Here is a 72,089-nt window from a genome sequence, read left to right as displayed (position 1 = left end):
AAGAAAAGTTCTTCTTATATTGCCAAGCATTTACTCTTGTCTACTTACATGCCACAAGTAAAAGCTAGCAACAAGAGTAAGAAAGATTATTCTTCTAGTAGTAACAATAATCATGTTAAATCCAATATTGTTGCTTCTAGTAGTTCTCTTGATTCCACTAATGATTCTCTTTTCCAAGTTACACTTGAGCAAGAAAATATCTTATTGAAGGGAATTATAGAGAAAGGTGTTTACAAAAGCCTTGCCGGGAGTAAGCAATTTGAGGAAATTTTATGCAAGGAAGGAAGGCACCGGAAGAATCAAGGTGTTGGTTTTTAACACAAGTTCAATGCCAATGGAGTTGAGTGGGAAGACGATCAATACCCCAAGACGAAGTATGTTCCTCAACAAGAGAAGTATGATCCCACTTCTTTCAAAGGAACACAAGCTCAAGATGATCTTCCACCACACGACCATAAGCTAAAAGGCAAGGACAAGCTTCAAGAGGAGATTGATGCATTTGAAGAAGCTCCAAAGGCCTTGGTCAAGTGGGTTACCAAGACTACATCAAGTTCTACTTCATCAAGTACGAGTACAACTCCAAGGATTCTCATCAAGATGATGTGGATCCCAAAGAAGAAGAACTACAGAGTTCTTGAGGGTGACTCCGCCAACAAACTTCACTCATACTCATTTTGGCAAGGACAAGTGCAATCAACTTCCATATCTTGCACTAGTTCAAGGAGTCACAAACCCTATTGTTGGTAATACAAGGGACAAGATAACATAATGCCTTCATGGACAACATCATGTGTGAATTTCTGTCTATGGATATCTGTAAGTGCATCTAGTGCCCCTTAGTGATTTTGGTGTATTGAAGACTTATAGGTTAAGGGACTAATATGTTTGTGAGTGTACACAGGCTCTATAAGTCGATGAGGAGTTTGATATTTACAATGAATGTCGACCCCTAAAAATAAATGTCTTTAGCCGAAGACTTTGGTTCTCCCGAAGACTTTGAAAGTGAAGAAATTGGTGTGACCTTGAAGATTTGGATATTCATGCGAGGATTATGATGCATGAAGACTTTTGTTTTCGTAGTTTCATTTTCTCTTTCTTGAGTCATAGGAAACACCGAACTGTTAAAGGGGGTTGAGGTAATACTAAGGAAACTGATTTCCAAGTGATGCTCATCTCAAAATCCTACACCTACCCAATCCTCTCGAGTGAAGCCATTAGAAATGTCATATAAGTTCAGTCAATTTCTGCAGTGACAGAGACAAAGATCTTCTGGTCTCTAAGGAATTTGTTCTGACTGAGGAGTTAGGAATTCGCCAGGGTGGATTGCCTACACAGTGAGGAACATGATAGCCCTGAGGAATTCGAACCTCCAATCCGAGCGTTGATGTGCTACAGGCCAGTTGTCCAAAATGTCCTACCACCTAACGGTCATATCATTGAAGGGCATTTATGTCTTATCATGTCTGGCTGCTCCCTAGGCTATAAATAGCCGCCCCGTACAACCACTAGCTGGTTGGCTGCTCCAAGAGAAACTGACATTTGTCAATTGAGAGCATCCCATCCTCCGAGGACTTTGAGCGAAAATCACCAAGTGAGGAAAACTCAAATCCCAAACCCAAACACCTACAAACCCAAAGTGATTGAGCATCAGTGAAGAGATTGTTCCTGTGTGGAACCAATGCTTGTTACCTTTGAGGACTGTGTATCCTCCAGACGGTTAGGCGTCATGGTCTGAGCATCCAAGAGGAATTGTGGATCGCCGAGTGACCAAGTGTGTGAAGGTTTGGAAGTCACCTGTGAAGACTTTCCACGAGTGTTGTGCGAGGTATGTGTGATCTTAGCTCAAGGAGAATACGGTGAGGACTGTGTGCCCGAGACTGTGTGTTCTCGAGTTTAAATACTCAGCCGCTCCAACCAAACGTACAACTTTCACAGCAGTTGGAACTGGTCTACCAAATCATTGTCTTCACCAAGCCTACTGGTTATATTTCCTCAACCCTTTCATTTCCTCATTCATATGTTGATGAACCTGATCATTACTGTTTGAATACTTTGACTGAAGACTTTCTCTATTTCCTCAATCCTATTTCTTCATTATCATTGTCTTCAGCCTGCTCATCATGTGTTTATGCTTCTTGTACTCTGTGTTTGTCTTTCATTTTATCATGATAACTATGCTATTGCTCTGTTATGCTTACACCTGAGTACTTATTCCGCTGCTAAGTGTTCGTGACTAAGGAATTTCCTCACCCTGAAATTCCTTAGTGACGAATTTGTAAAATTCGCCTATTCACTCCCCTCTAGTCAACTTAACGCACTTTCAATTGGTAGCAGAGCAAGGTACTCCCTTGTTTTGTGTGATTTTGGTTTAACCACCTGGAGTTCTAGTTATGTCGACTGCAGGAATGAAGAAAGTGACTTGCCCCATCTTTGACGGTCATGAGTATCCCAAGTGGAAGGCCATGTGAAGAAGCGACTCATGGCAATGAACAGCAAATTGTGGACCGTCACTGAGATTGGTCTTACCGATCTTTGCAAGATGGCGGAGGCTGATGATATTCGCAAGTACACTCTACTCAACCTCACGTCAAAGGATGTCATCTGCTCTTGTTTGTCCCAAAATCAGTTCAGGAACATCATGCATCTCAACCATGTGAAGCTTATCTAAGACCGACTCTCTGAGGTCTATGAAGGCCATCGAACTCGTCATGATCCTCGGTTTGAGGATTTCAAGGAATCTCTCGAGGAGATGAATTTTGCCCCAGAATCATCATCCACTCCACCATGGCTTATGGCAAAGGGTGCCAAGGTAACTGAATGCTACCTTTCTAAATCTAGTGATGATGAATCGGGTGATGAATTTGTACCCAGCTACGTTAAACTTGCTTCCCTTTCCACTAAACAAGAAAGAGTTCTTGAAAAAGTTCAGAACATGCTTGATGAAAGCGATGATATGTTGGGTGAGGAATTGAATTAAATTAAGGCTTTGACTGATAGTCTTCAAAAACTTCAGTCTAAGTTTGACAACCTTCAAAATCATCATAACACTCTCTTAACTGATCATGAGAAGCTTTCTTATGAATTTCTTCGGAGAAAGCAATATCTTGAGAAGTTAAAAGTGAGTTATGAAGATCTTCAGAAGTAAAACAATTCATTGCTTGCTCAACAGATCAGTTCCGCTCAGGAAGAATTTATTCCACCATGTCTGAAATGCATTGAGCATGAATCTGCTAATTCTTTACCTGAATGTTCAAATGCTTCTATTGCTGCAAACTCTTCAACTGTCTCTGTGGTCACAAATTACTCATATGAGGATACCACAAGTATCACTGACGATAATGCAGGGCCAAAGGAATTGTATGTGATAGGCATCTACAAAAGCCTCAAAGGGCATCAGACTCTTTGTGATGTGCTTAAAAAGCAGATCTTGAATAGGAATCCTAGGAAAGAGGGTATTGCCTTTGAGAGGAAACTCAATGTTGATGGGACCTACTGGAAACCTGAATAGTATTCCCAAAACCTCATGGGTTGCTGCGAAAGGACCTTCTGTAGATCCATGCACTTTATCTGGCTTTACTTGTGATTCTTCATATTCCTCTGATGAGCCATTTGACTCCAACTATAAATTGTTCAAGAATCAGAATGGTGAAGTATTTGCTCGATATGTTGGAACTAACTGCAGGAGCGGTCCCCCTATGAAGAAAATCTGGGTTCCCAAAAGGTGCCTTGAAAATCTTCAGGTGAACGTCATCATGACACCACCTATGAAGAGAAGGAACCCCAGATCAAATTCTTCATATGGACCAAATTCTTCATCTGGATCAAAATCCTCAGATGAACATCATCGTGCTAACACTTCTGTTTCACAGGGAAAGTTTAAAGGCTATGAATATGTGCATTATTCTTCAAATCATTATGTTCATAAATCCTCAAAGAATTTCTCTACTTATTCATATGCTTATCCTAACCACTCTTGTATGAACCGAAGTGCACTGGCTTCAATGCCATCTTTTTATTATGGAGCTCGCAGAATGATGAACTCTTTGCCACCCCTCCAGATGTGGGTGTTGAAGAAAAAGAACTAATCTCTTATGCAGGGTCAGGTCTCCAGACGAACTTAATCGTCTGAAGAATTTTCTCTCGTCCTCGTATTGTTATATATGTTATTGTTGATGAAATTGATATCATATTCTTCACTTATGAAGTATATGGGTTCGTAAGTTGCACTAATTCATCTGCAGGATGAACAACCTAAAGCTACTGAGTGGGTCCTCGATAGTGGGTGTACAAACCACATGACCGGTGACAGGAACTTGTTGATGGACACCGATTTGTAACCATCTCATCTGAAGCATATCACCTACGCTGACAAAGGAAAAAGCAAGGTATTGGGTCTAGGTAAGGTTGTGATCTCAAAGGATAGACACATGGACAAATTCATGCTTGTCGAGTCCTTAGGATTCAACCTCATGTCTGTCTCAATGCTTTGTGATCTTGTTATGGTTGTCGTCTTTGGAAAATATCATTGTATTGTGCTAATGGAATCTAACAATTCCAAAGTCTTCAAAGGATTTAGGAAAGGAGACGTGTACTTGCAAAAGCTTCAGAATGCTGGCTATGGCATCGATGACTTAGTCATGCTGGAATGAGGAACTTGCATACACTCGCGACATGTCATTGGCATCGAGGGTGTCAAATTCCTCAAAGATCATCTTTATGGGGATTGTGAGGCTGGAAAGATCACTAGAGCCAAGCATCCCTCGAAGACTATCATGACCACTTCTCGTCCCTTTGAATTACTTCATATGGATCTCTTTGGCCCTACTTATTATGCCACATTCTCTAGTTCTGCATCACTATATGGCTTTGTCATAGTTGATGATTATTCTCGTTACACATGGGTGCATACCATCACTTGCAAAAATGAAGTGCAGGAAGTCTTCAGACGATTTTCCTCAAGAGCTTCAACTAACTTCGATGTGAAGATCAAGCATATCAAGAGTGATAATGGGACTGAATTCAAGAACACTGGTCTCAATGAATATCTTGATATACTTGGTATTACTCATGAGTTATCTTCTCCCTATACTCCTCAGCAGAATGGCGTCGTGGAGCGCAAGAACAGAACTCTTGTTGAGATGGCTTGCACCATGCTTGATGAATACAAGACACCACAGCGCTTTTGGCCTGAAGCTATTGATACTGCATGCCACATCATCAACAGGGTATATCTTTGCAAATTCTTCAAAAAGACCTCATATGAACTCCTCACTTACAAGAAACCCAATGTAAGTTATTTCAAAGTCTTCGATGCTAAATGATGGATTAGAGATCCTCACCATCAGTCTAAATTTGCACCTAAATCACATGAGGGTTTTATGCTTGGTTACGGAAAGGACTCGCACACCTACAGAGTCTTCAACATCAATCATCACAAGATTGTCGAAACTGTAGATGTGCGGTTTGATGAAACTAATGGCTCGCAAAGAGAGCACCTACCTCCTGTGCTAGATGAAATGTCACCTGAGGAATCCATCAAGCTCAAAGCTACTGAGGATATCATCCCTACCAAAGAATCTGCTGAAGAAGTCATTCCGGATCGTGAAGAAAACCACACTGGTGCTGGTGAAGAAAATGGTCCTGAAGAAATTGCTGGGCCTAAGCAAAGTCGTCAACCTTCACATCCTCGCGTTACAAACAAAGTGCAGATCGAGAAAATCATTGACGACATCAACGCACTAGGTCCTCTCACGCACTCAAAAGCTTCACACTTATCTAAATTTTGTGGCATTTTGTGTTTGTCTCTATCAAATAGCCCACTAAAGGTTATGAAGCATTCATGGAATGTGAGTGGATTCAAGCCATGCAAGATGAACTGCATCAATTCGAGTTCAACAATGTGTGGGAGCTTGTCAAGTGACCAGACCCACGCAAGCACAACATCATCGGTACCAAATGGATCTACCGCAACAAACAAGATGAAAATGGCCTTGTGGTGAGGAATAAGGCTCGTCTTGTAGCTCAAGGCTACACACAGGTTGAAGGAATTGATTTCGATGAAACTTTTGCACCTGTTGCTAGACTTGAGGCTATTCGCATATTGCTTGCTTACGCTAACCATCATAATATCATCTTACATCAAATGGATGTGAAAAGTGCATTCCTCAATGGTAAGCTTGAGGAAGAAGTATATGTTGCTCAACCACCAGGTTTTGAGGATCCAAAATTTCCAGATCACGTCTATAGACTCAACAAGGCCCTCCATGGCCTCAAGCAAGCACCTGGGCGTGGTATGACACACTGAAGGAATTCCTCATGAAGAAAGGCTTCAAACCCGGTTCACTTGACCCAACTCTTTTCACCAAAGTATATGATGATGAATTATTCGTGTGCCAAATATATGTTGATGATGTTATCTTTGGCTGTACTAACCAACATTACAATGACGAATTTGCCTATATGATGAGTGAAGAATATCAAATGTCTATGATGGGAGAACTGAAATTCTTCTTAGGTCTTAAAATTCATCAACAATACAATGGCATATTCATATCTCAGGAGAATACCTCAAGGATGTGTTGAGGAAATTTGGCATGCAAGACTGCAAAGGCGTCAAAATCCCTATGCCCATGAATGGCCATCTATGCACCGATGAAAATGGTAAAGACTTCGATCAAAAGGTATACCGCTCCATGATTGACTCTTTATTGTACCTATCTACATCTAGGCCGGATATTATGCTTAGTGTTTGCATGTGTGCCTGATTTCAAGCTACACAGAAGGAATCACACCATAAGGCTGTGAAGCATATTCTTCGATATCTAGCTCACACTCCAACACTTGTACTATGGTATCCCAAGGGCTCTTCCTTTGATCTCATTGGATATTCTGACTCTGACTATGTTGGTGATTGGTTGGACCGCAAGTCAACGTCGGGCACATGTCATTTCCTCGGACGATCCTTGGTACGTTGGTCCTCGAAGAAGCAGAACTGCGTATCACTCTCTATTGCTGAAGCTGAGTACATTGTTGCTGGATCCTGCTGTGCTCAATTGCTATGGATGAAGCAAACCCTCAAGGACTATGGCATCAATATGAAGAATGTGCCACTCTGTTGCGACAATGAGAGTGCTATGAAGATTGCTCACAACCCAGTTCAACACTCGAATACAAAGCACATCCAGATTCATCATCATTTTCTTCGTGACCATGTGTTGAAGGGTGACATCTCTATCGACCACACAAATACTGAAGACCAGCTGGCCGATATCTTTACAAAGCCCTTGGATGAGAAGAGATTTAGCAAGTTGCGGTGTGAGCTAAATCTCTTAGAATCTTCAAATGTTCTTTGAAAAGGACACACATCCTAACACTTATGCAAACTTGATGACTTAGATGTGCAACACATGAAGTAATGTTTTTCCTCAATCAATGAAGACTAACCCTCTAAGTGTGAAGAAATTAATGAAGAATTTGATTCTCAGAACCCTACGACAATTATACGTGGTGTCTGAAATCATCATTCTTATACGGTGGGTTACGCCACCAACCAAAGTTGAAAATCTTCAATTTGAGTTTTTCTTCATTTTTGAAATTCCTCAGTTGTTCAATTTCTTCAACTTTGCATTGTCTTCACTCTTTCCGTCATTATTATTCATTGACTATATATATATATACTTGAGTTTTTATGTCCTCTACAGCATTCACTTATTGCTAATTCTTCAAGTTGCCATTTGTGCTAAGTGAATGTGATTGGACCCTTTCCCCTCTATGCTAAACTCAACCCAGTCTGATCACAAATTCTTCATGTGCGTTCTATTTGAAACCCATTCAAAATCTTCACTGTGTCCTTGTCAGCCGAAGAATTTGCAAACGAAACATTAAAATATTCTTATCTGAATTTTCGGCTTTTGTGGCTCAAACCGTTACACATCCCATGATAAGAGTTATCTATTCACCCATGATCTTACAGGATCTCCACCACACTGTACGTGGGTGACACATGTTGCTAGGATGAGAAGGGTCAGGGGCACGTTCATCCATTTTCCTCGGGTGAGCGGTTTTTCACCTTGGCTATAAATACTCTCACCCTCCTCAGACTGCATTTACCCCGCTCGATCTCACTCCCCTTGCTCGAGCTCTCAAACCCTAGCGCCGCCACTACCTTCATCGTCGCCCATGAGGAAGAGCTTCACTGCCTTGACCTCGTCGCCGTCGTACTCGCGCCGGCCGCGGACATCTTCACTCCGTCACTGCCGTACCTGTCTTCCTCTGCCAAGTTAGGGCGTGGAAGATCTGGACTGACAAACTTCCAAATCTACACTCTCAATTCGTCGTGTTCTTCATCAAGGGTAATTAAAAGTTACTTTTACTGCCTTTGTTGATTCTGATGATTTCCATAAAATCTTTAAAAGGTGTTTATTCTTCAACTTCCAGACTCTAAACACCTCACACAATCATCTGTTCTTGATCTGTTTCTCTAAGTGACGTTTTTCCTCAAGATTCCTCAATTGTATGAATTTCAGAATCCACACAACTCTGGAACCTAAGTCAAAGAACTCTTAGTGGAATTCTTCAAGACATATCTGGTCAAATTCCTCAAACTTGTTCTGTTTTGCAAAAACTTCTGAGAACGCATATGACCTCTCCAAATTCTTCGCACCTATACTCTGTTCACAGGTAAAGATGTGTGTTGTTGAATCACTAGGTTCTCATCAACTTAACTCATTTGTAGTGTTCCTCGAAGAAAAGCTACATACTTCTTGAGAGAACTCAGTTCAAAATCCTCAGCTGAAGAAAATGGCAAATGGCAAGAAACCTCAGAAGGGATGGAAGAAACTGGAAGTCAATACTGCTTTTGAGATCCCTGATGACATATATGCAGGGTATTGCACTCTAGATGAGGCAACTCATGGTAAGGAAACAAAGAATGAGCGCAAGGTGCGCATTCAAAAAATCAAACGAAGATGGGCACGGGAATGGAGGGAATACATATATGTTACTCCAAAGTACATGAAGCAATTCTCTCTAAACCCTCCTTGGCCAAGACCTCCGTTGGCACCTAGCAAAATTGATGATCCCACTAGCATCAAGCGCGGTGAGGACTATGCTAATGAATGGGCCAAGCAGCAAGCCAAGTTGGACAAACAGGCCAAAGAAGCGGTGAGGAAATTCAATGAAGACTCGGCTGCTGCCGCTGCTGAGGCCTCCACAAGCAAGAAGGCTATGCCTAAGAACCCTGCTCGCAAACCACCTTCCTCAGCAATGCCCTCACGGCCAAGCTCATCTATGCCCTCACGACATATTCCTCAAGTTGCTCCAGTTCCTCAGGTTGCAAAACCCTCAGCTCCTCCGACAAAGTCCTCGGCACCTGTGCATCTCGCCTCTTGCCAAAGGACCACAGGCATCTCAATTACCTCAGGAGCTTCTGCAAGTTCTTCAGCTCCTCCTCTGTCTTCAACAGGCCCTACTTTGCCGAAGACCAAGGCGACTGCTGGACGAGGCACTAGACCAAGTCCTCACAAGAAGCAAGTTGCCTTCCAAGTACTATGAGATGATGAAGAAGCTGATGATGAGGAATTAGCCGAAATCATCAAAGACAGATAGCAAATGGCCGCTAGAGCCAAGCGCAGTACTGTGCCCCTCCTGTTGGATCTAAAGAAGATCTTGGACTTCATTGACCTTTGGCACAATGACCTAAACACTCCCTTGCCAGAGTTAAACCTCACACCTGGTCAAAGTCACATGTTGACGGCTTTCATCTCTCTAGAGAAATGGAAATATGAGCAAGCCAGGTATGTGAAGAAAGTCCAGTACAAGAAACAACGCTTTTTGAAGGACAACGTTCTTACGCTGTTGCCTGAACAACTTATCGCTCTACAATCTGAGATCAAGAAGCTCAGTGATGATTTTGACGCCTACAAGACAGAATGACTGGGAGCCAAAGTCAGATTCGTCAAAATGGCGAAGGGACTTACTTACAATGTTGTTGATCCAACGCACATTGAAATTCCTCGGGCTGAAGCATCTGCACATCCAACATAAGAACATGCCAGCACCACTGATGAAACTCAGGCTGCTGATGAAATTGCAAGCACCAGGGCTGATGAAGCAATTCCAGCCACTAAAGAAACTGCCAGGGCAACCTCTAGTGTTGTGCCTGAAGAACAAGTCAGGCTAGTTGAAGCATCTGGCACTACGCCTGAAGAAGTTGAACAAGTCAGGACAACTGCATCAGTTGTGCCTGAGGAAATTGCACCAATTTCCTCTGCTCCTCCTGCACCAACGCCAACACCAAGTCCAATTCTTCCTTCTGCATTAGAAGTGAAGAAAACCAAGGCTGCGGAGCAAGCTGCACTAAAGAAAAGGAAATCATCTGCTTCCTCAGAATCTTCTGCTCCCAAAAAGGCGAAGATTTTGACCAGCTCACTTGAAAATCCAATTGATGTTGTTCCTCTTTCAAGCATGCCATCAAAAGAAATCATTCCTTTCTGTGAAGATTATGTGATTCCAAGTGAATCTGATGAAGAAGATCCTTCTGCTGCTTCGACAGAGCAGATGGATGAAGAAATTGAAGTTGACAATGTCACTTCAACTCCTCTAGTATCATCGCCCATGCCTCAGTTCACAGCTGAAGAGGCAGGCGTTGAAGAAATGGAAGAAGAAGAAGAAGATGTGGAAATTGGGAGCACAACGCCCATGATGAATGATGACTTTTGGGAAACTCAGCACCTCAACTCTCGCTTGTTCACGCCACTACAACAGATTCCTCAGTCCCCAGTGCATACTGAAGTTCAAATGGGCTCTGATGAAACTCGCACTACTCCTTCCATTCCTGGGGAAATTCCAGCCACTAGTGATGATGATAAAGTTGCTGAAGAAATGGAGACCCAGGCTACTACTGAAGCAGAAACTGAAATTCCTCAGCCAGTGGTTCCTGAGACTGTGATTCCTGAAGCTGTGCTGCAATTGACTGATACTCCTGAGCCGAAGCCGAAGAATCCATTCTCGAAGACGCCAAAGTTCAAAGCTGATGACTTCTTCCACGAGCATGTGTTCTTCACAGAATACAACCCATATGACTCTGTTCGTCTTAGAAGGAAGCGCTTCTGGACTGCCAGCCAAGCAAACTTCTATTCTTGACTGCTTTTTGATAAGGACAAAGTCTTCGACCATGAGCATATTCCTCATGTGGACATGGAATCGTTGTCATGCTTCACACCAGTCCTCAGCATTCTTAATAATGCTAGACTGCTCAACTTCTGCACCGATATATCTGATTGGAATGAAGAACTAATTCTTCAGTTCTACGCGACGTTGCACATCACCGGAAATATTGAAGATGTAAATTCTTGGGTATTGGACTGGATGACAGAGAACACTCACTCCAAAGCGCCGGCCTCTGAATTGCTTCATGCCCTGCCTGTCAGTCTCCCCTTGAAGGTGCTCTTCTCATATATCATGAACCTGAGCTGTCTGATCACTACATGCAAGTGTTAATGAAGCCGCTAAAGCTCAGTCAAAGCCCCAAGGACCAAATTCCTCGTGAAGGAATTGCTATATGTGCCACAGACTGTCTATAGCATTCTGACCAAGACATTGAGTCCAATCAAAGGCCACAACTCGGATGAAGAAGAAGTCGTTGGCATCATGAAGAATTTGTTATTCAATATCATGCATGGTATCCCAATAAACTACCATGACTTCTTCATGCAGACTATGGCAAATGTTGCACTATCTCCTTTTGAATTGAAGCCTTACGCTCCCTGGATTATGAGATTCCTCAGATCAAGGTCTTCAATCAATTACAAGGCTGACACACTCAACCATGGCAGCTACTTGCCCCCCATTGAAGTCCTCAAGAGGATGTTTTCCTCAGCTGATGAACAGGGAAATGCCACTGCAATTGTTGATGAAGGCATTCGTCCATTGGATGGACAGTTTCGCAAAGCTACCTCATACTCCACCAATGATGACTCTGCCACTCATGACTCTGCCAATGCTTCCAAGCAAAATCCTCAAGGCACAGCTCCAAGGGTGATGACTGATCGTGAGCTTCTCCTCGGTCTTCGTCAGAAGGTCGATCGCAACCATAAATAGGTCAAGCGTCAGTTTGGTTCAATTCTTCACAACATGACTGCTACACATAATTCAATGAAGAAGAACCACTACTACCTCCATGAAGTATTTGATCGCACCTGGGCTGTTCTGACTCATCTCTACGGTGACGACGATCTTGAGCAGATGGGCTTCAAGCAGGACTTTGACCGGTCTAAGCCGCCGGCGAAGAAATTCAAGAAAGTCAAGGTTCCTCCCTTGGTGGTCAGCTCATATTCTTCATCGCGTGAGACTGATGAAAATGAAGACTTGGACGACACTGCGGCAGGCCCTACTCCAACAATCGACCCCAACAACGCTGGCGCTCCTCCATCAACCTCGTGATGATATTCTTCAGGGGCGTTAGTCCTCATTTTTCATCCCTTTTGGTCATGTGATGACAAAGGGGGAGAAATTTGAGTTAGTCGTCAAGCGGGTCTATCTATATGGGCGTTTTTTTGTTAAGTTGCAACTCTCGCTCTTCTGAAGTGTTTGTTGATCGAGTTGTAAACTTAAGTCCGATGGTGACCTGATACTTTTGATATGTTTTTCTACATGCTATTTCCTCATATATGTTATGCACGCATGCTGAATTACATCAGTCACCATATTTCATCATGCATTTCAAATTCTTCATTTGATATGTTAAATGCCTGTATGAATTACAAGATATAGGGGGAGATCTCCATGATTCTACTCTTCAAATGTGCACTGCTTCAAAAGCAAATTCCTCACTATGCACATCTTCAGGGGGAGTTCTTCTATATCTTGCAATCAAATTCCTCAATATGAGTATTTACACTTCATATGTTTATCCTCGTTGAAAACTTAACCTATATTGTCATCAATCACCAAAAAGGGGGAGATTGTAAGTGCATCTATTGCCCCTTAGTGATTTTGGTGTGTTGAAGACTTATAGGTTAAGGGACTAATATGTTTGTGAGTGTACACAGGCTCTATAAGTCGATGAGGAGTTTGATATTTACAATGAATGTCGACCCCTAAAAATGAATGTCTTCAGCCGAAGACTTTGGTTCTCCTGAAGACTTTGAAAGTGAATAAATTGGTGTGACCTTCAAGACTTGGATATTCATGCGAGGATTATGATGCGTGAAGACATTTGTTTTCATAGTTTCATTTTCTCTTTCTTGAGTCATAGGAAACACCGTACTGTTAAAGGGGGTCGAGGTAATACTAAGGAAACTGATTTCCAAGTGATGCTCATCTCAAAATCCTACACCTACCCAATCCTTTCGAGTGAAGCCATTGGAAATCTCCTATCAGTTCAGTCAATTTCTTCGGTGACAAAGACTAAGATCTTCTGGTCTCTGAGGAATTTGTTCTGACTGAGGAGTTAGGAATTCGCTAGTGCGGATTGCCTACACAGTGAGGAACATGATAGCCCTAAGGAATTCGAACCTCAAATCCGACCGTTGTTGTGCTACGCGTCAGCTGTCCAAAATGTCCTACCACCTAACGGTCATAAAATTGAAGGGCATTTATGTTTTATCATGTCGGGCTGCTCCCTAGGCTATATATAGCCGCCCCCTACAACCACTAGCTGGTTGGCTGCTCCGAGAGAAACTAACAGTTGTCAATTGAGAGCATCCCATCCTCCGAGGACTTTGAGCGAAAATCACCAAGTGAGGAAAACCCAAATCCCAAACCCAAACACCTACAAACCCAAAGTGATTGAGCATCAGTGAAGAGATTGTTCTTGTGTGGAACCGACACTTGTTACCTTTGAGGACTGTGTATCCTCCAGACGGTTAGGCGTCATGGTCTGAGCATCCAAGAGGAATTGTGGATCGCCGAGTGATCAAGTCTATGAAGGTTTGGAAGTCACCTGTGAAGACTTACCACGTGTGTTGGGAGAGGTCTGTGTGATCTTAGCTCAAGTAGAATACGGTGAGGACTGTGTGTCCGGGAATGTGTGTCCTCGAGTTTAAATACTCAGCCGCTCCAACCAAATGTACAACTATCACACTAGTTGGAACTGGTCTAACAAATCATTGTCTTCGCCAATCCTACTGGTTCTATTTCCTCAACCCTTTCATTTCCTCATTCATATGTTGATGAACCTGATCATTACTGTTTGAAGACTTTGACTGAACACTTTCTCTATTTCCTCAATCCTATTTCTTCAGTCTCATTGTCTTCAGCCTCCTCATCATGTGTTTATGCTTCCTGTACTCTGTATGTGTCTTTCATTTCATCATGATGACTATGCTATTGCTCTGTTACGCTTACACTTGAGTACTTATTCCTCTGCTAAGTGTTCGTGACTTAGGAATTTCCTCACCTTGAAATTCCTCAATGACGAATTTGTAAAAATCACCTATTCACCCCCCTCTAGTCGACTTAATGCACTTTCAATATCCTTGTATGTTCCTTGTGGGACTAACCCATGTAGGTATTGAAAGTGCAACTCACTCCAATGGATTGCTCCATACGATCTACATCAACATTGAGCATCTACATCTTCAACACCTACATGAAGTCCACATTGACAAAACCCAAGGTTAGTTCATCCCTCTTAGGGGGGATATCACATCTAGGGGGAGATTTACTCTAAGAATTGAGTTAAAACAACTCTAATGGTGTGAACACAACAATGCTTTATGTAAGAGTGGTAACCCCACTTGTGCTTAAACGATGAGTATGACCTATGATCAAATGTTCTCATTTGACACCTAAGTCAATATACTCATATATAGATGACCTAGTAGTCATTGCCAAATTGCTTGATAGATGCTAGAGTGTTTGTGCATGCTTTGCCACATATTTCATTTGCTATCTTATTGTCTGAGCATGTTGATTGCATATTTTTCTCATTCAAGGACATCCATTTGTTGCTTTGGTTGTTTGGCTTTATCTTTTTGCCAAATGGATGGACAAGAATGCCTAAGAACTCCCTCTAGCTATCTATGCTTTTCTCGCCTCAAACTCTATTCATGCTACATCACAAAGTTTGAACAAGTCGAATTCAGACCCTCCGGGCGTGGAGCACTCTCGGTCACCGAGTCGTCAAGGGCTTAACTTCCAAAACCTCTTAGTGTATTTCGGTCTGATCAATCCATCCCATTCGGTCATACCGACTTCATTAAGTTGATCTAGGTTTTGATCTCGGTGCAACCGATTAGAACCTTTTGGTCTCACCAAGTTGCAGCAACTGCTTGAGATTCCACATCTCGGTGCGACTGAGTTGTTCCACTCGGTCACACCGATAGTGACTGGATATATATACCCGGGCTGAAATTTTGGAAACTTCTCGAAACCCCTTCGCTCGCGCCTATCCAGCTCTGCCGACTCGTGGTCTCTGGATCATCACCTCGTCGCCCGCGACCTCCTGCCGCTGGTGTCCTCCGCCGTCAATGGAAATCTTTGCCGCCGTTGTCGCCGTAGAGGGTTCATCACCAAGCTAGGGTATGAACTCGACCCTTTGTGCTTTCTTCACTCCGATTCTTAGCACAAAGATCAATGCCTAAATTCTTGCCACGATTGAAACAACTCTATCCTAGACATGAGTTGTCATTTGATAACGAGATCACATCATTAGGAGAATGATGTGATGAACAAGACCCATCGTTAGCTTAGCATATGATCGTTCAGTTTATTGCTATTGCTTTCTTAACATCAAATACATATTCCTTCGACCATGAGATCATGCAACTCCTGGACACCAGAGGAATACCTTGTGTGCTATCAAACGTCACAATGTAACAGGGTGATTATAAAGATGCTCTACAGGTATCTCTGAGGGTGTCTGTTGAGTTGGCATGGATCGAGATTGGCATTTGTCACTCCGTGTATCGGTGAGGTATCTCTGGGCCCTCTTGGTAATACATATATTTAGAAGCTTGCAAGCAAAGTGACTAAGGAGTTAGTTACAAGATGATGTATTACCGAACGAGTAAAGAGACTTGCTAGTAACAAGATTGAACTAGGTATAGAGATATCGACGATCGATTCTCGGGCAAGTAACATACCGACAGACAAAGGGAATTACGTATGTTGTCATTACGGTTCGACTGATAAAGATCTTCATAGAATATGTAGGAACCAATATGGGCATCCAGATTTCGCTATTGGTTATTGACCAGAGAGGCGTTTCAGTCATGTCTACATAGTTCTCGAACCCGTAGGGTCCGCACGCTTAACGTTCGTTGATGATATAGTATTGTATGAGTTACGTGGGTAGATGACTGAATGTTGTTAGGAGTCCCGGTTGAGATCACGGACATGACGAGAAGCTCCAAAATGGTCCAGAGGTAAAGATTGATATATAGGATGATAGTATATTGGTCACCGGAAAGGTTTCGGAAGTACCGAGTATTTTATCGGAGTGCTAGAAGGGGTTCCGGGAGGGCATGGGCAAGCGGTGGGCCTTATGGGCCAAAGGGGGGAAGCACACCAGCCCACAAGGGGGCTGGTGTGCCCCTCCATCCCTTGCACATGCACCAAAGAAGGAGGGAGAGGCGCCCAAAGGTAGCCAGCCCCCCTTTCCTCCCCCCCATGCACAAATATGAAAGGGGGGATTCAGCCACGGCAAGCGCCCTAGGGCAGTAGCCGTCCACTAGGGGTGCCCTAGGGGCTGCCTCCTCTCCCTGATCCACCTATATATATGAGAGGAGGGAGAGGGGCAACACACACCACGATTCCCTTGCAGTGTGCGGCGCCCCTCTCCCTCTAGTTCGTCCTCGGTCATATTTTTGTAAGTGCTTGGTGAAGCCCTGCGGAGATAGTTGCATCACCACCATCACCACGCCGTCGTGCTGCCGGAACTCATATACTACTTCGCCCGTCTTGCTGGACCAAGAAGGCGAGGATGTTACCGAGTTGAACGTGTGCTGAACGCGGAGGTGTCGTATGTTCGGTACTTGACCGATTGGATCATGAAGAAGTTCGACTACATCAACCGCGTTACTAAACGCTTCCGCTTACGGTATACGAGGGTACATAGACACACTCTCCCCTCTTGTTGCTATGCATCTCCATGGATAGATCTTGCGTGTGCATAGAATTTTTTATTTTCCATGCAACGTTCCCAACAGGTTACCCTCGTAAATGGTGCACGTACGGTTAGGCCCATTCATGGACCATGATTGGTGTGGCCTATTAAAGGCCCACGTGTAGTGTGGCCCCTAAATGCCCGATGTGTGTCATGCCCCATTAACGACTCATGTATGGTCTAACCCATTAATGTCCCGCCATTGGCCTGGCCTGCTAACGACCCACCATTGGCATGGCCCGTTAACGGACCATGTAACGGTCCATGCATGGACATTGTCCACCTAAAGCTAAATAATGTAGTAAATTATATCTCGCAAAATGCAAGTTATTACTGTAGGGCCGCGAGGCAGAAAACGAAAAGTTTCCGACCTACACACCAGCACAGAATCACTATGAAGATGCATACAAGGTTTGATCTGATCATTACCAGCTCAAAGCGCAACGGAAGTAGAGTTGACGAAGATCATTGGGGCAGATCCCCGCAACTAGGATTTTACAACCTCCCAACCGAGAGGATGGACTCCCTCGGACAGTCCCTCGGATGCTCCCTCGGACAGCCCTTCAGGAGGCCCTCGGACAGAAACTCGATCAGTCACTCAGACAGCCCTTGGGTAGGCACTCGTACAAAAACTTGATCAGTCACTCGGACAGCCCTCCGGGAGGCACTCGGACAAAAACTCGATCAGTCACTCAGACAACCCTTTAGGAGGCACACAGTCAGATCCTCGGATAGAACCTCAACGTATCTCTCGAACTAAGATCGAAACTATGACCTTATCAGTTTGCACACATTCGGTGTCAACTATCCGGCAGGGCTTCGGTGTCCAGGACTAGGCCCTACCGAAGACTAGACAACCTTTTTGCTACAAAACTATTTCGTGGAGTGGGAGATAAAAAGCCAGATCATTGCATGTCATTTCTATGAGAGAGCTTGTGTGAAATGGAGAGATGTCTCCACTTCTATTTATAGTGCGAGGCAAGGGGTATAGGACACTTAAAAATACCAAAATGCCCATAAGTTATGTCTTTCATAAGAGCAAAAAGGGAGGCAAGTGGATTTCCATCTTGGCTGGCCACCTTGTGTGTGGGCCCCCCAAAGGGGTCCCACCACCCCATGTCGTCCCCTTGACTTTTGGGACAAAGCACCAAAAGGCGGCTTTCCAAAAAGCCACCAAAAGGGGGTTGTAACCTAATACTAGTATTAATTACCACTATTCACACCACTATTCATGACAACTTTTCATGAAATATTTTCAACGTTTGTTTAATCCAAAAAAATTATGGAAATTCATATAATAGGATACCTTCCGAACTAGAGAACATTATTAAAGAATATATTAGTTCTCAAAAGATTTTTAATGCTATGGTTGTAGAAAAAATGAGTAAAGTGGATGATATGTCTAGAAACATGGATATGTTGTGCATGATGTGGATATTATTAAAATTAAAATTTTGACACCTAATAAGTATGAAATGCCTGAATCTTTGAAATCTATCCAAGTCTCCATTGATTACAATAGGAAAATGATTGATATGCTTAGAGCTAGAAGATAATGAGAGGAAAATGATGTTGAATTGTGTTTCCTTGCTAGTAATGATGAATATGTTAAAACTATTGGTGTATCCACTATTGAATCCTTGTTTAGAAATATGAAAGGTGATCATTATGGGACTAAATAAGAGTCAACTTTAAGTAGAAGGCATCCCAATTGTTTGGAGGGTGATGATCATAATGTTGTTAATGATAAAAGTGGGTTTGAAGAGGTTAAAATCAGATAGTGACGTCCCACTACTTTGGATTATAAGGACTTTAATTTTGATAGTTGCTCTTTAATTGAATGTATTTCCTTGTTTCAATCCATGATCAATTCATCTATTGTCTGTGAACAAAGCAAAGATTTTACTAAACATATTGTAGAAGCTCTTATCAAAGCTCATGAAGAGAAACTTGAATCGGAAGTTTCTATACGAAGAAAATTGCATGATGAATGGGAACCCACAATTAAAGTTAAAATCAAAGGTTATGAGTGCAATGCTTTGTATGATCTAGGAGCTAGTGTTTCAACCATGCCAAAAGCTTTATATGATGTCCTAGGTTTCACCAATATGAGTGAATGTTCTTTAAACCTGCACTTAGCGGATTCTACAATTAAAAAGCCTATGGGTAGAGTGAATGATGTTCTTATACTTTCTATTAGAAATTATGTGCTGGTGGACTTTATTGTGCTTGATATTGAATGTAATCCGTCTTGTCCCATTATACTTGGTACACCATTTTTAAGAACTATAGGTGCGATAATTGACATGAAGGAAGGTAATATAAGGTTCCAATTTCCTCTAAATAAAGGTATGGAACATTTCCTTTGAAATAATGTTAAACCTCCTTATGAATCTATAATGAGAGCCACCTATGGCATTGTTTTGAAAGATGACAATACTTAATACTATGCATTATGCCTAGCCAGGGGCTTTAAACAATAGCGCTTGTTGGGAGGCAACCCAATAGTTATCCTTTATTTTTATTATGTTTTTGTGTGTCAACATGATTATTGATACTGTAGTAATTGTGTTTGTATCTTTTCTTTTAATTTTTGTGCCAAGTAAAGCCTTTGGGATAGTTTGGATGCTTGTTGATTTGATTCTATGCATAAACAGAAAGTTTTGTGACCAGTATTTGAATTTTCATTCCATAACTAGAACATGATCAATTGCTAATTTTTTTACACAGTATTGGGTTAACAACTTTCTACCTTGTATTAATTTTTCAGAGTTTTTTGTTAGGACTAAAAATTGCATTATTACGTATTGTTCTATTTTAGACAGATTATGTTTTTATTGCATAGTGTGCTTATTTAAAAGTTTCTACGGATTGTATCAGGGATATAAGTCATGGAGATGATAGAATACATTAGGTATTATGGGGACAATTACTAATCTTGCTTTGATAGTACCCAAGTGAATGATTTATTTTATTGTACTAATGCATCTCACGAAGTTTTGTTAAGTTTTGTGTGCTCCAGGATTTTAGAGTTTTGGGTGAGATGATGATAGAAGAGAGAACAAGAGCGGCAAGAGCTCAAGATTGGGGATGACCAAGGCACCCCATGGCAATATTCAAAGAAGATCCAAGCTTCTAAGCTTGGGGATGCCCCGAAAGGCATCCCCTCTTTCGTCTTCAATATATCGGTAATATCACTTGGAGCTATATTTTTAGTCGTCACATGATATGTGTTTTGCTTGGAGCATCGTGTGTTTTTGTTTTATTTGTTTACTTCTATCCACAATCATTGTTCCCTCATTACACCAATTAATAGAGACACACATTTATCACAATTTATAGAATCCTCATCGATCTTCACTTATACCTTTTGAGTTGAGGCAATTGCTCATGTTCTTCACTTATATCTTTTTAGCATGGCGACATACATATTTTATAGAAATTATTCCCACTCTCTTGCTTCACTTATATCCTTTTGAGAATTAAAAAGGAAGTGGTAATTTACATGATTTATATGTTTAGTCCAAGAATAATGGTATACAAAGGTGGTATAATAAAATTTGCATGAAGATCACTGAATATGTTATGTTTGATTTCTTGCAATAGTTTGCGATGTTGAGATGGTAATATGTCAGTGGATTAGTGAATAATCTTGGACTAGTAAATAATATGGTGTTAAGCTTTGTTATTTCCTATTCATGAAAGTGTCGTTTTTGACATAAAGGAAGTTGGAGCATGATTCATCGTTTATTCATACCTTTGTGTTGTCCGGATCGGGGGCGGGCGATGGTTAAATCCTCCCAACCTCATCCCCAGGGGCATGCTAGTCGTGCTTTGCATCGAGAGCTAATATACTTCCGCAATTAGTATTTGAGTTCTTTATGCCTAATGTGAGTTTTTTGACTATAAGCACCTCCACATATCCATATCTGCTAGCTCTTTGGTACCATGCATTGCCCACTATCACCTCGAGACTTGGTGCAAACTTCGCCGATGCATCCAAATCCCGTGATAGGATACACTCTATCATACACAAACCTTATATACTTCCTAAAAACAGCCACCATAGCTACCTATTATGGCATTTCCATAACCATTCTCAGATTTTTTGTCATTCAACTTCCACCACCACTATTCACATGACTTGAGCATTCATTATCATATTGCTTTGCATGATCATATAGAGCTGACATGATATTTTGTGGCAAGCCATTGTTCATCATTGTTTTACATGTTACGCTAGATCATTGCACATCCTGGTACACTGCCAAATGCATTCATATGTAGTCATGTTTTCCAGTTTATCGAGTTGTAAGTAAATTAAAGTGTGATGATCATCATTATTAGAGCATTGTCCCAGTGAGAAAAAAAATGGTGGAGACTTATGAGTCCTTGGAAAAATGGGGATGAGAACCATGAGACTTTTCTAACATAATGAAAAGAAAAGAAGAGAGAGAGAGAGAGAGATAGAGAGAGAGAGAGGGAGGGAGAGAAAGAGAGATAGAGAGAATAGAGATAAAGGAGAGAAGGGGCAATGCTACTATCCTTTTACCACACTTGTGCTTCAAAGTAGCACCATGAAGTTCACATGGAGAGTCTCCATGATTTTCCACTTTCATATACTAGTAGGATTTTCACATTATAAACTTGGCTTGTATATTCTGATGACGAGCTTCCTCAAATGCTTGAGTCATGGGCAAGCAAGTTGGATGCAGATCCACTTAGTTTCATATAGAGAGTGCTACTTCTTGAGCTTGTGTTGGTTTTTCCCTTGAAGAGGAAAGGTGATGCAGCAAAGTAGAGATAAGTATTTCCCTCAGTTAGAGAACCAAGGTATCAATCCAGTAGGAGACAACGCACAAATCACCAATACCTGCACAAACAATCAAACAACTTGCACCCAACGCGATAAAGGGGTTGTCAATCCCTTCATGGTCACTTGCAAAAGTGAGGTCTGATAGAGATAGATGAAACTAAAAAAAGATAAAGTAAATATTTTTGGGTTTTTGGTTTATAGATCGGAAAGTAAAAGATTGCAAAATAGTAGATCGGAAACTAATATGATGGAAAATAGACCCAGGGGCCATTGGTTTCACTAGAGGCTTCTCTCTTGATAGCAAATAATACGGTGGGTGAACAAATTACTGTCGAGCAATAGATAGAAAAGCGCAAAGTTATGACGATATCTAAGGCAATGATTATGAAATATAGGCATCACGTCCGTGTTAGGTAGACCGAAATGATTCTGCATCTACTACTATTACTCCACACATCGACCGACTCCTGCCTGCATCTAGAGTATTAAGTTCATGAAGAATAGAGTAACACATTAAGTAAGATGACATGATGTAGCGGAATTAACTCAAGCAATATGATGAAAACCCCATCTTTTTAGCGTCGATGGTAACAATACAATACGTGCCTCGCTACCCCTACTTTTTTACTGGGTGAGGACACCGCAAGATTGAACCCAAAGCTAAGCACCTCTCCCATTGCAAGAAAAAACAATCTAGTTGGCCAAATAAAAACGATAATTCGAAGAGAAATACAAAGATATCAAATCATGCATAAAGGAATTCAGAGAACATTAAATTAATATTCATAGATAAGCTGATCATAAATCCATAATTCATCGGATCTCGACAAACACACCGCAAAAGAAGATTACATCGGATAGATCTCCAACAACATCGAGGAGAACATGGTATTGAGAATCAAAGAGAGAGAAGAAGCCATCTAGCTACTAGCTGTGGACCCGTAGGTATGTGGTAAACTACTCATGCTTCATCAGAAGGGCAATAGGGTTGATGTAGAAGTCCTCCGTGATCGAACCCCCCTTCGGCAGGATGCCAGAAAAGGCCCCTAGATGGGATCTCATGGGAACAAAAGGTTGCGGCGGTGGAAATGTCTTTTCATGGATGCTTCTGGTGGTTCGGGAATATTTGTGAATATATAGGAGAAAGATCTAGGCTAGGGGGTCACCGAGGGGCCCACAAGGCAGGGAGGCGCGCCGTACCCCACTGGGTGTGCTTCCACCCTTGTGGCCGCCTCGTGGCTCTTCTGACTTGCACTCCAAGTCTCTTAGGTGTCTTCTGGTCCAAGAAAAATCATCGCGAAGGTTTTATTCCGTTTGGACTCTGTTTGGCATTCCTTTTCTGCGAAGCTCAAAAACAAGGAAAAACAAAAACTGGCACTGGGCTCTAGGTTAATAGGTTAGTCCCCAAAATAATATAAAATAGCATATTAATGCATATAAAACATCCAAAACAGATAATATAATAGCATGGAACAATCAAAAATTATAGATACATTGGAGACGTATTGGAGAGCTTCCACACACTTATAGCTTTGGTGCATCTGCATGGCAATCCCTACTACTTGCATTAACATCAATTGTAAGGATTGTCCATTGCCTAACAATCTACCTAGTTGATGTGAGACTATCTTATACCCTTTTTTTGTTCCTTACAAACCCCAATTATCATTATCTTTGCCATCCAAAGTGCTAAGCCATGGCTCACCCTCAAGTATTGCGTGAGAGTTGAAAAAGCTGAAGCGAGAAAAGGTATTGATTCAATTTCTTGGTTTGGCATCAGGGTGTTCATGACAGATATCTCTGTGTTAGGAAGACCGAGCTATGGCATCCTTCCAGGATTAAATGAGTAGGGATAACATTCTTTAGCACTTACATTTTGGAAGGCAACGATTGTTTGCTAGTATTTTGGTGTATTATTGTATTAATGTCAAATTGATACACTATTGCCTTAAATCATCCATTTCCAAATATTCATACCACAAATGAATTACATGATCAAAGAAACAAGCTAGGTAGCATTTCACATCAAAAAATCAGTTTTTTTTTCGTTTACCTACTTGAGGACGAGTAAGAATTAAGCTTGGGGATGCTGGTAGGTCTCCAATGTATCTATAATTTTTTATCATTTCATGCTATTATATTATCATTCTTATATGCTTTATTTTTCATTTTTATTATTTTTATGGACAAACCTATTAACTTAGTGCCCAGTGCTAGTTCCTGTTTTTTTGCATTTTCTTTGTTTCACAGGAAAAAAACATATCAAACAAAGCCCAAACACGATGAAATTTTACGGTAATTTTTTTGTAGACTATGAGAGACCCTAGAAGCTTTGGGGAGAGACCAGAAGATGCACGAGGGGGCGACAAGCTCACACGACATGTCCTAGGGGGCGCCATCAGCACTTGTGAGGCCCATGTGGCTCGGTTTGGCTTAATTCCTAACCTATAAATACCCAAATATTCCAAAACCCCCAAAGCGAGATCTGAAACAATTCTTCCACAGTCGCAAGATGCTGTCCTTCCGTGATCCCATATGGAGGCCTTTATCAGTACTTTGCCAGAGAGGGAAACCATAGGGGAGGCAATCTTCATCGACCTTGCTGCCTCCATGATGATGTGTGAGCAGTTCCTTCAGGACCTACGTGTCCATAGTGGTAGCTAGTTCATTTCCTGGATCGTAGAACATGTATGTGCTGAACCTCCCCAAATAACACCTCTTATTTCATCAACAGTTACACCCCCTTCAAGAAACAAGACATCGTCTCCTATCTCTCAATTATTCCCTTGGTACCCCATCAAATTTGCATGTGTGTTTACATTGGCACATCTAGTTAGTTTTCCATATGGAAGTTGTTGTTGTTTTTACAAGATATAAAATTCAGAGTTCTTATTCGGGTTAAGACTGCTGGTGAACCACGCGGCCAAGATGACGCCATCCACTCGTCTCCCAGTCATGGCCGGCTCTGAGATGATGCCCCCAAGGAAGAGAAAGACGTGAAGACGCCTCCATCGCCTGATCTAGCAGATCTGAGGTTTCCCTCTGGAGCCAAAGCCATGGGAAGGAGGGACACACCTCCATTACGACGCTTCCAAGAAAGGTCGTGACACTCGTGGGCGCCGGCTTCGATGAGGATTAGAGCAGGGATTTATCTCGGAGATGTGTGCCGCCCCCGACCGCCGCCCACCAACCACCACCCCCGTCGAGAGAAAACTCAGACTGGATGCGGGATCCCTCGATCCACTGCAACCAGGCACGCACCACCACCCTGGCCGTAACTGTCGTCCACCACCGTAGCACCACCGTGACCACCGCCATCGTAGCAACCAGCTCTGCATCGCAAGGAGGAGCACCTAGATCGAAGAATCAACCCGCACCAGATCCAGACTGAAGTCGCCCGAGCGAGTCGTAGAGAAGCTAGCAGGCCCACCACCCGCAACACACCTCACGCTCCAGAGTTGTCGCGCCTTCCATGCCCAGCCAACCGCCGCCGCGCCCAGCCGTCAATCCACGCCCCATGCGTACATCCGGAGTTGAGCGCCGCCACACCCACCTCGCTACGCATGTCGTCCATGCCAAGGCCATGCCGGGAGCCCGGATCGAGGTCGCCACCCCAACGCCCTAACACACCATGCCGCACCCCAGGACACGTGCACCACCGCCCATAGAAGACCGGAGATCCCCACCCCTTTGGGAGCGGGGCTCGCCGCTACCGTGGCAGGGGCCAACGGTAGCAGCGGAGTGGGGAGACAACGAGGGGAAGGCCAACAGTGGGTCACTAGGTTTCCCCGCACCGCTTGAGCTAGGCGACGCAGGGGTCGGGTGGGGAAGGGAAGTCCATGCAAAAATATTCGAAGCATCACTCAAAGTAATTCGTTAGAGCATATCCAACGGATGATGTATATTTGATGATGTAAAAGTGCTAGATGTAAAATTCACATCACCAAAAAGTGTGTTTTACATCACCAAAAAACACCCAACTCCAACAAATAGGGTTGGAAACGGATCAGATGCGGATCGGATAGTGCTCTTACCACTTCCGTTTTCATATTTTCAAAACAAATACGAATGTGAATACAGATGTTATCTGATACGGATGCGCCTCGGATGTTATTCGAATACGGATATGTATCGGTTGTTTTCTTGATTTGGAATGGATATGAATATAAGTGACATATTGCTTAAGTATATTAGTCAATAGCTATGTGACATGAAATAATCAAGTTGTGACATACAATAAGTCAATGATAAATAGGTTTATGAATAAATACTATTGTAGTGCATAATAATTTCTAAGTCTAATCATACAAAGAGTAAATTTTGACCACTTATTTGGCTTTATGTTGGATAATTGGAATATTGGGGCTCGAATGTTGAAAATCACCTCCCATAATCTTATTCGGATACGTATATATCCACTTCCATATCCATATATGTGTCAAAATCTCATACCATATTTTATTTTTTATTTTTTAAATAAATTCAGCTACGGATAATTTCCATTTCGATTGTTCGGGTGCGGATGTTTCGGATACGAATAGACATTTTCTCGCATACGAATATCAGATATTTCGAATTATCCGCTACCACTTTCTACCCCTACCAACAGATGATGTATAATAGATGATGTAAAACTAGTGCTCCAACAGATGATGCATAATAGATGATGAAAAACTAGTGCTCCAACACGCGACGGTGCGGCAGCGACGACTAAGCAGGTGAGCTCCAAATAGGGATGGCAATGGGTACCCATTACCCACGTACCCTGCGGGTAAAAACCCTATTAGGGTAAGGGTATGGGACAAAAAATTATCCTTGGGTATATGAATAAGGAAATGTTAAACCCATCGGGTAGAGTGGGTATGGGTATGGGATCATGTAACCCATACCCACATACCCATGTACCCATATAAAATCTATATGAACTCAAAATTATCTCTACACTTTATCATGAATTTGTGAACTCAAAATATATGACTGTGTGATGATGTTTTGATGTGTTGTTGTTTACGAGAAAGTGATGTTGTTTATTAAATATGATGTTGTTTATGATGTGTTGGTGCTTAAAAGAGTGTTGTTGTTGTTATAATCTATTGTTGTTTATAGATTATAATTATATGTTGTTTTTATGACTATGAGTAGTTCAAACTGATGCTTTGCAAACATGGGTAATTTTACCCATGGGTACCAAGGTACCCTGTCGGGTAACGGGTATGAGAAAAAAACATACCCATTGATGAGTATGGGTAAGGGTGATGGGTAAGCTCAGAGGGGATGTGTAAGGGTATGGGGTGGCTCCACCCGTACCCAAACCATGCGGGTGCCATCCCTAGCTCCAAATCGCGCGGCGACCGAGCAGATTCGAGGCATTGGGCTCCGCCGCCGCCGGCGTCGGGGTGGGGTTAGGGTGGGGGAGGGAGGCCAGATGCTAGAGGACAGCGACGGAGGAGCTCAAATCGAGCAGCGGCGGAAAAGCGGTGGATGCGACCGATTTGCAGGCAGCGGAAATGTGGCGGAACCAGCGGCGTTGGGGGTGGGGAGGCCGAATTTGGCGATGTGGTGCGGAGGGAGTCAAGGAGGTGGTCGCGCGGTGGGGAGTGGAGGGGGGGGGGAGGGGGGACGGTTGGGCGTTCGCGGGTGGCCGTCAGTTTTACTTCTAGGGTGTTAGGTGATGTATATTTGCATCACTTGGTGATGCATTTTACATCCGATGTAAATCCAGATGTAATAAAATACACATCTACATCATTCGTTGGAGAGACGTTTTTAGTCCAAATGATGCATATTTCGGTTATTTTTACATCTACATCATCTATTAGTGATGGAACTCTCAAGAGATGAAACCAAAGCTAATGAATTGAAAAAGGAGTTTGGGGCACATGCTCCCAAGCACTACTCCCCCGCTTGAAGATCATGCACGCATGATTTGCGTACCCTCGAAAAGAAAAAGATCATGCACGCATGACTCACACAGACATTCCTCGAGGCGGCAAGAAATGTGCGTTCCTAGCGCCAGCAGTGGTCCGGTTCGTTGATCCTTCGCCACCCTTCTCCTCCCCCCACCGGCCGCTAGCTAGCCACGGCACTGATCACGGCATCTTCTCGCCCACTTTTCGAGTAGACAACTACTGGCACTTTCATCGGCGCAGTCCTTTTCCTACCAGAACAAAAGCCAAAACAAACCACTGTGCACACCACACACACAGACACGTGGGGCATCACCGAAAGGCAGGCCCACAGGTCATCCATCCCTTCACGCTTCAGTCCGGGACCACCTCCGCCGCGCGGCGCAGGCAGCCCGTCCACGTGGGGACGGAGGCGGTCCACCTGTCGGCGTGCCGGCGCGGAGTCTTTATTTACCCGTCCCGTGCGGCCCTCACTCTTGTGTGCCATCACTCCCATCGCCTCCCCTCTTTTCCTCGCTCGCCGTTCCCCGTGAAGTGATTGGCAGATTGCTTCTCCCTCCGCCGGGATCTCTCCGTCTCCATGGCTGCGATGTGCAGGGCCGCCGCGAGGCAGCTCGTCGACCGGGCCGTCGGATCCAGGGCCGCGCACGTAAGTTTTTTCTCGCTCGGTTTGCTTCCTGCAAGTTTCGGTTGCTGAAGAAGTGCTGCGGTTGGCTGACGGGACTCTGAGGAATGCCGTGTTTTGATTTCTGTCTTCCCGTTGTGCAGACGTCCGCGGGCAGCAAGAAGATCGTGGGCGTGTTCTACCAGGCCGGCGAGTACGCCGACAAGAACCCCAACTTCGTCGGCTGTGTTGAGGGGGCCCTCGGCATACGCGACTGGCTCGAGTCCAAGGGGCATCACTACATTGTCACCGACGACAAGGAGGGGTTGAACAGCGGTGGGTACCCAAAATCATACCCAATTCTTCTCATGCTTTTTGATTTTCCTATAATTTATTATTATTTTGTTAACGATTCTGTAATGCAATTCATGTGCTTCTTTCTGTGAACAATTTGTGAATATATTGTTCTATACATCAGATACAGATCTCAAAACGCTAAACGTAGTGAACTTGGCAGGACTTGTCAAAACCTGTATCGAACTCTTTACTGAACAGATATGTAGTAGTGTTTTACTGAACAGATATATATCAATTCTGAATTATCTGGGTTACTGTGTAGTCTATAATGCTATGAGTAATCCGACTGCCCTGTGTTTTAGCTGATGACAGCGAAGAGTAATTTTTATATGTTCCGTGTGAAATGGGGAGATTTGCTCCCTATTTGGCTAAGCAGCGTATTTTGAAAGAACACAAATCTTGAATAAGCGGCCGTGTTCATGTGAGCTTTGCTGCAGGATCAATTCAAATGCTTATATATATTCCAATCTAGCTTGTATGTTTGAACCCTGTGTGAGTAAGGTGAAATTAATATGATAATTATCTTCTTAGATGGTTTTATATCTCTGATTGTTGTTTTCTTGACTCTTAACATGTGAATAAATGATTGCTGTTCTTGTCCCCAGAGCTGGAGAAGCACATTGAAGACATGCATGTTCTGATAACCACCCCATTCCACCCAGCCTATGTTACTGCAGAGAGGATCAAGAAGGCAAAGAACCTCGAGCTGCTTCTCACAGCTGGGATTGGCTCAGACCATATTGATTTGCCAGCTGCTGCTGCTGCAGGCTTGACAGTGGCTGAGGTTACTGGGAGTAACACTGTCTCTGTGGCAGAAGATGAGCTCATGCGCATCTTGATTCTGCTCAGGAACTTCTTGCCTGGCTATCAACAGGTCGTTAAAGGTGAATGGAATGTTGCAGGCATTGCCCATAGGGCTTATGATCTTGAGGGGAAGACCGTCGGAACTGTCGGGGCAGGTCGTATTGGCAGGCTCTTGCTTCAGCGCCTTAAGCCCTTCAACTGCAACCTGCTCTACCATGACAGACTTCAGATCAACCCAGAGCTTGAGAAAGAAATTGGGGCGAAATTTGAAGAGGACCTGGATGCTATGCTTCCAAAGTGTGATGTCATTGTGATCAACACACCTCTAACTGAGAAAACTAGGTTTCCATTCATCACACTCGTTCTTTTCCATTATCTTCTAGTAATATACAGTTCTCTAAATTCTGTTTGGTCCTTTCTTCAGAGGCATGTTCAACAAAGAAAAGATTGCAAAGATGAAGAAAGGTGTAATCATCGTGAATAACGCTCGGGGAGCAATCATGGATACCCAAGCAGTTGCTGATGCTTGCTCCAGCGGTCACATTGCTGGTACCATTCTTTCACTTAATTAGTCTACCTTAAGCACCAGTATGCTGTAGGGTGTGTATCTTACTCTTGCTGTGGGATCTATGAAATACATCATTTTATTTAGTCTGTCATGCTTTGCATTTATCTGGGGTAATATGATAAAATTTCGAAATCAATATAACGTAATGCAGTAATGTCAAGTACTCAATTATGCCAGTTTGTAGTTAACTATTTCTTGGTGTTGACAAAAACAAAGGTTGATCTATGCCTCTGTAAATTCTGTTCAATCCTGTTTCTTGCCATGGCACTTGTTTCTTTATTATTTTGTCCAAGATTAGGAGAATGATGCAGTACCTTATATTTCTATCTTGGGGATTATTTTCTCAAAGTACATCATTCCTGATTTTCAGGATATGGAGGTGATGTCTGGTTCCCCCAACCCGCACCCAAGGATCACCCATGGCGCTACATGCCTAATCACGCAATGACCCCTCACATCTCTGGAACTACAATTGATGCACAGGTTTGCTTCTGTGTTTTTATCTCAGCATAGGCCTTACGGCGTATCATCGTTTACAGCACTTTGTGTTCTGATACCCAACCATATGCTTTTAACAAAACCATGGACGAATTCTAGTCACTAGTCAGTTACTCCGAATGGATTCTGCATATGGTAACTTATGTTTTCCTTTCCTTCATAAGTGGAGAATCAAGGAATAATCCATATCAAGAGCAATGGACATACAAATAAGACAGTAGGGCAACCTTAACCATCACACATACGCAGCCTAGATCAGTTTATGCCTGTTTATGCATGCCGCGCTTTGCTACCAACTGACCGGCCATGTTTCTTATGTCGATGGAAATTGCTACAGCTGAGGTACGCGGCTGGAGTGAAGGACATGTTGGATAGGTACTTCAAGGGCGAGGACTTCCCCGCGGAGAACTACATCGTCAAGGAAGGCGAGCTCGCCAGCCAGTACAAGTAGTAACCCAACCCCTCCGGAGCTGCTTGTCAACATATCTGAAGCGAGGTGCGAGAGAAGAAACCATTGTGTTGTTGTATGAGTGTTCTCTGAGAACTGAAATAATGGATGTCTGCCTGGGGTTGCAACCATGGTAGTGAATAAAAAGACTTTGGGATCAAGCTATCTGATTGTGATGTGTACTGCTAGTTTTCCTTTTTAGGAAAATGTGTATTGTTAATTTTGTGTCTTAGAGCATCTACAACCGGACCATATCCGTTCCAAACGCCGGACGTTTACCGGGCAGCACAAAATTGCACCCCAACCGGACATGGCAAATCCGGCCCAATCATCTAGACTAACCGGCGATCTGGGGTGGATATGGGGATGCCTGGACGCGCCCGCCACGTCAGATCCAGCTCACTGTGGCCCACCTGACCCCACATATATTCAACCCTATCCGCACTCCGGACGAAACCTTAGCCGCACTCCACTCACTTCCCTCAGTATCCAAACTCCTCTCCGGCGAGTTTCTGCCTTCTCCTTCATGGAGGGCATTGGATCCGGCTCCAAGATGTTCGGAGAACTGTGAGCTCATCCCTTGCAGTCCCGAGGAGCATATGACCGTCCGACGCTCCCGAGAGGAGTGCATCCTCCTGCGATCTTCATCGATCCGACGGGATTCCATTGGGCTTTAGGATTCCGTTGAAGGAGTGTCATGAGCTTTAGGCTGCTTTAAGCCTTTTGTTTGCGCTTCAAGTGCCAAAGTTCAGAGTTGAAGATGGCAGATATTCTCCTCAAGGTTGGCGATGAGGGTGAGGAAAGCTTCGAGAGTGGTCTTGGTATCCACAACTATCAACTTCTCTATCTGTTTAAGATGTTCATGCAAAAGGTGAGGTGAATAAGCAAAACATTCACATGTTGTACCCCGAGTTTCCTGGCGTGGTCTTCAATTTTGCTAGGATGTGCTTTCTGGAAGACGTCAGGGTCGGCGAGTACTTTTTGCGTCCACCCTAGGTTTTTTTTAGCCTGAGAGGTTACCAGCTGTGGGCGTCTAAAAATGCATGCCACTGCTAGGGGGGTGTAAGAGCATGGTTAATAGCACAGCCGGCTGCTGGCTATAAACCACCGCCAGGTTATATAAAGTTTTCACCCACATAATAGGTTGGCTTTTACGATTGGTTGTAAGACTGACTCTCTGATAAATACTTAGACGTACTTGCATGTGTATATCATCTGTGATGATCCAGTGTAAAATACATCTCTGTGGCCATTTCAATCAGCATATATATGTCATTCAGGCCAGTAGGACATGCCAAGAAAACTGATTAATAAACAAGCAACAAACAGATGCACATAGTACCATGACACCACACTTGAACATTACACGAGTCTTCATAATGAAGCATTAACCAAACATAAGACTAATTAAGACCCCCTACAAACAAGATATTAGTTTTGATCTTGACGACGATGATCAACAAGCTAATGGCACATAGCACCATGACACCGACATTTAAGCATTACACCAGTCTTTATAAGAAGACAATAACCAAACATAATATTAGATAAGATCTCTGGTAAACAAGCCATTTGTTTTGATCTTGACGACGATAAGTTGGAACTTCAGTAGAAACGAGCGGCTAATCCATCTGCATCAACAATCTCCAGCCGCTATATGGAAAAAGGAAACGGTAAATATTTCAACATGGATGCAAATGATGATGAGATGATGATGGCATGCTCATGACAGTAAGGAGTGGAATTATGATTCATTACTGAGTCAGCCGTAGCATGCTCAACTTATTCCTTATGTATAGTTCACAAAATCTCACTTCAGGTCATACACATATGGTACCTCATATGGTTCGGTAGAAATGATAGCTGGAAGTAAATTTCAGGTATTACTTTGTTTTAGTTTGAAGCTTATATGATAGTACAAAAGAATCATATAAGTTGTTCTGCTGGTGTAACAAAGCAAACTTTAATTACTCCCTCAGCTGAATTGACTACAATTGTCAACTAGGCTGATTTGCTCACACAAGTGTCCTAGTTGCGGTACGGACGAAGGCTTACCTGGTACTCCCTTCGGTCCTTTTTATTTTGCATATAAGTTTTATCCGAAGTCAAAGTATCTCTATTTTGACCAAATTTATAGAAAAAAAGTATGATGCTCACAATGCCAAATCAATATTGATATATTCATTATGAAATGTAGTTTCATAGCATATTTATTTGGTATTGTAGATATTGATATTTTTTAATATAAAGTTGGTCAAACTTTGTAATGTTTGACTTGACACAAATCTAACATGCGAAGTAAAAAGGACCGGAGGGAGTATTTAGCTCTACTACCCCTCCAACTAACAACCACGTTCCCCTGTTTTAATTATTACGAATGACGCACGTGTCCTTCTGGACCGCTGGTCCGTCTGCTTGATTCAACACAGGCGGAGGTTTTAGGGTTGGCAAGGTGCTGATTTAGGGGCGATTTGGAGGCTTTAAACCTTTGATTTTTGACGCGCGTGAAGTGATTTGGGGTGAGGCAGCGAAAGATTTGGCGTGTGGGAGGCGCACCGGATTAGAAGCGCCGGCTTGAGCGCTCGTATCATGGTGCAAGCAAACGGTTGTTCTTCGAATTTTGGTTGTAGCCGGGTGATGGACGAAGCGCTTCCTTCTCTCTCCTCTCTTCTCTTCCCTTCAGCTAGGATTTTTCTCACGTGAAACAGATTGCAACCAACTGACTAGACTCTATTGTACCTGCCCCAATGTGGTGGGTGGAAGTAAAGGCCGCCATTGGTACTTGGATTAGAAGTGGTGGGTTGGGGAGAACGCCCGCCACTACTCACGTATTACCAGTTGCAGGTTAGCAGTGACAGGAGCCCTCCACAGCCACGCCTGTCACTGGTGGGGCTTTTGCACTGCTAGCGTGCTTTTTCATTAGTGTATTGTCGTGGCTTGTGTAAGTTATGTCGATGGTGTGGGCGCTCCTTGCCCATCAGTAGTATCTACTACAACCACCACCGATGAAGGCAGTACCAAATGTCGCTCTTTTCTTAGCCCTTACCATATCATTGACGGGCACCCTTCCGTTGTGATCATAAAAAGGGTAAGAGTATTTCACGAAATATGCTTTGGTGCCGCTTTGTAGCAAAAGCCAAATGGTCAAACAATACAAGGTGATGAGATACAGAACCCACTTAGAGCAACTCCAACAGGCCGACCTAAACGGACGGCGATTTCGTCCGCTTTTTGTCCGTTTGGGTTGGCCAGACGGACACGGATGCCCGTTTTCGCATTTGGGTCGGCACGTGCGCCCAACGCTGGCCTGAGACCCATTTTAACGGCACCAAAAAAATGAACGCATGCATATTAAAAAAGAAAAACAACACTAATTAAACATTAAAGCCGGCCACGAAGGCCGGTGAGAGTCCACATTTGCATTAAAAAAACAGCATAATAAACTACGAGGCGGCGCGCTGCCCTAGGCGTCGTCCTCGGGGTCCGTGAGGTCGATGAGCGTCGGCGCCGGCCCGGCCCAGGCGAACGCCGTGTTCCAGAGCGCCGTCATGTCGGGCTGTGCCGGCGCAGGCAGCGCCGGGGCGGGGTGGGGGGGTGTGCGGCCGCCTGTGCAGCCGCGGCCTGGCGCGCCTCCTCCTCGGCCACGCGCTGCTCCTCCTCGAGGTCGCGCTCGAGCATCTCCTCGTACTCGCCGTCAAGGCGCTTCTCTGCCAGCCGGCGCTGGCGCCACATCTCGAGGTACGTCTGCTCCTGCGCCGGCGTCGCCCCCAGCCAAACCGGTGGCGCGGACACCCACTCGCGCACCACTCCATTGCTGGAGAAGCGCGCTCGGACTCGGGCTGCGGCTCCGGCTTGATGGGGGACGGCGGGGCCACCGGCGGCACCATGATGTCGCCCGCCGGGGAGAGGGCAAGGGCCTGCGCCATTGCCGCCTCGTACCGGGCCTCCTCTTCCGCCTCCGCCGCCTCCGCTCTGCGCTGCTCGTCCTTCTTGCTCTCCCGGTAGACGGCCGCAAGGGCCGCCTGATAGGTGTCCTCCGCCGCCTGGTCCTCCTCGCGGACGACGAGCGGCGTTGGCGGCAACCTCCGGTCGACCTCACGCACGCCCCGTCGCCTCGCCTCCTCGTGCTCGAAGGCGAACCACATCGCCCAGTTGGGCGAGTCGGTTGCGTAGGCTGGGCCGGCGCGCTGCTCCGGCGTCAGCAGCGCCCGCCGGCGCCGCACCTCCTCCGCGTGAGCACGAGCCGACCGCGGCGCCGCCGGCACTGGGATCCTATCTAGATCCAGATGCCAGTCGTACGGCAGCGTCACGTCCGGATACGGCAGAGGCTGGCAGTTCTGCCAGTGCCACTCCGCCTGGTGCACTGGCACGTTGACGCGCTGCCTCTGCCGGCGAGGCGCCGGCGCCGGCGGAGGTGGGAGGAGCTCGGAGGGGAAAGGGGTGGCGGGCGACTTGCCATTGGCCTTGCTGCCGCTAGCGCCGGAGAAGAGGCCCATCTCGCTTTGGTTGTGGTGGCTAGGGTTTGCCGGCGACGAGGGAGCAAGGGTGGGCAGATGTGGACGGCGAGTGTGGATGAGGACGGCCCCGCCGCACGGTCGGCTTAAAAAAGGACGAGCGTTATCGCTGACGCGTGGGCCCGTCGTCATAAATTAAACTGACCGCGTGGGCAGCGGGTAGTTGGACGGCTACCATGTGGGGGCGCGGCGGATAGCGAGAAGGCGCACGAAGCGTCCGTTCGGCGTCCGCGCCGACGCATTTGGGGCGTAAATTTGAGCCGCAAATGCGTCGGCACGGACGCGACGCGGACGTGATTTGTGTTTGGGTCGGCGCATTGGGCCGCCACTTTTGTCCGCGCCGATCCAAACGGACGCAGCCGGACGAAATGGATCGGCCCTTTGGAGTTGCTCTTACACAGCTGATAAAAGAAAGCAGACTGCACAAGCGGAACATTGCCGTCAATGCACAAGCTGGACGCCGCTAGCGTGCCACCGAGCAAAAGCACAAGAGTGACGGAACCACAACTAAAAGAGACCAAGGCAGCAAACAAAGAATGAACTCACGTCTCCTGAATGAAACCATCAAAATTCGGCACAACACCCCTACCGAACTGTCGCCGAGAAGGTTCGCTCCTTACTGAGAAGCACCAAACCCTGTTGGCGAGTAGAAAGGACCGAGATAGTGCCACAGTCACGTGTGTAGGGGAGGAGGCAAGCAATACCGCCAAACACCCAAGCCGAGGATACTTCGAGCCACGATCCATTTCGCCGAAGAATTGGCACCCGGCCTTCATTTAACGGTAGAATAATTATGTTTCTAACTTATCAGCCGAAAAAAATATTTCCTTCAACAACGAAAAATGGCGAAGGCGGTTACAGAGGGGCCTGAAAAGTAAAACTTGGATCCATGACAAGCATTCTACGTCCCCATTCTCGTAAATTCACTTGCACAAGTGGCCACAAGAACCAAATCACATAATCCATGCAACCTTAGCGGCCTAGCTAGTTGCACAAGTGGTTGGTAGCCCCACTGTCATGTTTCATGCATGTGCATACGCCAAATTGGTGGGTCTATAAGAAGAGAAGTCTGGGTCTTTCAAGAAGGAAAGTCTACTTTGCTTCACGAGTATGAAGAGGAAGGGAGGAGACGGAGGGGGGACGAACATGGTGTTCGGCATGAACGATGCGCGGACGAAGGCGAGTGGGAGGACGGAGGTGGAAGATCTGTGCTCCAAGCTGACGTCCCTGCTTCCGCAAGACTATCGGCTGGACGCCTCACAGGTACTTAAAAGATATACACAAATTTTGTGCAAATTCATAGTTAACTAGCATGCGAGAATTCAAACACTTGGATTCATAATCTGCTGGGAAGTTATGCACGGGTGCGATCGCAACCTACTTTTGTTCTCCTGTTTTAGTTCATGTCTTTCTTGGTAAGCTGTCTTTTCTTTTTTCAAGACATGCTGTTGCCTCTCAGTTCGATGATCTAACTATTGTGCTTGACAGATATGTTGCGTTTTGTTCTGGCATCTCATTTCTTTAAAGAAAAACCCATGATCGGCAAATAGCTTTGCCCCCCTCCCTCTCAGCTGATTTATCAACTAAAAACGCGTCTTGTTTCTCTGTATTAGTGGCGGCTATACACCCACTGTTGTTGCCTGGTAATAGTGGCAGCTTGTATTACCTTCAAAAAAAGCGACATCATAGGTTGACTAAAACATTCTTATTTTTTGTTGTGCTATTAGAAAATTCATACAACTATGGAGACCTTTTATTGATTCACATTACATGTTGTACATCTAGCGGCACAGTGTACGTACATTTGAGAAACAAATAAGCTCATAACGTAGAGAAAAATAAGTAAGTAGAGGAATGATGACCTGATCAAATATTGGATCAACTTGGGAGGCGATGCAACGTTTCTTTTTAGTGTGTTTGGATGTTCCATATCACATGAATTTCCCTCCCCTCTTTTTTGAGAAACTAATATAAACGTGTGTACACCCTTATGATGTACACACGGGTACCCTACCCGTGCGAGGGCCTCCAATAGAATGGGTCGGCAAATCTTAAGATTGACAAAGTCACCATCAAAAGGAACAATATTTCCACTCGTGTGCCAATGTTTATCTCTCGTGGATTAGCTTAAGCACGTGATAACCCTACCTAACCCCCATCCTTATCCGAAATAAATTAAGCTTGGTAAAATAGTGTTTTCTTGATGGATTCCTTCCTTGGGGCTTTGTATATCATTTCAGGCATTGTTTACTAGACTTTGTATTTGTATATAGATGTAAGGACTATTATTTTCCTTTAAATTGATTCTCTTTGTCCATAACAAGACAATGCACGATGATTTGGGTCTATTTGTTGGGCCTGCCATAAATTCCTTGAGCTCAAATGCATGCACACACCAAAAATCAATGGGCACTACTATACAACTACAATGGGAAATGCAACAAATTACCTAAAAAGGGGAAAGCAACAAAAAGACTTACTGCGCTATTTTAGCATAGATAGAAAGCTTGTTGTATGAAAATGGAACAACTGGTTTTAAGTTGCTGGAAAATGACCTCTATGATCCGTTGATCATTAGTCCTTTTTAGGTAAGTCAGCAACGTGTCTTGATCGAAGCCGGCCATCTCTTGTCTTGCGCATGACTACTATGGTAGAGGGAAAATGTCAAAGTTCAAGATTTGCACACATTATTCAGAACTTGCACTATACCATAATATGTAAGAACAAGTACTCCCTCGTTCCTAAATACAAGTCTTTTTAAAGATTTCAGTATGAACTACATACAGATGTATATAGATGTAGTAGTTTAGAGTGTTGATTCCATGTGTAGTTCATATTAGAATATCTAAACAGATTTATATCTAGGAACGGATGGAGTATAAAGTAGCGCAACTTTCATCCACACAGTTTTTATTTTTGTGGGACAGCAATATACTCCTTAAAGTAGATAAATTATTCTAGATTACTAAGATGACTCGTGCATACATAGTTGGATTGCTACTCTCACTTTCTCTCCCGCCGAAAAGATCTTGCTAAAAATTGAGACATAGAGATGTTCATGTTTTGTGCTTATGCAAGTGTGGTGTTCATGGGTTGTACTTTCTTGAGAAAAGAACATAAGACCGGCGTCGTGGTACACGACGTACCTGCACGTACGTCCATGCAGGGGTACAGCACATGATAAGCTGCGAATCGGATAGCAAACGGCCATCAGAGGGATCTATCTATCTATCACCTCGCTGGCGCTATCCATGTCTCCCTAGTATACGTACACACGACTGAAAGACATTAACGGCTACGTGCCAAGTATGTATGCATCGGGAAAGCAACTGGACGCTAGGCAGCAAATCCATCAGGTTATAATTGTATGGGCCTGGTGTGTGGGCAGAACGTGGGTGTACGAACCGGCAGAAAGCGATCCTTGGTCCCAGCCAGACCATCGAGCACGAGTGCACGACCGAGCTATAATTCAAAGGCGGAGTATTGCACGAATAGACAATTTATTAAGAAAATGGGTACGGTGCTACTCCCTTCGCTCCATAATATAAGATGTTATTTATATTAAAAATATAATAACATCTTATATTATGAGACAGAGGGAGTAATTCACAGTTGGTCTGTGTTTCATGGTGCTTGCTTGTATATTTCTCCTGACAGAAGGATGGTTGAGTTAATCATGTTAGTCAAGTACGTGAAGATTTTACAGAACTCTTAGTGAATTAATACAGAACTATTCTTCGGGTGACCAGGGTCCTCCGGACATTCCCAGCCAACTGATGCAGGCCACGACCTACATCAAGGATCTATACGAGAGAGTCGAAAGGCTGAGGCAGATGAGAGATGACAAAACCCAAAGCCGAAGGATGGCCGGGCGCAGCTGCAGCAGCAACGTCCTAGATACAGGACGGGCGGGGCCATGGGGTCCTGGAGACGTCACGGTGCAGCTCAGCGGGGCGGCGCATTTCGACGTGAGCTTCACGACGAGCTCCGCGGAGAGAGTCGAGATGCACAGGGTGATCCGCCTGATCGAGCAGGATGGACGCATGGAGGTCGTCGAGGCGAGCTGGTGCTTTGTCGACGGTGGCAAGGTTTTCTACACGATCAAGTGCAGGGTAATACTCGATCGTGTACGAACTTGAGACATTTATTTTGGGATGGAGGGAGTACATGATGACCGTCCCCAGCTTCGGCATGCATATGCTTGCTTGCTTTCTGTTTGGTTGATGATCAAATATTGTTCCTGCAAATGACAATGTCTTCGCTGCACGTGTGTGGTATGCAGGCAGTGAGCTCTGAGGCTGTCTTGGATGCGTCCATGGCGGCGACAAGGCTCAGAAGGTTGCTGACGGACTCACTTGGTGGCCATGGTGTCTAAGTAATAATTGGTCAAGTATTAAGCTCGGCTGGAAGATCTGCAGAAAACCAAGAGGATGGCTGGCTGTCTCTGGTTCTTCTTAACGTAAATTTAAATTGTATCTTGGTCCATCGTAATATCATACAGCATGCATGCATAAACACTTTTAATTTTTAAACTACATCCCTTTGCAAGTTGAACCATTGTCTTGCATAAACATTTTAAATACCAAGGTCTTTTTTTCTGAAAAAAAAAACACCAAGGTCTTTATCTGCATATTAGATTGAAATTTTACGTTTTTTTGTGCGAAAAAGATTGAACTTCTAAGTTGATGGAAATGGTACAAATAATGGGCATGCACCAGCAGTAAATCGAGCATAAATAAATTTAATTGCAGGCGTTTCAGAAATCCAGAAGTATGATTCCACAACTCAACATCCTGTCTAAGCAGGTCGGCCCTATTTTTTTTGCATGGTAATACGTGTCTCATTAATATCATAAAGATTAAAGTACAAATCACGTAAGGACCGACATGACAAAACTGAAAAGATAGCAGAATATCTCTGAGCTTGACACCAACGCCCTTCACCTCCCTCTGGCACCACGACAACACACACCGAAGAAAAGAATGATGGATCACATCCTCACCCGCGCTCGACGCGGCTCCATCGCTGATATGCAGCTTTTCGGATCTCCAAGGTGGCTCACCAAAAGTGAAGCCCTTACCGTTGAACGAATCAGACCGGAACAACACCCCGGACACGCCATCGAACTCCAGATCTGGCACCCCACCGCGACTAAGACGTCGCAGAAGGAAACCATACCTGCCATCCACGAACCACGAACCTAGCACATGTTCCGTCTTCCAGATGTCGTCGATGCAGACCACAATCTGCATCCTATGCTTCCACAACTCCCACCAAGTAAGCGCGAAGATGGTGCGAAGGTCCTTCGTGCTGACGTTGTTTGAACCACGCTTGTCAACGGCCCACTCCACCAGCGATTCTTGGGCAGTAGGAATCCAACTTGGCGTCCCCAACGCGACGAAGATCGCTGCCCAAACTGTGCGAGCAAAAACACATGTGAGTAGAACATGGTTGATCGTTTCCTCCTCTTGATCACAGAAAGGACATGCGGCTTGGTGAGGTAGGCCTCTGCGCGCTAGGCGATCCGAGGGCCAGCATCTGTTCTTCATGGCTAGCCATGTGAAAAACCTGCATTGCATAGGAGCACGTGATTTCCATGTCAGGTCCGCTGTTGGGGTCACCTCCCGGCCCCAAAAAGCTGCCGCATAAGCCGATTTCACGGAGAACTGCCCATTTGTCTCCCACGACCATGCTATCTCATCCGGCTCCTCAGCAGAAAGTTCCCAACCATTGAGCAGTTGCCATAGCGCTAGAAACGGATGCAAGGTTTCCGGTTCAAGGTTGGGGTTGATGTCCATCGCCCAAGAGCCGTCCTGCATGGCCGTACTGACCATCCTCAGGTTGCGAGTTCGGGAGTGCACCAAATCATAGACTCGCGGCACCAACTCCTGTATTCTTTGGCCATGAAGCCATCGGTCTTCCCAGAAGCGTGTTGATCGTCCCGACCGCACAGTGCTCCTCATGGTTGCTTGGCATAGCATTTGTGCTTCTTCCGGGACTTTGATTTTGAATTCCTTCCAGGGTCTTGACTCATCGGTCCTCGTGAGCCACGGTCAGCGAGCTTGCATGGCAATATTCATCCATCTTAGGTTTGGCAACCCCAATCCACCTGCCCACTTCGGCGTACATACCATATCCCATGCAACAACACAATTACCACCGTTTGCCTCAGCTCTTCGGCACCATAAGAAACCTCGGCAAATCTTGTTCATTGCCGCTATAGTTTTTGCAGGTAGGTCCAACGCCATCATCGCATGAATCGGCATCGCACACATGACAGACTGCACAAGAGTTAGTCGCCCGCTCTTGGGCATCATAGCTGCCCTCCATTTCGGTAGCTGATTTGCCATGTGGTCCACCAAAAATTGCAGCTGCGTTGCGGTTTGCTTCTTGAGCGATAGGGGTAGCCCAAGATACTTGATCAGAAACGATCCCAAGGGGCATTGCAACTCATTGCATGCCATTGCAATCTCCTCCTCGGAGCACCTGATAGGTAGGGCCACGGATTTGCTCATGTTGATTCTCAGCCCTGATGCCTCCCCAAAGATCTCAAACAGAGACTTGCATACCTCAAGGTCCATTGGATTCGGTTTGATAAATAGCACCACGTCATCAGCGAAGATAGAGAGACGTTTCCTCATGCCAACACGCGTGAGGGGTGACAACACACCTCTAGCCATAGCCACCTCGAACAACCTTTGAAGGGGCTCCATTGTTAGAATGAAGAGCATGGGAGAGATCGGGTCCCCCTGCCTCAGCCCTTTACAATTGTATATTGTGTCTCCCTGCTCACCATTCACCATGATCTTGGTGGTCGATGTTGCAAGTATCCCGCATATCCAAGACCTCCACCTTGGTCCGAAGCCCATTTGATTCAACACCTCAATAAGGAAAGGCTACTGGACGGAGTCAAATGCTTTAGATATATCTAGCTTTAGCAGCACACTTGAACTCCTCAAAGCATGCAAACGGCGTGCCATGCTCTGCACAAGTATGAAGTTGTCATGCAGCGATCTGCCTTTAACAAACACGCTCTGGTGGTTCCCAACCAACTTGGGGAGATCCTCCACGAACTGACAAGCCAAAACCTTTTCAAAGATCTTAATGGCCCCGTGGACAAGGTTTATAGGCCAAAAGTCACTCACCTCCAAAGCCCCATCCTTCTTGGGCAAAAGTGAGACAAGGGACTTATTGATTGCGGCCAAACCTCTCATGCCCCCCCTTGTAGAAACCGTTCATCGCTCTCATGAAATCCACCTTGATTATGTCCCAGCAAGTTGCATAAAAACGACCGGTGAACCCATCCGGCCCCGGAGCTTTGTCCATGGGCATGCTCTTGATTACTTTCTCCACTTCCTCATCCGTGAACGGGCTCTCCAAGTGCTGCAAGTCCAGATGCGGCAAGCCCAACATATCAAGATTAAGGGCATGTGACCTCTCCTCCGTAGCACCAAAAGCTGCACCAAAGTATGCGCCCACCGCTGATGCCACCTCGTCCTGCCCAGAGTACAAGTTGCCGTTGTGCTTCACAACTCTTATTATATTCTTTCTCTGCCTATGACTAGCTTGCTGATGGAATAGCCTAGTATTTCCGTCACCCTCACGTAGTTGCAACAACCTTGATCTTTGCCTTGCTATTGTCCTCTCCAGAGAGCTCAAGCCCAGCAGCTTCTTCTTTAGGCATTTCCTCAGTGCCCTCTCAGCATCAGATAACGCTCTTGTCTCCATGGCCATGTCGAGCTGTTTTTATAACTTCAAGCGCAGTCAATATTGCAGCTTTACATTACCAATCCAATGGTCACTCCACCTTTGTAGGCTTACAGCAGTTGCCCTTAACTTGTTATGCAGCGTGAGGTAGTCATTGTTGGCTACAGGTGTGGTGGACCAAGCCAGCTTGACTACATCCATGAAACCCTGGGCTCGAATCCAGAACGACTCAAACTTGAAACGGCTCTTCATATTAATGCTCACATTCATATCAAGCATCAGCGGGCAATGGTCAGGCACAGCCGTGCCCAGCGCGAAAAGGAAACTTGTTGGGTAGGCCTCATCCCAGTCATTCGAAGCAAGGACGTGATCGATCTTCTCCAAGGTAGCCACTCTTCGTTCATTTGACCAGGTGTATCTTCCGCCGTTCAAATATATCTCTTTTAGTTCCAAAGGGTTGAGCTTAGCCCAAAACCTCCCCATCATTCTTCGGTTGATCAAGGCATTGTTATTATCCTCCTGGCAAGTGATGAGATTAAAATCCCCGGCCACGAGCCAAGGCCCAGCGTGCAGGTCACGAATATCCACTAAATCCTGAAGGAACTCTACCTTCTCTTCCTCCTCTTGAGGCCCATAAACACATGTGAGCCACCAAGGCTGGTCGTCCTCAGGGCATTTAACAAGCACAGTTAATGTGTGGTTGGTATAGTGCGAGTTAGAGAGTTGAGTCATTGTGGCATCCCAGGCCACCAAGATCCCACCATGCGTGCCGGACGCAGGCAAATAGAAAAATTTCTCAAACTTAGCACCGAGGCATTGCCGTACAATGTTTAGCGACACATCATGCAACTTAGTTTCTTGGAGACACACAATGGCAGGACAAGCCTGATTCACCACCTGGAAGACCGCATTCCGACGAGCAGGCGCATTTAGCCCTCGGACATTCCACACCATCACCCTCAAAGGTTGCACATTCATTTCAAGCATCAACCGAGCCACCAGCGCGTGCATTAGCACACCTCCTCCCCTTCCAGGGGCACAACCGGCGATTCCCAACCGAACAAGACGAGCACATCGACAATATGCACGTCCGAAAGCGGGCGGGAAAACAGGTCAACGTACATCCTAAGCGATTCTTCCGAAATGGCCTCCCCTTCATGCGCCAGACAGAGTTTCCTAATGAGCACTTTCTGTTGCTTGGATGCCCCTTGCTTCGCCAGTCTCGCGCTCCTCCTTGGCGTTATGTCCAGTCTTCTTTTCTTCCTTGGGTTACGCGTTTGCCCCGCCGGCGCGCGGGAGGTTGGGAGCGGCAGGATTGGGGATAGGGTTCTGCACATCTCCACGCGCATGCTCTCCAAGTCACCTTGCAACAGCAAGCCGCCACCAGACCTCAGTGGCGTGGTCTGCACCGGCTCATCCTCATCATCATGTACTGCTACATGGTCTGGCGTGTCCTGGAACTGCCCATCTTCAGGATCATTGGCAGTATGTGGCTCATGCACTGGCAGACTCCCCTGATCCACGATACGTACCATGCATGTTGCATGGGTGCAACTCGCGTTCGATAGGCACACCTGAAAAGTCTCCATGGCCTATATTTGGATGTCTATATATCCATATAGACAATGGTCTAAAAAGATTCCCTAATATACACATCCAGTTTTACAGCAGAACGTCTATATACAGAATGTCTATATTCTCTCTTCTATATTTTAATATTATTTTGTAACTACCGTTTTAACAGTGATTCAACGATTTACTTATTGCATCTGCAAAAAATCGGCAGAAATTTCATATGACAATACATCACCTAGGTAGCAGCAACAATATCAACAAAATCATCAACGATGTCTTGGATAAATAGCATCAACAGCAAAATTCAGCATGTCATATTTAGTAGCAGCAGCAGCGTACACGGGCTGCGGTTGAGCTATGGACTACGCCTTCACATCGTCCAGGTGTGGACATTGTGAAGGTGGATTTAGAGGATGTGCATGTTTGGACGCCCATTTACACGAGCTGTTGGACGTTCGTTTTGGCCTCACGTGGTGGAAAACTAGTATAGACATCCATATAGACAAGCTATTGGAGATGCTCTAAGTTACTACCCTCAACTTTCAACCCCGACTCTACTCAAACCGGTTTCTAGCCTGTTTGACTGGTTTTGACCAGTTGACCAATCCGGTCAGCGTCCACTTCAGCTGCCACATCACCAGCCCACTTTTTGACCAAAAAAGGTGCCCTAGAAAATAAAGACTTATGTAAAATGAACATTACCACGCTGGTCATTTTGTGAAAATTTCAAACTTTTTTGCCAAGCAGATTAAAAATACCAGGAAAATGCAATTCAAGACAGTTTTTTGTCAAATTTTGACCCAAAAAATGAAAGTGCCCAGGAAAAATTGAGACAATTCTCACCATGCTAATCATTTTGGGAAAGTTTGAAACTTTTTTCAAACAAATTAAAAACTACAAGAAAAATACATATTCATGACTTTTTTGGGGTCAAATTTTAGAAAAAATGAAAGCGTTAACAAAAATTCTCTAAACGAACAGTACTGTGCTAACCATTCTCGGAAAGTTTCAAAAAAATTACCAAACTGATTAAAACTACGAAGATCATTTTCACCAAGTCGTAGAAATGTCTAGAAAAAATCGTAAAAATACTACTGTTAGTTAGGTGCATGCTCAAAAGAGACATTCGGCACCGTTGCCATCCGATCAAAGGCCCTTGGGTCAAGCAGCGCATGTGTTTGAACATGAGGCAGTGTTGACCTTCAGTTAATTGTTGCGCGTCCGGCAACGCTTCATCTGATCCAACGGCTGTACTCACTCGGGTAAAACCGTCCCTCGGCGGCCAGGATCTATGTAATACTTAGTTACCATTTAAAATCAGTTAAAGTTATTAGGGCAACTCCAACGCACCGACGCAAACGGTCACGGATTTTGTCCGCTTTTTATCGGTTTGGGTCGGCGTTTTTGCCTTTGTCCGCCCCTTTCCGCGTTTGAGTTGACGTCCAACACACTGACGCATTTTCGTCCGCACGATCATTTTTTTGCTTTTTTTGCGTACATATCAAAAACATTTCCCAAAATTCACATAATTCAACCAAATACAAATATCATAGTTCCATAAACCAAATAAAATCTCATAGTTTACAAACCAAATAAGATTTAAACGCAAATACATTTGAAAGAAAAATTAGCCCATACATCTATTGGTTGCCAAGGTGAGCCAACATATGCTCAATCAAATCATCTTGTAGTTGAGTGTAAGTTTTCCAATCACGTATTTGACGATGAAATTCAGTGAACTGTGCCAATGTTGTCACTCCTCCATGCTCAGGCACAACATTTTCCCTCTGAAATTGAAATCCCAATGGAAGATTTCATCCTCGCCCCCATCCTCTACGATCATATTGTGCATGATTACACAAGCAGTCATCACCTCCCACAACTTCTTGGTGCTCCAAGTTCTAGCAGGATACAGAACAATGTCCCATTGAGATTGAAGAACACCAAAAGCACGCTCCACATCTTTTCTAACATTCTCTTGTGCTTGGGCAAATATCAGCCTCCTCTCTCCTATCGGGTTGGAGATTGTCTTGACAAGAGTAATACACTGATGATAGATACCATCAACTGGGTAGTATCCTTTGTTGTAGTGGTGACCATTGATCTTAACATTGACCTCTAGGAAGTTGCCTTCTGCAAGCCTTGCAAGCATCGAAGAGTGCTGAAGCACGTTGATGTCATTGTGAGAGTCGGTCATGTCGAAGAAAGAGTGACAAATCCATAGATCTTGTGAAGCCACGGCCTCAAGTATGACAATGCAAGCTTTCACACGACCCCTAAACTGCCCCTGCCAAGCAAAAGGACCGTTCTTCCACTCCTAATGCATACAATCTATGCTACCAAGCATTCCCGAAAACCCCTATCGGCATTGGTCGCCAAAACCAGGTTGTATCTGCAATAGTTGGTTCTCTCAAGTACTCCAGGCCAAATACTGTACAACAGCCTTGCAGAACCTATACGTGGATTCTAGGCACGTGGACTCGTGCATACGGACATACTCATCAATAAGATCACCGAGTATTCCGTATACAAGCATCTGAATAGCTGCAGTGCATTTCTAATAAGAGGAGAAGCCAACCTTTCCTAGATCATCCTCCTTGCATTCAAAATAATTATCATAAGCCACCACCCCCTCCAGGATAAGATTGAACACATGTCTAGCCATTCAGAAGCGGCGCCGAAAGAGGTTGTGTTCGAAGAGTAGGTCAGCGGACTCAAAGTAATCCTTCCAGAGTAGGCAATGGTCGCTCTCTCTGTTGCGATTCAACGCCGGAGTATGCCCTGGGATCAACCCCCTAAACATCGGTCGCTGCCTACTAATATGGTCATGGACGACCAAAGCCGCAACCACAATGTCCTCATCGTCAGACGACGAATCATCCGAATTGCAAATGAAGTTGTTGAAAAAGTACTCATTTGTCACTATCCATTTGTACCTTGTGAGCGAAACGTCGAACACCTTGTGGGCGTGGAGCTAGAAGTCGGACGGTGAAGAGCCCAACGTCTCTCCCAGACCAGGCAGCAGTCCTACCGGCTTGGAGGTGACCGTGGTGGCGACCGGCGAGCAAGGACGCCGAGTTTGCGGCGTTGCTAGTGGCGGCAGAGGTGGCGTGGTCATCAGGGTGCTATGATAGCGGCGAAAACAGTTCACAACTGCCTGCAAGAGCAGTCGTCGAGGTGGCGAGATGCTGGGGAGGTTGATGGGTGTGGGTCATGACCTGGTCAGCGTCCAACCGGCTGAAACTAAGGACATCGACGAGAGCGGGGTGGTTGGGTGTGTTGGCTGTCAATGGGAGGGGGAATGGCCATTGTGCCACCAACTAGCGGGCTAGGGGAAGGACAAGGGCGGGGGTCACACACGTCCGCTTTGTGTTCGCGCTGATGCAAACCCGACTCATATTTGGGCCAAAAATGGGTCGCACATGGACAAAAGTGGACGTACGTCTGTTTGAGTCAGCGCATTGGGCCCTAATTTGTGTCCATTTGGACTCAAACAGACATGCGCAGACAGTTTGCGTGCCGGTGCATTGGAGTTTCCCTTACCTCGTGGAGTGAGCTTATCTAACCGTCTGGATGTGGCTCGTATGCTATTTTTCCCAATTCAGCCCGATCGCCAAAACACTCATACCAAACCCTAGATAAGTATATATCTGGCCTCTTGATTCAGCCATTTCTCCTCAATTAATGTCTATATTACATACAACTGCTCCCTAGATCATAGATTCATAGTCGGGACTTGACACCTTGACCATACGAAATGTCGGACAAAATATTAAAGAGAAAAACTGGAGTCATGGGGGTCGAACCTTGGACCTGTACCCACCGGTTGCCTCACACACACTCGTTAACCAATCCATCTGAGGAAATATATCACTAGATAATGAGCCGGCAAGGATTGGAGGAGAGGCAGGGGGCCTGCCCCCCTCCAGAGGCGGAGCCAGCATGTAGGCGTTGGGTTCACCTAAACCTAACGATTTTTTTCACGTGACGTACATGTATAGATGCAGTCATTTTTATGAACCTGTCAGGAACTAGTCTATGCTATGACTAAATTTCAACATCAATCACTCAAGAACACAGATGAAATTGGAGAATTAAATGTAGGGTTCTTATTGAAAGGCGAAAGATAGGTAACACGCCACTGGCGGCTAGGGTTTACAACCCCATTACACAAGGGATGCCCCTCCACTCATGCGAGTTTCGTGGCTTTATAGCCATTACATAAATGAGTAGGTGGAAAGTAAAAAGAGAAGAATAGTCGTCGGGTGATCAACAACGACATGCAGGAGCTTGGGGATCGTCCGAGTAGGTGAAAAGCAAGGCTGCAACTTCAATTAGGCAATGTCTCCAACTAGGAACTGCCTATCCACCCTCTTAGGGCTCATTCAGTTTGGAGGAAATCAAAATGTAGGAATTGAGAGTAGTATAGGAATTCGATAGGATGCCACTTGCCATCCTAAGGAATTAATTTGTCTCGTTCCTACGCGCAAAATGAGCTTTGGGTGGATGTGTAGTTTCCTTCAAAAACACAGGAAATGAGCAGTATTGAAGGAAATATACCCTAGAGGCAATAATAAAGTTGTTATTTTATATTTCCTTATTCATGATAAATGTTTATTATTCATGCTAGAATTGTATTAACCGGAAACTTGATACATGTGTGAATACATAGACAAAACACCATGTCCCTAGTATGCCTCTACTAGACTAGCTCGTTGATCAAAGATGGTTAAGTTTCCTAGCCATGGACATGAGTTGTCATTTGATAAACGGGGTCACATCATTAGTGGAATGATGTGATAGACAAGACACATCGTTAGCTTAGCATAGTGATCGTTCAGTTTTATTGCTACTTCTTTCTTCGTGTCAAATATATATTCCTCCGACTATGATATTATGCAACTCCCGGACACCGGAGGAATGCCTTATGTGCTATCAAACGTCACAACGTAACTAGGTGATTATAAAGATGCTCTACAGGTATCTCTGAAGGTGTTTGTTGGGTTGGCATAGAACGAGATTAGGATTTGTCACTCTAAGTATCGGAGAGGTATCTCTGGGCCCTCTCGGTAATGCACATCATATGAAGCCTTGCACGCAATGTGACTAATGAGTTAGTTGCGGGATGATGCACTACGGAACGAGTAAAGAGACTTACCGGTAACGATATTGAAGTAGGTATGAAGATAACAACGATCGAATCTCGGGCAAGTAACATATCGATGAAAAAGGGAATAATGTATGTTGACATTGCGGTTTGACTGATTAAGATCTTCATAGAATATGTGGGAACCAATATGAGCATCCAGATTTCGCTATTGGTGATTGACCGAAGAGGTGTCTTGGTCATGTCTACATAGTTCTCGAACCCGTAGGGCCCGCACGCTTAACGTTTGATGATGATATGTATTATATGAGTTATGTGTTTTGGTGACCGAAGGTTGTTCGGAGTCCCGGATGAGATCACAGACATGAAGAGGAGTCTCGAAATGGTTGAGAGGTAAAGATTGATATATTGGAAGGTTATACAGGGGCATCGGAATGGTTCCGGAGAGGTTCGGGTATTTTTCAGAGTATCCAGGGGTTACCGGACCCCCCCCCCCAGGAGGTGGCGCACGCCCCCCCATAGGGAGTCCGAATTGGACAAGGGGAAGGGGTGCGGCCCCCCTTTCCTTCTCCCTCTCTCTTTCCCTCCACTTCCCTCCTTCCCACTCCATTGGAAAGGAAGGGGGGCCGACTAGGACTAGGAGTCCTAGTGGGACTCCCCCACTTGGCGCGCCCCTAGGGCCGGCGGCCTCCCCTCTCCTCCTTTATATACGGGGGCAAGGGGGTACCCCCAAAGCACAACAGTTGTTTCTTAGCCATGTGCGGTGCCCCCCTCCACCGTTTACTCCTCTGGTCATATTGTCGTAGTGCTTAGGCGAAGCCCTGCACGGATCACATCGCCAACACCGTCACCACGCCATCGTGCTAACGGAACTCATCGACTCCTTCGTGCATCTACTGGATCAAGAGTTCAAGGGACGTAATCGAGCTGAACATATGCAGAACTCAGAGGTCCCGTATGTTTGGTACTTCATCAGTTGATTCGAGAAGACGTTCGACTACATCAACCGCATTAAGTTAACGCTTTCGCTTTCGGTCTATGAGGGTACGTGGACACACTCTCCCCCTCTCGTTGCTATGCATCTCCTAGATAGATCTTGCGTGAGCGTAGGAATTTTAAAAAATTGCATGCTATGTTTCCCAACAGTGGCATCCGAGCCAGGTCTATGCGTAGATAATATGCATGAGTAGAACACAAAGAGTTGTGGGAAGTGATTGTCATACTGCTTACCACCAATGTCTTCTTTTGATTCAGCGATATTGTTGGATGAAGCGGCCCGGACCAACCTTACATGACCGCGTTCATGAGACCGGTTCCACCGACAAACATGCAACTAGTTTTGCATAAAGTTGGCTGGCGGGTGTCTGTTTCTCCAACTTTAGTTGAATCGAATTTGACTGCGTCCGGTCCTTGTGAAGGTTAAAACAACAAACTTGATAAATCACCGTTGTGGTTTTTGTGCCGTAGGTATGTACGGTTCATGCTAGAAGCCCGTAGCAGCCACGTAAAACTTGCAACAAACAAAGTAGAAGACGTCTAACTTGTTTTTGCAGGGCATGTTGTGATGTGATTTGATCAAGGCATGATGTGATATAATATTGTTGTATGAGATGATCATGTTTTGTAAAAGTTATCGGCAACTGGCAGGAGCCATATGGTTGTTCCTTTATTGTATGAAATACAAACTCTATGTAATTTCTTTACTTTATCACTAAGTAGTAGAGATAGTCATAGAAGCAATGGTTGGCGACACGACCACAACGCTACGATGGAGAATAAGGTGTCAAGCCAGTGACGATGGAGATCATGACGTTGCTTTGGTGATGGAGATCAAAAACACAAGATGATGATGGCCATATCATGTCACATATTTTGGTTGCATGTGATGTTTATCTTTTATGTATCTTATTTTGCTTAGTGCGGCGGTAGCATTATAAGATGATCCCTTACTAAATTTCAAGGTATAAGTGTTCTCCCCGAGTATGCACCGTTGCGAAAGTTCTTCGTGCTAAGACACCACGTGATGATCGGGTGTGATAGGCTCTACGTTCAAATACAACGGGTGCAAGCCAGATTTGCACACGCGGAATACTCGGGTTAAACTTGACGAGCCTAGCATATACATATATGGCCTCGGAACACTGGAGGCCGAAAGGTCGAAGGTGAATCATATAGTAGATACACTACAAAAAAATACACTTCCGTGATGATACGTGTTTGTCACGGTAGGTTGCGTTTTTGTCATCCATGTACATCCATGACGATTTTATGACAGAATCAAGATAGTCATACCTGTGCTGTCGTAGAAGTGTTCCATGACATTACCAAAATTATCATCACGGAAGTGTCCACTTCCATGACGATAAATCGCACGTCAGAGAAGTGCTTTCTTCAAGGGTGACCGACACGTGGCATCCATCGTAAGGGAACGCCGTTAAGCTATCAGGTCGGGTTTTGGATCCGATAACCCGTTAACATCCCCGACCAATGGGGATTTTCCACGCATAAAATCATCATTCACTGGACGAAACACGTGTCGGCTCACCGTTGGGACAGATGTCATCCGCTCATTGGACAGAAGGCGCCTATGATACGGCGACACATGGCACGACCCAACAGAGGCCCATTCCTGTGAAAAGGCCGTCCCGCTTGACTTGGTCAAAAGGTGGCGGGCCGGCCCACGGAAAGCCTGTTAACGGCATGTTCGCATATAGCCCATTTACAACCCACTAACCCAGGGCCCGTTACGCCCTATCCGAATTAGGCCCAGTAGCGTCATCTGGGCTGTCCAATATGATTCCAGCCCATTTTAACTTCCGGCCCATGTGTGGCCCATGACTTCTTTCGGCCCATATGAGGCCCTTTGTAACTCTTGGCCCATTAACGGCCCGTGGTGAAACTGGCCCGTAATGAATAGTGTATCACTTTATACCCATTAACGGCCCGTTATTCCATTGGGCCGTTTCTAGCCCAAGTTATCTTTCGGCCTTCTCAGGGCCCATTGATTCTTGGGCTCATTTGCAGCATTCGGTTACATACGGCCCGTCACTGCCATTTTCTGCTTGTGGGCCAAATTCAGCCCGTCGTTACAGTCGGCCCGTTTGCGGACCATTAATACGTTAGGCCGTTTTCATGTCAAAAAAACCCGTTGGGCTGTTTTCATACAGTTATCAAGTACGACCTATTAACGACCCGTTATGATCCACGAATAGTATGGCCCATGATTGGCGAAATGATGATACGCCCCGTAGAAGGCCCATGGATCCTACGGCCCGTATGAGGCCCGTGAATAGTATGGCCCATAGAAGGCCCATGGATCGTACGGCCCATAGAAGGCCCATGGACCCTATGGCCTGTAGAAGGCCCACGAATCCTAAGGCCCGTATAAAAGGCCAATGGATCCTACGGCCCGTATAGAAGGCCAATGGACACTATGGCCGGAAGAAGGCCCATGGATCATACGGCCTGTAGGAGGCCCATGGTTACAACAGTCCGTGTGTTTCCATGATTATTTTGGCCTAGTTACCAAAAATAGGCTAATGTTGCCACTAGAAAAACACAGAAAAAGAAATGCAGTGACTACAAGCAAACAACTAAACAAGACAATAAGGAAATAAATAAGCAAGCAATTAACGCTAGCCTATTACCGCTATTACACATATTACATCCACTGGGCATCCAAGTTCGCACCAGTGCAAATATAGGAAACAAAGCAGCATATTACATACACTGGCCGTCAAAATTGGCCACCAGTGCAAATAAACGCAGTAGAAAAACAAGAGCATAACTGAAACAACTTCAGAAGAGCTCAAGAAACATTATCCTGGGTATCCACCATGCTGGCAATAAGCTTAGCAAGCTTACTAGCTTTGTCCTGTTTGGCGCTAAAATCCTCCAACGCTTGCTGTTGCACCAGAAAGTATGCATCTGAATGCTCCAGGGACTTCCGCGGTCCTTCCGCTTCTTGTTGCAGCACAGCTGATCGATGTCTTTAATCTTGTAGTTGAGACTCAAGAAACCGAACTGATTCATATAGTGAGTTTGAATAGGTTGTGCAAGCGGTAGTGGCCAGTAACTCGAACACTAAACCAAGACAGGACTTTGGGGTTGTCCCGCTGTCTTCAAGATAGTCTTCCTTAGCTGTTTTATCAGCTTTGTTGGAGACCAACAAGGATGTGTCACTATCCTGAACCTTATCTGCATTACTTCCTTTACCATTGCTTAATAAGGCACTCTTCCCCAATATTCTGTCAGCATTCTAAAAGAAGAAACAAGCAGACACATAACAAGTTTAGCATGTACTAGTATATGAAACTCATTTCGGTGAACCAGTTCGTTAGTAAGGTGGACATGATTAAACTACCAAGTCTTATATTGCCAAGTACTAGTACATAATAAAAGCATCAAACAAACATATATCTATGTCCTATGGTCACTGCATTGTCTTGCCAAATCAAAATAGAGACACAGTTCAAATCATATCAGTTCAAGACAAAGCAGCAGTGAAAGAATACAAAGCGTGGGAAACTACATGACACAACAAGATTTTCAGATGGGTACCACGGGTCTACATGTACAACAACACTATTGGCTCTGTTGTGATGCTAGTAATGTGCATGATATGAAAGTCAACTGTATACACAATTGAAATTCAAATCAACAGAGCTATTGATAAGAGCAAACCTATTAAAGAAACATGCGTGGACATACCTGCTGTGCCATTGGAGTTTCGATTGGATCCTTCAATTTAAAAATAAGTTTGTATGAGTAAATACAGTGATACAAGAGCAAAGCAATCATAGTTAAAAAAGGCGCGCCTAAGCGAGCGCTTAAGCGCGCCTAGGCTCTAGGCGTTGGCAAAATGCATTGCGCATAACTATGCTTAATCTATGCATAACTTCGCATAAGCATGCGCTTTGGTCAGTAAAGCGCAAGGCGGTGGCAAAATGCACAATTAACGCCTAGCGCTTTTTTGAACTATGATAGCAATAGAATCTTAAATTAGAACAATTGTTCTTCAGGTTTAGGCACTTGTTCTACATGAACAGAGTACAGTAAGACGCAATAATACTTAAAAATAGAAAATGAGCTCATAGACCTTACCACATTCTTGATTCGGGACCAGTACAGAATAAGGCGTTCCCAGTCATCGTCCAGTAAATGTGTCTCAGGAGAATGTAAGGGAATTTGATGGGTTTCTTTGCCGGTGAAGTACGTTTTCTTCAGGTAATTCTGATACTGCCACCAAGCATTCTTGAAGATAGCAGAGGTATTAGCATAGGTTACCTCATCCCGAGTTTCCAAATTGGTCCTTCTCTATAGAGAAAATGGGAAAATTTGCTGTATTATAACCATCATGGAGGTAGGATGTATGGGACGAAGAAAAGTAATTGCCATGAATAACATTACTTACACATAACTCCTGGACAAACACCTGGAACTGGCATTTTCCTTCATCTTCAGTATAATATTTCCAAGATGGGAAAATACGCACATACGATTTAACAACATCAAATGTGATAGATACTAAACTACGACTAGCTGGTTGTGCTTCCTCCACAGGAATAGGCGTACTAACTGGTGGAGTTGGGGTTCGCCGTGATAGTAATGGCCCTTTGGGCATTGGAACTGCCTTACTAACTGCTCTTGTTTGGGAGCTCTATGGTGGAGATGGTGCTGTGTCAACAGGAACTGGGTTACTATCGGCTGGGGTTGGGGTTAGATTGGGTGAAGCTGGTTCTCTGTCCATCGCAGTAGGGGTATAATCTGCGAGAGTTTGGGTTATGTGTGGTAGGGATGGTTCTTGTGCATGTACAACCGGGGTGCTATCTCCACCAAGAGGTAGCATTGTTTTATTTGAAGACCGTGTTTTTAGTCCGCTAGATACTGGCATCACCCGCTCCAATTCGAATGGTTGATAAACAGGAAACATAGTTGAATGTACATACATTATATGAGAGACAGATGCAATAGATAGTGTGGAAAAAAGAGGGCATGAAATAGTTGACATGTATATTGTTTAAATAAAATGGATAGCATGACATAATTTCACATATATGATGTCTATCTAAACTGGATAGCATAACATAACATAATTCAAAGATATGATGAATAACTAAACATGATCGCATGACATAATTCACCTACATGTTATCTAAGTAATCAGGATCGCATCATTTAATTCACATATGTGATTTATATGCTAAACAGAGGGCATTCGATATGATGTCTGAACTAAGACATGGTGTTGAATATTGTGTATATGATGTCTAAACTATGCAATGCAAGACACCATATGCATGATATGAGCAGTATAACTGTGCCAAGTTAGAGCATACACCTCAGTGGGGGAATAGGACTGGCCATCTGTCTCTGAATCCATCTATGAGGAGCTATCGGGACCCAACAAGAGATCTGCTTCGTCAGGTAGCACTGTCTGCTCTAAAGGCCTTATTTTCACTCCAGATTTTTCCATCTCCCACCCAAATGGCTGATTCACAGGAAGAGTAGTTTAATGTACAAACATTATCGACAAATGGAAATGTAATGAAGAAAAGGATGGGCAAGATATCATTCAAATATATGATGCTTGGTTAAACAGGATTGCATTGCACATTTCATATATATTATGGCTGGCTAAAAGACATGAGACTGCATAATTCCCATATATGATATAGAAACTAAACAAGTGGCATTACAGACATGTCTAAACTAAGCAGATGACATATATGACGTAAAAAGTAGGCACTTCAAGGCAACATATGCATGATATGACTAACATCATCATGCCAAGGTAGAGCAAACACCTTGGGGGGTAAATAGGAGTGGTCAGTGGCATCTAAATTCGCCTCAGAACAGATATCTTCCTCTGGATTACAATCTGGAGAAGGGTGGGGAGGGTTTGCCATTGAACCCACCATGGAGCAATGTCGGCATGACATTGTATTGCCGCGCCAAACTCTTCTCTTTTTCTCTACATGTTCAACATGACTGTGTACAATATCTGACATGCATACGAAAAAATATGGTGAGATTATGTAAGGAGAGCATGCAGAAATTTAGAGTGATGGTAACAGCCAGTGGATGGATCCAAAAATAATGATAGCAGGCTAATGATTGCTTTAAATTAATAAAAAGACAAATGATGATTGCTTTACTATTTTTCCCCATCCAAGATGAACAACATAGGCATACCCTAGGTGTTGGGGATATAACTACTGAGTGTAAACTGCCCAGGAGGGGCCGGTTCACACTCAACTATATTGAAGCCCACGAAGACCCGGAAGATGGCGCTTTACTATCAGGCTTAGAGGCCAGGAGCCCAAAGGCGGATTAGGGCCCATAGTGGTAAACCGCCATAGTCATGTAACTTGTATTGTAAGATAAGGAAAGGAGAGACCGAGCCAGACACTTGTATGAGTCCTCGGGACTCTATAAACCGACCGGGCGTCAACCCGTGTATATAAGGGGACGACCCACGGCGGTTCAGGGACAATAAACAACAACTCGAGAGCCAGGCATAGCGTGTTTAGCTCCCTGGTTATCGAGACCCCAATAATCCCATCACAATAGACGTAAGCCTTTACCTTCATCGAAGGGGCCGAACTAGTATAAAATCCCTCGTGTCCTTTGTCCGGTTTAACCCCTTTAAGCTAACCCGTTGCGATGGCTCCACGACTAAGTCCTTTCATGAGGACATCTGACGTGATATTTCCATGTCAGTTGGCGCCCACCGTGGGGCTATCGCACGATGGTTTTGAGTTCTTGAAGGGCAGATTTGAAGGACTCAAAGGATATGCAGTGGGCCGGATGACCAAGAGTCGTCGCGGCAAGCTCTACATCAACGACGCAGGCTGGGGCCCCGAGGCCGTCTCAATCGAGTACGGGTACAGGGTCCCCTTCGGCGGAATTCATGTTTTCATCGGCAAGATCGGTGAACCGGGCCCTGAGCCGGACATCTGCACCAACCTCGTCGAGACGGCTCAGCGTGCAAGTCCCGCCCGGATTTAGCCTGCCATGAAGCGTGCGTTCGTGGGATGTGTCCACGAGATCGGATCTGAACCGGTGTCTGAAGGTGAGATGGTCGCTTATTCTGACGGCGAATCATCCGCTGGTGAAACCGAGTCCCTATACCAAGTTCAGGATGGTGTGTTTTGAAGGGTATTCCGATGGCACCATTATTCCGGAATTTCTTGAACCACCGAACCACGTCGGAATCTTCATGGTCGGAACACAACCAACCTTGCATAACTCTACTGCGACGGCGTCCGGACCGGTAGCAGGGGCAGGAGGCTCCGCGCGCCGGCCGGCTCAAGTTCTCTCTGGTTGGATGGATGCCTGGGCGACCTTGTTGACCACGGCAGTTACACCAGCGACGCAGGATCAACACAATGCGGACATTGCAAGGCTAAAGGATTAGATAACGCAGGCAAAAGAGGATTTAGCAGCTGAGGAGATCCGGATGACTGAGGAGTGGGCTGCTTTAGATGCCCAGGCGCAGAGGATTCAAGCCGAGAATTATCGACTTTTGATGGATCAGAACGCTTCAAATGAAGTATTCAAGAGGAGACATCGTTCTCACTTGCCGGCGGATTACAATGCGATGAACCTCTTCGGTACGCCAGGAGCAGGGACTAGCAATCCGGCCGCAGTGAACCGGACTATTGCGCTAAGGACCGGAGCACCGGATCAACCTCAGGTGATGGGTCCACCTCGGCAAACGGACAACCCGCCACGGTATACCACACCCCCGCCGGGTCACTTCTCTACCCCTTTGGACAATATATAGCAGCAGCATCCCGGTTGGCAGCTATTCCGATAGAGGGTGAATCTCCAGCAGCGGTTGAGACACGGCGGGCCAGGGATCTTCTTCAAATGGCTATGACGCATCGGCAAGCTTACTCGTATAGCCGAGACAGGATTCACTCGACCCCACGTCCGAGCAAAAGCTATAGCAGGCATATAGGTGAACCGGAAGTGTCCAGCAGTGCGCGGCGCCGCATTGTCCCTCAAGGGCCTAATCCGGCGCGTGGTGATGTGAATGCTCAAGACATGGTGGATAATGGCGGGGCACGAAGGGAGGCCACTTTAGCAGCACAGCATACGGGTCGATATCAACCTGCCCCGGTTCAGCCAGCAACGTCAGTGGACCGAGGCACCGGGCTTGCTTTCACTTCTTGGGGAGTGCCGTGCCTTATTCTGGCTCTCCGTAATGTGCGACTGCCTAATGATTTCAAGGGCCCACGTAAGGTACCAAATTATACTGCTGATCAGCCACCCGAGGCGTGGGTGGAAAGTTATGAGATGGCAATGGAGATGCTGGACATGGATGAAGCGGCTTGTGCAAAGTACTTCACGATGATGTTGGAGGGAACATCCCGTACATGGTTGAAGAACTTGCCGGCTAACTCCGTCGAGTCATGGGACCAGTTGAAGGCCCGGTTTATAGCCAATTTCAAGGACACATGTAAACAGCCTATGTCCATTGTGGATCTGGATACCTGTGTTGAAGGGGAGAACGAGTCAACAACTCATTGGGTGCGCCGGGTTTCAGAAGTTTTGCATTCTTCAGATCGGATTAACGCTGGCCAAGCAATCATCACACTGGAACGTAATTGCTGGTTTAAGTCACTGAAGATGAAGTTGGGACGGCTCAAGCGCCACTACAATGACATGGGCACCCTTATGGCCGCCTTGGTCAAATATGCCGATTCTGATAATACCAAGGATCCCGATTCTGATGAGGAGAAACCGGAGAAGGGAAAGAAGAACGACGGTGCAAAGGGACAGCAACACAACCAAGGAGGCCATGGGAATAATGGTAAGCGCAAAGCAGATTCAGATTTTGTGGCTAATGCTAATGTGCAGCGTCGTAAGGGTAAACCGCCCTAGCGTGGCGGTGGAATGAATCTGGAGCGTTTGTTGAATCAGCCCTGCCCAAAGCGTTGGGCCAAGGAGGTTCCTGCAAGACATCTCTGGAAAGATTGTCACATTATGAAGGAGTTCAAAAACTCTGATCTTTTCCGGTATGATCAGGGTCCATCGGGCGGTTCAGGTCCACGTTTTCATGGTGGCAGCAGTTCAAGCTCTGGATTTCAGAATAATCAGGGCAACCAGAACAACCAGGGTGGTAACAACCAACAGAATAATCAAGGAAATCAACAGCAGTCAGGTTATCAGAGTCACCCAAAGCAGTTGAATGGTGGGCAGTACCATGTATTCACCACTAGTTTGTGCAAGCGTGATCAGAAGCTTCACAAGAGGCTGTTAATACTGTTGAACCGACTGTACCACGTTACCTGCAGTGGTCCGAGCAACCTATTGTGTGGAGCAGAGAGGATCATCCGCCCCGGGTTGACAACCGGGTCACCTGGCTTTGGTGGTGGCACCTCAGGTGGGAGGTTATAAGTTCACCAAAGTGCTCATGGATGGAGGGAGCAGTATCAACATTATGTATTATGAGACCTTCCGTCGCATGGGGTTGACAGACAAGAGTCTTAAACCACCAAACACTATTTTCCATGGTGTGGTACCAGGTAAATCGGCATATCCTGTTGGTAAGATCGCTTTGGAGGTTGTGTTTGGTGATGAACATGACTCCCGGTCTGAGACATTGACCTTTGAAGTAGTGAGGATCCAGAGCCCGTACCACGCACTATTTGGGCGACCGGCTTGTGCAAAGTTCATGGCAAGGCCTTGTTATATTTACTTGCAGCTCAAGATGCCGGGTCACAAAGGGACCATTACGGTTCACGGAAGTCGGAAGATCACTTTGGATTGCGAAGAAGGAGACACAGCCTATGCTGAGTCAGTTTGTGCTACATAGGAGTGGAAGTTCTATAAAGATAATGTTGATCCGACATATATGACCCCTCTGAAGAAGCCCACAACTGAGCATGACCTGAACCTGACATTCAAACCGGCTGATGAGACTAAACTCGTTGACTTTGTTCCTGGCGATTCATCCAAACAGTTTAGCATCAACACAAATCTGGATCCGAAATAGGAAAGCGCGCTCATCTAGTTCATCCGTGAGAACCGGGACATTTTTGCATGGAAGCCTTCTGACATGCCAGGTGTACAGAGGGAACTCGCTGAGCACACTCTCAATATTGATCCCAAGTTTAAACCGGTCAAGCAATTTCTGCATCGCTTTAACGAGGAGAGACGGAAGGCAATTGGTGAAGAGGTAGCCTGGCTGTTGGCTGCTGGGTTTATCGTTGAAGTGTTTCACCCTGAGTGGTTGGCTAATCCGGTGCTTGTTCTTAAGAAAAACGGCACTTGGCGCATGTGTGTGGACTACACAGATTTGAACAAAGCTTGTCCAGCTGATCCTTTTGCTCTCCCGCATATTGATCAGATCATTGATGCGACGGCGGGTTGTGAGCGTTTAAGTTTCTTGGATACTTATTCAGGCTATCATCAAATCAAAATGGCAGTTAAGGACCAGGAGAAGACCGCCTTCATCACTCCCTTTGGAGCCTTCTGCTATGTTTCTATGCCCTTTGGGCTCAAGAGTGCCCAGGCAACTTATCAGCGCTGTGTGCAAAATTGTCTTCACACTCAAATTGGGTGCAATGTTCATGCCTATGTTGATGACATTATGGTAAAGTCCAGGAAAAAGGAGACATTGATAGATGATCTCAAGGAGACCTTTGACAACCTGCGTGTTTACAAGATGATGCTCAATCCGAACAAATGTGTTTTCGGTGTTCCGGCAGGCAAGCTCTTAGGTTTTCTGGTGTGCAACAGAGGCATTGAGGCTAATCCGGAGAAGAACAAAGCCATTACATCTTTGGCTAAACCGGCATGCGTCAATGATGTTCAGCGTCTCGCAGGCCGAATTGCAGCCCTAAGCCGGTTTATTAGCCGCTTGGGAGAGAAGGTGATCCCTCTATAGCAGATGTTGAAGAAAACAGACTCCTTTGTTTGGAGTGATGCGGCTAATGCAGCATTTGAAGACTTGAAACGGCAGTTGGCTGAACCACCGGTCCTTGCTGCCCCGGTTGACAAAGAGCCCTTGTTATTGTACGTGGCTGCTAATGCCCGTGCTGTCAGTGTGGCAATTATGGTGGAGCGCAAGGAGGCTGGTAAGGAATATCCGGTTCAACGGCTGGTTTACTATATCAGTGAGGTGCTTATCGAGTCAAAACAGCGATATCCGCATTGGCAGAAGCTGGTATATGGAGTTTTTATGGCAAGTCGGAATCTCAAACAATACTTTCAAGGCCATCCCATTACAATTGTCAGTTCAGCTCCTTTGGGTGATATAATTCTGAACAGGGAGGCAACTGGCCGGGTTGCAAAGTGGGCGATTGAGCTTGGTCCACATGGTTTGAAATATGTGCCTCGAACAGCCATCAAATCTCAGGCACTTGTTGACTTTATCAATGATTGGACCGAGTTACAGGCACCAGAGGACAAACCAGATAATACATACTGGACTATTCACTTTGATGGATCCAGGCAATTGGAGGGCTCGGGGCTGGAGTTGTCCTTACTTCCCCTCGAGGTGATAAAATTCGTTATGTCCTCCGTTTAATGTTCCCCTATACTAACAATGCAGCTGAGTACGAGGCTTTGCTCCATGGGCTCCGTGTGGCCAAGGAGATGAATTTAAGCCGGGTACGATGCTTTGGAGACTCTGGTCTGGTGGCTCAACAAGTCTCTGGCACTTGGGATTCTAAGGATCCACTCATGGCGGCTTACAGACGTGAGGTGGATATTGTGGCGGGTCACTTCAAAGGGTATCAGGTTGAACATATCGATCGGCGCAAAAATGAAGCAGTAGACGCTTTAAGCTGGCTGGGATCTCAGCGTAAACCGGTACCTCCCAATACCTTTTTAGATATCTTGCGTAACCCGTGTGTTAAGTTGCCTACAGAGGAGGATTTAGCTGTTCCTAATCCGGAGGCCCAATTGGTGGCCGCTTTACATGTTGTGCCGGATTGGACGGTTCCATATCTGGCATATATGAACCGAGGCAAGTTACCAGATGATGAATTCCTGGCCCGGCAGATAGTCCGGCGATCCAAGTCCATGGTCATTCACAATGGCGAGTTACACTGCTGTAGCATTTCAGGCGTATTTCAGTGTTGTGTTTCTCCGGAAGAAGGCCAAGAGATCCTACGGGAAATTCATAAAGTGGATTGTGGCCATCATGCCGGTTCAAAGTCCCTGGTTGCTAAGGCTTTTCGTCATGGGTTCTACTGGTTGACAGCTCATGCTGATGCGGAGGATCTGGTAAAGCAGTGTGATGCTTGTCAAAAGTTTTCACGCAGAGCTCATGTTCCGGCTCAAGAATTAAGGATGATTCCCATCACTTGGCCATTTGCCACTTGGGGGCTTGATATGGTGGGACCCTTTAAGTGTTCCAAGGATAAGAAGACCCACCTGCTGCTGGTGGTTGACAAGTTCACCAAATGGGTTGAAGCGGAAGCTGTCACCAAGTGTGATGCGGCTACGGCGGTTCAATTTCTCAAGAAGATCATCTTCCGCTTTGGCTTTCCACACAACATTATCACGGATAATGGTACAAACCTTTCTAAAGGTGAGATGGAGGATTTTTGTCAGAGAGAGCACATCCGGTTTGACTTAGCATCTGTGGTGCACCCCCAGTCCAATGGTCAAGCGGAGAGAGCTAATCAAGAAATCTTTAAGGGTATCAAACCCCGCCTCATGGTTCCTTTAAAGCGGATGCCGGGCTGTTGGGTGGAAGAATTTCCTTTTGTGTTATGGAGTATCAACACCACCCCCAACAGATCGACGGGTTACACACCTTTCTTCATGGTGTATGGGGCAGAGGCGGTCCTCCCAAGTGATATTAGTCATGATTTGCCCCGGGTGTCCAATTATGTTGAAGCGGACAATGAGCAAGCACGCCAGGAGGCGTTGGACCTGTTAGATGAAAAACGGGATATGGCTTTGGCTCATTCGGCGGTTTATCAGCAAGACCTGCGGCGTTATCACAGCCGCTGGGTTAAGACAAGAACCTTTCAAGAAGGTGACTTGGTGCTTCGGCTCATCCAGGATCAGACCGATATGCACAAGTTATCCCCACCTTGGAAAGGACCCTTTGTGGTCAGCAAGAATCTGCACAACGGGTCATACTACCTCATTGACGTTCGAGACAACTCATGCAGTTCTGAGGAGGAGACCTGGCGGCTGTGGAACATAGCTCTCCTACGGCCTTACTACACTTGAGCCATAGGCTTCTCTTATGTACATATTTCGACAATGTATATATTATGATCAATAAAATAAACCAGCATCCTTGCTATAAGCAGGGCCTCTGCTGTTTTTTTCTCAAATAACCTTTGAGTTACATGGGGGCTTCAGCTGACAAAGCGGAGTACTACCTGTTAAACTGGCTATCATGCCACAATACAGCCTGGGAGCTTCACACCCAAGGGGCCAAAGAGAGTCTGGATGCTATGCACAACTCAAACATAGGCACCCAATGAGCATAACTCATCAAGTTACTTGGGGGCTCTTTGTGTAAAGTAACAAAGAGTTTGAAAGGACCCTTGTAGCTGGGTATCGACCCACGGCTTGGAAGCCTGGTATATTTACCTAAAACCCCGGGTTAACCTGCCTTCATCAAGTAAGCCACTCCTATCCAGGTAATCCCGGCATGACCCGCCGAATGTTTGACAGTTACTCTCATTGAGACCCTGAACTTGTCAAAGTTAAAAAGGTGATTGGTTAGTTGGAGGCCCATCTTAAAAGGCTTTGTCAAATGGTTTAACTCAGCGGCCTGGCAGCCCTCGAAAAGCCTCGACTACACGGTTTTATTTGCCTTTGTCAATATTTATTTTCTTTTGAAAAATTCTATGTTGAAACGGTATCTTTGATCCGGTATGGCTTTTCAGTCATCATATTAAACCCGGTGTTTGTTAACCCGGCTTGGTTTTCAACTACAAGTTGACAGACCTTATATCAAACCGGAGTTTGTTAACCCGGCCTGGCTTTGACTACATGTCACCAGTTTTGATCATCTGGTGTTCATTGTAACTCGACATTACTTATTATACGACATCATTATATGGTGGGAGTTATACAAACACAAGATTTGGGTCTTCACCCTTATTACAATCAAAGTTGGTAAACCAACTAAGTGATGTCACATCACAGGTATGAGTTATTTCATATTTATTAAGGTGTGATTATCAATGAGGCTTTATCCTGGGCATTATGACCCGTCCGGCGGTAAACCGCCAGGACAAATTTTCTATATGCAGGCTTCCGGATCGCATGACATTGTCAAAATATAATCAAACATCGCATGTATCATGGCGGTTCAACAAAGTTTTGCATCAGCGCAACAGATCAAAGAGTTTTAACTAGCCTATTACAAGGCGCTTTGAGGCCCAAAATGCTGATTGTTCTTACACAACAAAGTTTGTCAAAGAAACACGAATGCCGGATTAAGACTCATTGCCAGGACGACGTGAATTTGAAGGATCTTCAGGCGCCGGTTCAACCTCCTCCTCTCCACCAAGAGGCTGGAAGTCAAGGGTGGTCCAGTCAATCCGGGTTAGAGCCTGAAAGACAGCTTCTTCACTTATCAGATTGGACGGGTCAACATCAGGGGCGTAAGTGTGCTTACGAATTGGCGGGATAAGGTTTTGTGCTTCTGTCACAGTTGTATCAACCTGCTGATTCCTTTCATCATAAAAAGACCGATGAACCGTCAGGTTAGCCTCTACAACAAGTTTACTGGATAGCGGACGCATCTCCTTTGTCAGAGCTTTGAGGGTTTCATTATCAAATGCTGATCCGTCTGCTTGTTCATCCGGAAATCCCTTGGCGATATCAACTGGATCCAAGTCAGATATCCATGCTTTAGCCCAAGTCAGTGCCAGTAAAGCGCCTGCCCTAGCAGCTGATCGCTTCACCTGCTCTATCTCAGCAGGAGTCATTGAGAGCCTGGCCAAGGTATCCTTGATCAAGGTGGGGGCCGGTCTGTTATATGAAGCAGCAGAGATAACCCATTGTGCACCAGTATACAACTGCTCAATCAACGTATAAGCTGCCTTTAATTTCATCCTCATATCCGCTCCAAGATGAGCAATGCGATTGCCTGCGACAGTTTAAGAATTCAATGTTAAACCGGCGGAAGTTGATAGTACTGCAGAAGCAAGTTATTATAAAATAGTTACCAAAAACTGCAGCTGTCATGGAATTCACTTGATGTTTCAGACCCGTCAGCTCCTCCTCCACCGGTTTAAGGGCTGCTTTGGCGTCTTCAGCCCGTTTCAACAAAGCAGCTCTTTCCGTTTCCCAATTGGCGCGCTCAGTTTTGAAACTCTCTTTCAGCTGTTCCATGTCAGTCAAAGCGTTCTTAAGACCCTCTTTGGCTTTAGAGGTCTCTTCTTGCTGGGACTTAATGATTTCTTGAAGATCAGCGGTTTGGGACTCTTTGGTCTTTATATCATCCTGCAAAGTCAGAGGGTACAACAGTTAAAATCTCTTAAAGTCCCAAGCACATAACAGGTTATACACTTGGCACTTGGGGGCTAATGTGGATTGCTTTTTAAAGTGAGTATTTTTCAAGTCCCAAGGCTCAATCCAGGTATTAAGCTTGGCACTTGGGGGCTAATGCACAAGTGATCAGTCATAAGGCAATTAACAAGGACAGACAGTCCCGGTTTGTCTTCAAGAAGACAAACCGTCCCTTGGGGGCTACTACGTTGAAATATTCTTTATATTGAAGTCCCAGTTTATCTTCAAGAGATAAACCGGCCCTTGGGGGCTATAATGGAAAAGATATACAGAATAGAGTAAGTTTCAAAGTGTTCATGAAGAGTACCTCATAACGCTCCTTCATCAGGTTCACCAAACCGGCTTCAAAATCACGGCTGGTGTAAAGGCGGTTTAAAAAACCGGAATGAAGTTCCTCGGTGCTAAGGTTGATGAAGTTGGATAAATCTGTCTTCCCTTTCCCCTTTCCCATAGCAGTGAATTCCTCCTTGGCAGTATGTTTGGCCAAGACAACCGGATTACCAGGACTGGTGTGAGCCGTGCCAGTAATGACAACATCATCATCATCTCCTTTTGGTGGACTTGGAGGATTGATGGTACCCCTGGCTGGGCTTGGCAGATTAGCAGCTGGGCTCGGCGGATCAACAGTTGGGCTTGGAGGAGTAGCATGAGGGCTCGACGGATCAATATAAATGGCCGGGTCAGCTTTCGGTGGATTAGCTTGAGTGTTCTCACCTTGTGGGGTGGAATCATCCATAGCATCGGTATTTCTACCGGTCTCCTCAGTAGTCCTCTTCGTTCAACTTCACCAATAGGGGTACTAGTTTTATCCTTCTTTCTCAAGCGGGCTTTGGCACTGTGACATCAAAACAAAGATTAGCACGGTAGACTGAACTGTGAAGGAAAAACATGAAGGACAATATACTTACCTAGGGACGGTTTTAAGGGGAGGCAGCTGAGTGGTTGATGAACCGCCAGACGAATTGGAAGACGCCTGGTAATTCGGATCAGACGGATTAAGTGGGTATTTGAAGAAACCCTTCAAAGGATAAAGTTTTTCGGGATAACAAGTAACCTCTGGACGACGTTTCTGGGTTGGTGTATCCGGTAAACCGGAAGAAGTGATTTGCTGGCCACTATGCCGGGTTGTGCGACGTTCTTCAGCTTGCTGTGTCTTTAAAGAAAATTTTGGATCCAAATAAGCAAGAGGGTGAGAGTATTTTACTTTCCGAACTGCACGGCGAAATCTTTGAACCGGCACAAGATCTGAATCGGAAGAAAGAGAGATTACCTCAACATGGTCTGCACGACTGGCTGCCGCATCATCCTAGGAATATTCATTGTCAATAAGGTGTATGAAAAAGGAACCAAGTGAATCAAGTTCTACCTCTGGATCTGATTCGTCAATGTCTTCCAGCGGATCAGAAGACTCGGTGGTTTTCTTCTTGCCAGCTTTCTTGGTGACCTTGCTCTTTGCACGAGGAGCCCTAGCCGGTTTAGTCCATTTCCAGAAGGAGTTGTTGGCCTGCAAAATTAAAACAAATGAGCATTAGCACATTGTTAAAGCAGAGGCGAATCAGTGAGCATTAAGTTAAACTTTACCGCTGGTGGTTTGTTGGTGGCGCAAAAAGGAGGCAACCCGATTTGGCTGCATGCGGCGGTCGGTTCATCAAGCATCTTCTTCACAGATTCAACGATTTCAAGATCCGTCATTTCTATTTCCTGATATCGTTGAGGATCCTTGATGTTACCAGTATATTTATGCATCAATCCGGGGCGGCGACTTAAAGGCAGAATACCCCAAGAAACCCAGCAGCGGACGAGATCAATACCAGTCAGACCATTGGCCAAGAGAGCCCGGAGCTTGGTGATTTGAGGTGCATAAGTTTTCTGTTCTGAGGCAGTTAAGCGTAGAGGTAACGGGTGGCCGTTGCTAAGCCGGTAAGGGCCGTAACCCGGCAGAGGATTTTCTCTAGCAGGGGCAGTATTCCGGCAATAAAACCAAGTTTGGTTCCAATCTTTAGGATGGCTGTGGTGTTTTGCATGAGGAAAATCAACTTATTTTCTCTTCTGGATTGATACCCCACCAAGTTCTGTGTTGGGACCATCAGAGAACTCCGTGCGGCGGTTTAAATGGAAAAAATCCCGAAAAAGCTCCACAGATGGTTCTTCTTGAAGGTAAACTTCACAGAACACTTGAAAATTGCATATATTGGACACGGAATTCGGTCCAATATCTTGTGGATGGAGTTGAAGGCTCGCAAGGACATCTCAGAAATTTTTTGATCCAGGCGGGCTGAACCCCCGGTCCAAGTGTTTCATAAATACAATCACCTCTCCATCTTGAGGCTCAGGAGGGCACTCAGGGCCCGGGACTCGCCAATGCAGGACCCTTTTTGAAGCTAAAGCGCCAGTGGTAACGTATCCATTGATTTGTGTCTCCGTGAACCGGGATGGAACCCAAGTGCAAGCAGAGAATTGTTTGGTCATCTTGGAAAGCAAACTGTAAAGGAAAAATGAAGGCCGGTTTATGATTGACGGTTTAAGTGTACTAATCAGTGTTAAACCGGAAATTTGCTGTTCAAGTCAAAGCTGGCAGTTTAAGTGAGGGCTAATGGCGTATGGCGGATGGAATACTACTGAAAGTTAAACCGCCCTTAAATAAAAGAGGCGGAGCTGAATATCTAAGTGTTTATAGAAACAGGTTTCACAAGATGGCAGTAAAATTTTGGATCTACCGTGGTTAAATAAAGAAAACTTTCCTGAGCCCTAAATGGCGCTAAGAGTAATAGGGAAAATCCAGATGGAGTCTGTCTAGGAATAGCAAGACGCTATGGTATGGTGAACTAACACTATGGATCTAGCCGTAGATCAAAACTATCAGGTGCATATAAACTCAGTAAAAAGGCGAAGAGAAGGGCAGAGAAGCACTGATGAACGGCGATGAACACGGATGAACTCAAAGCCCTATGGAGATCTAGGGTTATAGGAAAGAGAACTTACCAGGGTCACTCGGTGACGGAGGAGTGTCGTAGAGTTTCTGGTACGAACAGGGTGATGCAGCAGCCTTGGTCGGTGCAGATTAAAGGTCGATGGCGGCAGTGGTGCTCGGGCTCTTCGGGTCGCGAGGAGGAAGACGATAAGAAAGGGGAGAAAATGGAAGGACCCTTCGGGTTTATTTATAATGAGGCAGAAGATAAGCGACAGGTGCGAGAATCGAGGAGTCCAAAGCGGCAAGGGGCGTAGCTGTTACCTCGATTTTCGGGATGCCATTAAATGAAGGGAATCTTTTTATTGTTTTTTTACAGAGATGACGTCATGATGATCCGTTGCTGTGTCCAGAGGATGACGTCACGGCGGTTTAACAAAGTTTATAAAAGAAGACATCGTGGCGGTTTACAAGAAATGAAGGAAGATGTTCACATGATTTTGCTAAGTATTGAAGATTGACATGAACAGGTTCAAATCAATCTTGGGCCTAATGTTGGGGATATAACTACTGAGTGTAAACCTCCTAGGAGGGGCCGGTTCACACTCAACTATATTGAAGCCCACGAAGACCCAGAAGATGGCGCTTTACTATGAAGCTTAGAGGCCAGGAGCCCAAAGGCGGATTAGGGCCCATAGTGGTAAACCGCCATAGTCATGTAACTTGTATTGTAAGATAAGGAAAGGAGAGACCGAGCCGGACACTTGTATGAGTCGGCCTCGGGACTCTGTAAACCGGCCGGGCATCAACCCGTGTATATAAGGGGACGACCCGGCGGCGGTTCAGGGACAAGAAACAACAACTCGAGAGCCAGGCATAGCGTGTTTAGCTCCCTGGTTATCGAGACCCCAATAATCCCATCACAACTAGACGTAAGCCTTTACCTTCATCGAAGGGGCTGAACTAGTATAAAATCCCTCGTGTCCTTTGTCTGGTTTAACCCCTTTAAGCTAACCCGTCGCGATGGCTCCACGACTAAGTCCTTTCACGAGGACATCTGACGTGATATTTCCACGACACTAGGTGAACCGGATATTAGACAGACATACTATTCATTGCTGCCTCGATATGTGCCCCACAACTAATTTAGAACTCAAGTTTGAACATTAATTTGGACCTGAATTGGGAGTCCAACAGCTGAACAGGACAATAAGGTAGTATGTAAGTTTAAGAAATGCATAACATAAGCAGAAACAAAAGAGTGCGACCTCTCTTGTGGACCCGTGTACTCCTTAGGTTCATCTGCTGAGCCGATGATGGTGATGCCGTTGCGGTGGGTGTCAGCAGCAGTGAAGGAGATCTGAGGCAGCGAAAGACGATCAGGAGTCGTGATGTCTGGTTTGGTGGATACTTCTGTCGATGGAGTAGCTCAAGTGAGGTGGACAACGTCGCGGAAGGAGCAGGACAAACCACACAAAGTTCCCTTCGACACGTACCTGTAACTGAAGTAATTCTGTAAGGGCTCATTTGGCTTGCATGAGTCTTAAAACGCAGGGATAGGAAAACACCGGAATAGGATAGGAAAATGCACATGGTAAATAGAGCATTTGTAAACACAAGATTTTTGTCAACTTGGGTGTTTGGTTTACAGGAATTGGAAGAGCAGAGGAGTGCAAATAAACATGGCCAAAATAAAGTGAAACCATAAGAAAGCGTGTACAGTTAGAATGTTATTCTGGTACTAATGCACTTGGTCTTGTTTTCATTCATAGGATTTTGAAAAGTAGGTCCAGGTGGATGTTTTGCTTCATTCCTTTCAACAAAATGCATGAATAATTGAATAGTAGAGTGCCATTGAAAAATTCCCTATTGCTATGTTTTTCCGTTGAACCAAAATAGCCCTAATGGATCAACGTGAATGTATAGTAATAAGTGATGCAACAAGTGTACAACATCTTTGCCGTAGCCGTGTCGACCTCAACATCATTGGGTTGGTCATTGAAGCAGTTGAGGCAGAGGTGGCTGTCGGAGGTGTGGAGGAAGATCTGAGGAATCTGTAGATGGCGTCCAGGGCACTGCTCTGTTGTGATGGATCGTTCTGTCATTGGAGCAGCTCTGGTGAGCCGTAAGACGTCAAGGCTGAAGTAGCACAAGATAGACATCGTCAATCTCAAGTGGGATTCTAATAGCATCTCCAATAGATGATGTAAAATGGATATAAAATTAACATCACCAAAAACTACCTGACTACAACATATGAGGTAAAAACTGTTGACTCTGAACTTAACTGTGGAAACTGAAATTTACTGTGGAATCTGAATGCTACTGTCGAAACTGAACGCAATGGTAGCAGAGAGGCGCTTGACATGTAGTTTAGGGAGGGCCTGGAGTTCATCTTCAACCTGCACCCCCTTGAGCCGCCAGCCACCACCGGCCGAACTGTCGGCCCCAGCACCGCCTCGCCGCCTCGAAACAACTTCCCATCGCTGCCCCAGCCAGCCCTCTAGGCCCCCCACCCCCACCCTAGACCCTAAGATAGATAGCGGGGTACCTCTCCGGCGAGCCCCCGTCCCCGCTGCGGGTGGTTCTTCCTTAACTCCGGCGAGCCCCCCCCACCCCTGAAAATCGACTGACCCAAAATTCGATTCAGTCGATTGAAGTGTGGCT

At 45.2% G+C, this 72,089-nt stretch overlaps 2 protein-coding genes across 2 annotated transcripts; both read left to right on the top strand.

Annotated features, from left to right (window-relative positions):
* The first annotated feature begins 28,250 nt into the window (after window positions 1–28,250).
* Window positions 28,251–31,269, top strand: LOC543428 (formate dehydrogenase, mitochondrial). The gene is made up of 6 exons (XM_044575573.1): window positions 28,251–28,478; window positions 28,598–28,769; window positions 29,396–29,936; window positions 30,019–30,143; window positions 30,533–30,645; window positions 30,998–31,269. The coding sequence occupies exons 1-6, from the start codon at window positions 28,410–28,412 to the stop codon at window positions 31,109–31,111; spliced, it is 1,134 nt and encodes a 377-aa protein (XP_044431508.1). The 5' UTR covers window positions 28,251–28,409; the 3' UTR covers window positions 31,112–31,269.
* Window positions 31,270–36,659: 5,390 nt separating this feature from the next.
* Window positions 36,660–40,159, top strand: LOC123159476 (uncharacterized). The gene is made up of 3 exons (XM_044577315.1): window positions 36,660–36,885; window positions 39,372–39,734; window positions 39,905–40,159. The coding sequence occupies exons 1-3, from the start codon at window positions 36,733–36,735 to the stop codon at window positions 39,995–39,997; spliced, it is 609 nt and encodes a 202-aa protein (XP_044433250.1). The 5' UTR covers window positions 36,660–36,732; the 3' UTR covers window positions 39,998–40,159.
* Window positions 40,160–72,089: the final 31,930 nt, after the last annotated feature.

This window comes from Triticum aestivum, chromosome 7B (assembly GCF_018294505.1).
Source record: "Triticum aestivum cultivar Chinese Spring chromosome 7B, IWGSC CS RefSeq v2.1, whole genome shotgun sequence".
NCBI lineage: Eukaryota > Viridiplantae > Streptophyta > Magnoliopsida > Poales > Poaceae > Triticum > Triticum aestivum.
This window is presented reverse-complemented; position numbering and strand designations above follow the sequence as displayed.

Excerpts from the sequence above, each read along its gene's own strand:
- LOC543428 (XM_044575573.1), top strand. The coding sequence starts at position 28,410 with ATGGCTGCGATGTGCAGGGCCGCCGCGAGGCAGCTCGTCGACCGGGCC. Across the intron at positions 28,770-29,395 it reads CAAGGAGGGGTTGAACAGCG|AGCTGGAGAAGCACATTGAA; the intron begins GTGGGTACCCAA and ends TCTTGTCCCCAG. Across the intron at positions 30,144-30,532 it reads CTCCAGCGGTCACATTGCTG|GATATGGAGGTGATGTCTGG; the intron begins GTACCATTCTTT and ends CCTGATTTTCAG.
- LOC123159476 (XM_044577315.1), top strand. The coding sequence starts at position 36,733 with ATGAAGAGGAAGGGAGGAGACGGAGGGGGGACGAACATGGTGTTCGGC. Across the intron at positions 36,886-39,371 it reads ATCGGCTGGACGCCTCACAG|GGTCCTCCGGACATTCCCAG; the intron begins GTACTTAAAAGA and ends TCGGGTGACCAG. Across the intron at positions 39,735-39,904 it reads TCTACACGATCAAGTGCAGG|GCAGTGAGCTCTGAGGCTGT; the intron begins GTAATACTCGAT and ends TGTGGTATGCAG.